Below are 72,089 nucleotides of genomic sequence, written 5' to 3'. Positions count from 1 at the left end.
CGTGGCAAGCACATGCCTACAACGCACCTTGAAGTGGGGGCATTTGTAAATATGTAAATTTCGTTGCATACAAATAATGCATCGCAAAGCTCCACGTGGTATATGACTTATCACAAATGAAATAATCATCAATGACATGTGGCACAAATCAAGCAAATGAAGCTTAAAACTTCCCAGAATTCGACCAAAGAGAGAAAACCTCTCTTAAAAAAAAAAAGGGCAAGTGTTCAAAGTGTTCTCAAAACAAGAAAGAAAGTTCAGGCATCTTCATAAAACAGTAAGAATTGAAGATTACTCACAAAATAGGCAACAAAAACCCTATAATTCGGCCAAGGGAGTAAAGATGTCTGAAATTAAGACACAAAACATCCCTAAATTCTCCCATAGACGAATTAAGACATAAATTAAAACCAAATCCATCCAAATGTAAGCTTTGAGAAGCCTATAAATACAAGATCCTCCCACAAGCATAAAGGTCGAAAAATCTCTACAGAAGAAACTTTACCAAACCTTTGAAAACTAATACACTACCAAAGCCCTCATTGAAGAACATTCAACCAAAGCTGAAGTTTTCTCTTGACCAAAGCCAAAGCACTTCCTTGAAGAATCAACAAACGCTCGTGCCCATCCCTTGAAGACTTTATTGCAAGCTTATAAACTTGTAGCAACGTTCGTTTCAAGATCAAGTCGCCAAGACCCTAGAAGCAACGAAATCCCGCATCACACACTACCTTTGCCACACCCTTGAGGTGAAGATTATCCACGCATTTTCAAGCTCAAACCTTGAAACAATCGTTCAACAGTTCGTCCGAGATCAAGTCACCTCAACCCTTGGATCAACAACCTACGCATCTACATCAAATTTGAAGACTGAATCAGAGGAAAAAAGTAAACAGTGATTGTGACCTATAAATTCAAATCAATACAAAACTACTTTGTACACGTGTTCTTGTTTCATTCGACACTAGAATTTTCATGTTTACAAAAACATGTATGAATATACCACCCCAATATTTTTTGTGCCCCCGATTGTTTGGGGTACCAGACGATCTCCCTGCTCGCACTTGTCAGGGCTAACCCAATCTACACAAAGGGATAGAAAAATGGATTAAGTCTCACAACGAACTAGCAGAGTGTTAACACCTAGACGTTAGGCCCCTGCCCCTACCTGTCTCTTGACTAGCGCCTTTAAAACCTTGCTTCTGCATAAACATGAATATTAAAGAAAATTGCATAAAAACACTGCAAGTACAGCTAACGTTGTGATACAATTATTTACAATGTTCCCTTCCTCCAAAGCTCTTCCCCGGTTACTTCAACTTTAGACACTGATGAATTCCAGTCTGCTCAGTTCAGCGATCACCGCTGTCTACTCCCCGAATCTGGCCGTCCGACAAAAAACATAATGATGCCTGCATTTTTAAGCAGAGTAAACATGACCAAATTTGTCATACCATGCAGTTTTCATGGCTCTCGATAAAAGCCCTGAAATATAATACATAACGCCCTAGTGCCGCAAGAATTAAGTCAAAACGATAAAGAATGCGAATAGAAACAATCAGCAAGAACCGAAAGAAAACCAAGCAGATTTTCAAGGAAATTAACGACCCTAAATCATCAAAAGTAAACCCACATAAGCAAAATACTCAACGTCAAATTAAGGAGAAAATTCTCATACCGGTTGACAAGTGGTTGCTCGATAGTATTGGAGCTCTCCACAACAGGGATTTTGATAGTGTTCAGATGGAGGGGGTTTGGTTCATAACAAATATTGCAACGGAGGGGGTCTCCCTCACCGTGGCTTACATACAGGATCACCCTTAACAAGGGAGTTTTGCCTGTAATACATATATATATTGCATATGGTTTTCACATCAAAGGGAGAAGCAGTACGGCTAATGCATCCCACCATAACCAAGCTCGCCATCCATATTTATTTCTACAAAGCTTTGTTCGGCCTCTCCCATGTCTCTTTTCGCATCCTCAAAATCTAACTCTGCCAAATTTAGCCTAGCCTTCAACCTCTTGACTTCAATCTCCAAAGCATCCACATTATTTCTCAGCTCTTTTACCTCTAGTTCCCTTTCCACAAACTTCTTCATACCCAATGCGGACTGAACATGAGGCTTCAACCAAGCCAAGTCAAATCTGAAGGACTCAAGCTCCTCCCATAAAAGTTGAAGGTGCTCACAAGCATCCTCGTTCATATCTGTACCCTTGTTAGTCTTTAGAAAATGCAGGAGTCTACCCAAAGCTGTGAATGCCCATTCAGTAAACATAGGACTCCTCTTCCTTTGGCACTCGATCAATGAAGGATGCAACAAACAGACTTCCTCTAGGAATGGAACAAAAGCTTTGTCTATTTTCCCTAAACCCCTGAAATCCATGAGCTCGCCAACTGGGGCAGAGGTTTTTTGCTCATGTTGCTCAAAATCAGCATTTGTTTGCTTTTGTTCAGAACTTGTTGCATCCTGAAAAGCAAGCACTTGTTCAGAAATAGGCGCTGTAAGTTGTACAGCTTCCACATCTGAATACCCTTGCCTTTCATCTTCATGGTGTGAGGGCTTTATAGGAGGACGAAACCAAGTTTCCTGGACTTCGGCCATATAGTCAACCTGACTGACAGCAACCTCAGCTTCAAGAACACATGTATCATTCACAATAAACCCTTGGGCGACATCACAAAGCTCACTTAGAGGCATGAATGATGTGAAGCCCCAATCCATTTTACTTGCGCAGAACACATGTTTAGTTTCTGTAAAATCAGAATAAGACAGATTACAAACAATTATAATAAGACAAGCATAGCTCATAGGCAATTAAAGAATAATAACAATGGAAACTCAACATTACTATCCTGTACACAGTAATTCTCTTCTCTGGTAGTCTAGTATGTCTGGGCAACAAAAGTTGACATGCTTTCTGAAGAACTAAATATATACCCCTTCTATGGGAAAGTAAAAGTTACCACTCTTGTTCCTCTTTAATTTTTTTTTTTTCCAAAAGAAACCAAAATCTTATTACGAAAATTATCAAATTTATGGCAGCAAAACAATTAAGTTAAATTAGACGACCAGACATTCAAGCTTCAAACCACACTCAATCAACTTGCTGCAACTTCCCAGTCCAGCAACCATGCTGGTGATTGGCATGCATAGATACTCCCTGAACTCTACATTGACTGAAGCCCAAAGAGTTGACATAAAACTAACTCTACCACAAGCACACCTACCCCTGAACAATCCTGAAAAATCCTTCTAGTTTCACCGTTTCTATCCCCAAAAAACGACCATCACCCTTCAACCTAGAGTTTTGACATTCATGCCTTTTCCCACAACCTCGAGAACTGCATGCTTAACAATTCATAAAATAACTTCTGGAATCGCCCAATTTACCTGAGCCTAATTTCCTCCTATCATCATATCTGAGACTTAGTGGGACGCTGTATGTCCAGAACAAACAAGAGAAACAAATTTTCATATTTCCATTCTTTCTTCCAGCTAGTCCCCTGTTCCATGAAGTACAAAAATTGCTACTGCAACTGATGCCAAACCCTAAAGCCGATAGACAACACTTGGTACGAAGGAGTCTTGCGAAAAACATAACAAGTGCAGACAAGGCAATCAAAGATTGAATTGCAATCTGAAGTAAAATAATAATATTCGAGCAAGTGAGGGCCTGAATGAAAGCAAAACCAACAGAAATGCACCAACATAATTGTGAAATGAACAAGATGAAGTGAGGGCAGTGAGGGCATGTGACTTACCAACTGTTATGGACTTATCATAATTGACTTGGTTGACGACAGTCAAGGTGAATTGGGCATATCTACTCCACCCAGACGGCAATGCTGAAGCATCTGCCACTTTCAAATATATCGACAGGTCTTGCGTTCCAGGGATTCCGCTGCTGCCCTTTGGATATACGACAATTTGCCTGATGATTAAAACAACATATACATCTTATAAGGAAAGTGATTTTCATACTCCTATTTTAATCTGGACGGGTCCAGAAGGAGAACAAAAACAAGGTTTGATATTTATACCAAGATTTCAGAAAGATGGGTCATCGGCCAACCACTAATCAAACGTATACTGTCCTGTCCTCTACTTGCATTTTACCACATATCAGCATAACAGGGTTTTATCACAAAAAACCTCAGTGTGTCATTACAAGAATCAAACAACCAAAGTGCATATATACAAGAATTAAACAACCAAAGTACATGTATACAAGAATCAAACCACCAAAGTACATATATACAAGAACCAAAACAACCAGAGTACATATATACAAGAACCAGACAACCAAAGTACACATATAAACAAAAATCAAACCATAAGAAGAAAGTGAAACATACCATTCAAAGTCACCGACATTAAAACTATCGGAGTAATGTTTCTGGGATCTCAACCTAGAGAATTTCTCGATCTTCCATGTGAACGTCACCGATACAAGCTCCCCAACTTGTTTTTTCTCCATTTGCTTCTTCTGCAACTCAAATGCACCTAACAATCTATAAAACAAACAAGAAAAACACCAAAGTACATATTTATATACTAACATTTAACACCCAAAAAACCCAGAAATAAAAAAGATACAAAGAACACATACCTTCCTCAAATGAACGAATCAAACTTGGCACTTGCAGATTGAGTGAGAGAGAGGGGAAGAGGAAAGAGGATGAGGCAATGACTTATGTAGGTTTCTTCAGATATAATTCGTGGCTCCTGTTTTCCCAGGAGCAAGTGAGCATTACAAGATGCCGTGGCAAACAATAAGCCACACACCGCTCTGGTCTCACTGAACAGAAGGACAGTAGTGGACCCCATGATTGGAAACCAAGCAGTCGCCAATCACGGGAGCTGCCAAGTCTACCGTCTACAGTATCTAGTGAAATTCATTGCGGGCGGAATATTTTGAATGAGTAACTTTAGAGCAAGTCCACCGTTGTGGACTGCTCGGGGGACAGTGGACCAACCAGGGCTCCATAAGAGCATCCTCAGCGTGGGGTTTTGCTCGGGGGAAGGGCTCCAAAACAATGGCCCGAGAGCCGGTGGCTTGGCTCCAGCATGGGGGAGCCGGATGGAAGGGGGAGGCCCGAGGGCCAGGCCTGTGAGGGATTGCCAGGCTTTGAGCCCGAGGTGAGGGTGACGCAATGCTGACGCCAGGATGGCGTCAGCGCATTATTTAATTTTTTTTGTGTCAGGCGGGTGCACCCCACCCGTGCGTGGGGGCGCGTCGCCGACACAAAAAAAATTTAAAAAATAAAGTGTCAGTTACCGTTGGGAAGCCACGTGGCTTCCTACGGTGCGTTAGATCTTAACGGTCACTTAATGTGGACCGTTAGATCTCAACGGTAAAAAAAAAAAAAAAGAGTCAGATCTAATATCTACCGTTCGATCTGAGATCAACGGTGGATATTAAAATGCTTTATAAATTAAAAAATAAATGAAAAAATAGTTTTAAAAATCTGAAAAGTTACCGTTGTGACACGTGGCACAATCTGGAGTGTTGGAATTCAAATTTTTTTATATCCAACGGCAGAGATTAATTAATTGAATAAAAATTTAAAAAAATTCAAAAAAATATCTGAAAAATCTGAAAAAAAATTGTAAAAAAAATTGTTTTTACTTTTCTATAAATACCTTCTCATTATCATCTACCTTACACAACAATTTCATATTTTCTCAACTACTTTCAATCACATTCCTTTCTTTGTCTCAAAGTTTGAATCCATTTTTTTTCAACAAAATGACCACTGGTGCAGGTACGAATTGGTCGCTTATTGAAGATGTTGCGTTGTGTACTAGCTAGGTTGAAGCTACTCATAGTTCGCTTACGGGTAATGAGATGCAGTTGCGAGAAATGTGGAGTCTTATTCATACCAATTTTCTTGAGAAAATTGGTGGGAAAAGAACCAAAGAATCGATGTCCAGTCGTTGGAAATTACTTAGCCAATCGTTTAGTACGTGGAGAGACGCTTTGGCACAAGCTAGTAGTAATATTCAAAGTGGGGAAAATTACTCGGATCAGGTAACAATATATTATTTATTTTATATCCAAATTTACATTTATTTATAATAATTTGTTTGTATTATTTATTTGTTATCTACATAATTTATTATTTATTATTTGTATTATTTATTTGTTACGTAAAAAATTTATTATTTATTGTTACTTATTTGTTACATTATAATTATGTTGTTTGTTACATTATAATTATGTTGTTTGTATTATTTATTTGTTTGTTACATTATAATTATGTTGTTTGTTACATTATAATTATGTTATTGTTACTTATTTGTTACATTTATTTGTTATGTTGTTTGTATTATTTATTTTTTACTTATTTTCATTAAAATTAATGTATAATATCACTTACATTAAGAAAAAAAAATGTGTATATTTAAGGTTAAAATTATTTACTAAACTTGGAACTCTAACCCCATGTTATGATTAACATGACATGTATATATATATATTTGCTAGGTATACATTTGCATGATAATTATTTATTATAATTATTTATGTGTTACTTATTTTCATTATAATTATTTATTTGTTACTTATTTTCATTATTTACTAAACTTGAAGCCTTCTTACTTATTTTCATTATATTTGTTACTTATATATATATATGTATATATTTGCTAGTTACTTATTTTCATTATAATTATTTATTTGTTACTTATTTTCATTATTTACTAAACTTGAAGCCTTCTTACTTATTTTCATTATATTTGTTACTTATATATATATGTATATATTTGCTAGTTACTTATTTTCATTATAATTATTTATTTGTATTATTTATTTGTTACTTATTTTTATTGTGTAGGAACTTCAAGCACAAGCTTGGTACGCTGCCAAAACCAAAACCAAAAATAAATCATTCAACCGGTGGGAATGTTGGAATATTGTCAAAGATTGTCCTAAATTTAGAGTTGTGCCAGTCGGTCCAGAAGTGCACATGAACAGCACCCCTCTACACTCTACACCCGATCATGTTCATGAAGATGATGCAGAAGAAGTGCCCGAAACGCCCCTCCCTGAACAAGCGTCGGGTTCGACCCGTTTTCCAATTAGGCCTCAAGGTAAGAAGGCTTCAAAGAGAAAAGGGAGTGCTTCCAAGAACGATTATGCAAAGTTCATGGAAGAACTTACTTGCCAAGGTGAATTGACTTTGGCGAGGGAACTGGCGAAAGATGAGGCTGATAAGGCTGATAAGGCTGATAAGGCATCAAAAGCAGCAGCTGTTGAGAGAGAATTTTATGCTAATGAGAGAGAAAGAGAGCTACTTAGGCAAGAAAGGGAACATGTTAGAGAAGAAAGACGGGCTCAACAAGATCGTGAGATTATGAACATGTCTTTAGAAGGGAAGTCTCCAAATTCTAAATTTTTTTGGAAGTCAGAGAAAGCGGACGTGGTGCGAAGGAGGCGTGCAAGAGAAACAATAGCAAGTCAAGGTGGTTCTAGCACCGCAAGAGAAGATCATCCTAGCACCACAAATTGGTTAAGTGATGATGAATAGAGTACTTTTTGTAATCGGAGCCCATAATTTTCCAATCACTTTGGGTTGTAATTTATTATTTATTGTTTGTATTATTTATGTTGTTTCCATGTTCATGAATATTTATTCAAATTAATTTGGTAAGTTATTTATACTAAGAATTAATTTGGTAAGTTATTTATGTTGTTAAAAGTCCATGACCATGACCATCGTTCTAATTAAAAGTCCTTGTATAAAATAATTAAAAGTCCATCGTTCTAATTAAAAGTCCTTTACATAGATTAAAACTCACACGAAGTGTGACTCTGTTTTCTTCTTATAATATATATACTAAGAATTATATAAACATAAACATAAAAAAATTACATATACTAAGAATTACATAAACATAAACATAAAAAAATTACATAAACATAAACATAAACATACTAAGAATTACATAAACATAAACATAAACATACTAAGAATTACATAAACATAAACATAAAAAAATTACATAAACATACCAAATAATAAAACACACCAAATAAAATAACATAAACATACCAAATTCAAAATAACACACTAAATGAACTTAATTATCTTCAGCTTGTTTCAATGCCCACTGGTGCTCTATCAAGTCAATTTGTCGGGCATTGTGCATGTCTGGCATTTGAAATGCAGTATATCGTTGAATGAGCCTTTCATTGTAACGTCCATCCCTTTGTAATGGCTCATGTTGCACGGGCTCATCGGTGGCGTCATGAGCACAATATATACGTGTTCTTGAATTGTTCATCGGGTCTGGCTCATATTCATCAACAGCTTCATAATCGTACTCATCTTCCACAATCATGTTGTGAAGAATGATGCACGTCATCATGATGGATCGAAGCGACTCTACATCAAACAATCTGGCAGCACCCTGACGATCGCCCAGCGAGCTTGGAGGATACCGAAACAACGCTCCACATCCTTCCTGCACCCCTCTTGACAGCTTGCAAAGTATTTTTCCTTCGCACTCCGTGGACGTGGCACTGTTTTGACAAATGTTGACCAGCACGGGTAGATGCTGTCAGCTAGGTAGTATGGCCCGTCGTATATACGTCCGTTGACCTCATACGTAACTTTTGGTGCCTTTCCTTGCAGGACATCGTTGAACACTGGGGATTGGGCAAGGACGTTGATGTCATTTTGAGCTCCCAGGACCCCGAAAAAGGCGTGCCAAATCCATGTATCAAAAGATGCCACCGCCTCCAGAATGATACTTTTTGCCCCTTTTTCTGTCCCCGTAAGCGCCTTGCCATGCACTTGGACAGTTTTTCCACGTCCAGTGCATACAATCAATGCTTCCAATCATCCCAGGAAAGCCACGCATCTCCGCCTTCTTCAACAGCCGCTCCAAGTCCATGTGTGTGGGTTTGCGGAGGTACTCAGCGGTGTAGATAGATTCGATTGCTCCGCAAAACCTCATCAGGGACTCAAGAATGGTTGATTGCCCCATCCTCGTTATCTCATCTACTTGGTCTGCAGATGCTCCATATGCAAGCATCCGCAAGGCAGCAGTAATTTTTTGCTCCGGCAGTAGACCCATAGCACCAAAAACATCTTTTTTTTGCACAAAATAAGAATCATGGTTGCAAACAGCAGTCATGATTTTGTTGAACAAATGTCGTTTCATTCAAAAACGACGTCTAAAGTACGTATCAAGGAATGCACTATTAGGAACAAAATAATCATCCAAGAGTTCCATACCTCGTCGTTGCCTGCTTCTATCAAGGTTTCCGGAACGGCTGGGCCTGCAGATCTGAGCCGCAGCTTGGATGACTCGACGGGAATGTGAGGCTCTGCCCCTTCTTACTTCGTCATCTCTCATTTGACGCTCCTCATCCTCTTCCCTCTCATTTCTTACCCCCTGGTGATTGAACATTGCTTCTGATTCGTTAAACAAGTCTTCCTCTTCCTGATTCAATTCCCACATCATCCTTGAGGAAGAAGAAGAAGATATTGAAAGAAAGAAACAGAAACTATGAATAATGATACAGATTTTTGTGAATAAGGAAGCAGAAATTATGAATAATGATAGAGATCTTGAGAATTTTGGTGTGAGATTTGTGAAGATGGATGGTGGATTATATAGAGGATTCAGAAAGGATTAGGTTGTGCATAATGCCACGTGGCATGCCGTCATTCGTTAAAAATCTGATGGAAATCTATCATCAAAGATTGTGAACAGATTATGACACGTGGCATGTCGTCATTCGTTAAAAATCTGATGGAAATCTATCCTCAAAGATTGTGAACCGATTATGACACGTGGCGCGACGTGATTGGTTAATAATCTTATCAGAAATCCATCACCAATAATTGTATTATTTTGTATTATTTAATAATACTTCGGATAATGACACGTGGCGCAACGAGAACGATTAAAAATCTTATCCGATATTACAATTAAAATTATTTTGTATTAATTTTATAAATAAAAAAAATACTAATATTTTATTGCCTATTGCCAGGGCTATAGAAGTGTAACGGTGGAGATGCAAAATCTATTGCCAGGGCTACTTACTGTTCATTAAGGGCAATTACTGTTCATTAGGTGGATTGAATAGTGTATTGCCAGGGGAGGGCTCCAACGCTGGAGTTGCTCTAACCGGGCTGCAGGCCTTCAGCGTTGGGAGTTTGAGGTACTGGGCATGCCCGAGCAACAAGCCCGTAAGGAATCGTCAGCCCGCGAGTCCGAGGTAGACCGACGTTAGGCCGGCGTCAGTCCCTTTTTAAAAAAAATTTCTATCAGGTGCGTGCGCCTCATCCGCGTGTGGTGGCGTATCAGTAGATAAGTTTCAAACCACAGGGGCCCGCAGAGCAGTCGGTCTCATTTACCGTTGGAAAGCCACGTGGCTTTCCACGGTGCGTTCGATCTCAACGGGTCTTTAACTTGGACTGTTCGATCTCATCGGTAAAAAAATAAAAAAAAAGCTTATTTAATATCAACCGTTCGATCTAAGATCAACAGTCGATATTAAATAGGCTTTATAAATAAATAAATAAAAGAAAAAATAGTTTTAAAATTAAGAAAAGTTACCTTTATGACATGTGGCACAATCTGGAGTGTTGAAATTCAAATTTTTTTATATCCAACGGCAGAGATTAATTAGTTGAATAAAAATTAAAAAAAAATTGTAAAAAAATTGTTTTTACTTTTCTATAAATACCTTCTCATTATCATCTACCTTACACCACAATTTTATATTTTCTCAACTACTTTCAATCACATTCCTTTCTTTCTCTCAAAGTTTCAATCCTTTTTTTTTTCAATAAAATGACTACTGATGCAGGTACGAATTGGTCGCTTCTTGAAGATGTTGTTGTGTACTAGCTGGGTTGAAGTTACTCATAGTTCGCTTACAGGTAATGAGATGCAGTTGCGAGAAATGTGGAGTCTTATTCATACCAATTATCTTGAGAAAATTGGTGGAAAAAGAACCAAAGAATCGATATCTAGTCGTTGGAAATTACTTAGCCAATCGTTTAGTACGTGGAGAGACGACTTGGCACAAGCGAGTATTAATATTCGAAGTGGGGAAAATTACTCGGATCAGATAACAATATATTATTTATTTGTTTGTACTATACCCAAATTTACATTATAATTATTTGTTTGTCTTATTTATTTGTTACCTACTTACATTATAATTATTTGTTTGTATTATTTATTTGTTACCTATTTTCATTATAATTATTTCTTCTCCTGCATTGGGTAAGAACTTCAAGCACAAGCTTGGTACGGTGCCAAAACCAAAAGCAAAAATAAATCATTCAACCGGTGGGAATGTTGAAATATTGTCAAAGATTGTCCTAAATTTAGAGTTATGAATGTCAATCCTGAAGTTTTCATAAACAGCACCCCTTTACACTCTACACTCAATCATGGCTCGCATGTTCATGAAGATGATGCAGAAGAAGTGCCCAAAACGCCCCTCCCTGAACAAGTGTCGGGTTCGACCCGTTATCCAATTAGACCTCAAGGTAAAAAGGCTTCAAAGAGAAAAGGGAGTGCTTCCAAGAATGATTATGCAAAGGTCATGGAAGAACTTGCTCGCCAAGGTGAATTGACTTTGGCGAGGGAAATGGCGAAATATGAGGCTGATAAGGCTAGAGAGGACGCAAAAGTTGCAGCTATTGAGAGAGAATTTCAGGCTAATGAGAGAGAAAGAGAGCTACTTAGGCAAGAAAGGGAACATGTTAGGAAGAAAGACGGGCTCAACGAGATCGTGAGATTATGAACACGCCTTTAGAAGGGAAGTCTCCAAATTCTAATTTTTTTTGGAAGTTAGAGAAAGCGGACGTGGTGCGAAGGATGTGTGCAAGAGAAGCGAGACAAGATGGTCCTAGCAACACAAGAGAAAATCATCTTAGCACCACAAATTGGTTAAGTGATGATGAATAGAGTAGTTTTTGTAATCGGAGCCCATAATTTTCCAATCACTTTGGATTGTAATTTATTATTTATTGAATATCGAACTTTATGTTGTTTCCAATTTATTGAATATTTATTCAAATGAATTTGGTAAGTTATTTATACTAAGAGAATATTTATTCAAATGACAAAAACACACCAAATAAAATTACATAAGCATACCGAATAATAAAAAAACTCACTAAAGATGAACTAAAAAAATTACATAAACATACCAAATAATAAAACACACCAAATAAAATTACATAAACATACCAAATAATGAAAAACACACTAAATGAACTTAATTATCTTCAGCTTGTTTCAATACCCACTGGTGCTTTATCAAGTCAATTTGCGGGGCATTGTGCATGTCTTGCATTTGAAATGCAGTATATCGTTGAATGACCCTTTCATTGTAACGTCCATCCCTTTGTAATGGCTCATCTTGCACGGGCTCATCGGTGGCGTCATGAGCACAATATATACGTGTCCTTGAATTGTTCATCGTGTCTGGCTCATATTCATCAACAGCTTCATAATCGTACTCATCTTCCACAATCATGTTGTGAAGAATGATGCACGTCATCATGATGGATCGAAACAATTGTACATCAAACAATCTGGCAGCACCCCTGACGATCGCCCAGCGAGCTTGGAGGATACCGAAACAACGCTCCACATCCTTCATGCACCCCTCTTGACAGCTTGCAAAGTGTTTTTCATTTGCACTTCGCGGACGTGGCACTGTTTTGACAAATGTTGACCACCTTGGGTAAATGCCGTCAGCTAGGTAGTATGGCCGGTCGTACATACGTTTGTTGACCTCATACGTGACTTTTAGTGTCTTTCCTTGCAGGACATCGTTGAACATTAGGGATTGGGTAAGGACGTTGAGGTCATTTTGAGCTCCCGGAACCTCGAAAAAAGCGTGTCAAATCCATGTATCAAAAGATGTCACCGCCTCCAAAATAATACTTTTTACTCCTTTTCTGTCCCCATAAGCGACTTGCCATGCACTTGGACAGTTTTTCCACGTCCAGTGCATACAATCAATGCTTCCAATCATCCCAGGAAAACCACACATCTCGGCATTCTTCAGAAGCCTTTGCAAGTCCATGTTTATAGGTTTCTGGAGGTACTCTGTGGTGTAAATAGATTCGATTGCTCCGCAAAACTTCATTAGGGACTCAAGAATGGTTGATTTCCCCATCCTCGTTATCTCATCCACTTGGTCTGCAGATACTCTATACGCAAGCATCCGTAAGGCAGCAGTAATTTTTTGCTGAGGAAGAAGACCCATAGCACCAAAAGCATCATTCTTTTGCACATAGTAAGAATCATGGTTGCAAACAGCAATCATGATTTTGTTGAACAAATGTCGTTCCATTCTAAAATGACGTCTAAAGTACGTATCAGGAAATGCACTATTACGGACAAAATAATCGTCCAAGAGTTCCGTACCTCGTCGTTGCCTGCTTCTATCAAGGTTTCCAGAACGGCTGGGCCTGCAGGTCTGAGCCAAGCTTGGATAACTTGACGGGAATGTGAGGCTCTGCCCATTCTTGCTTCGTCATCTTTCCTTCTACGATCCTCATCCTCTTCCCTCTCATTTTTTGCCACTTGGAGATTGAACATTCCTTCTGATTGGTTAAACAATTCTTCCTCTTCCTGATCGAGTTCCTACATCATCCTTGAGGAAGAAGAAGACATTGTAAAAAGAAGCAGAAACTATGAATAATAATAGAGATTTTTCGTGAAGAAGGAAGCAGAAACTATGAATAATGATAGAGATCTTGAGAAAATTGGTGTGAGATTTGTGAGGATGGATGGTGGATTATATGGAGGATTCAGAAAGGATTAGGTTGTAGATAATGCCACGTGGCATGCCGTCATTCATTAAAAATCTATCCTCAAATATTGTAAACAAATTATGACACGTGGCGCGACGTGATTGGTTAATAATCTTATAAGAAATCCATCACCAATAATTGTATTTTCAGATAATGACACGTAGCATGCCGTCATTCGTTAAAAATCTGATGGAAATTTATCCTCATTGTAAACAGATTATGACACGTGGCGCGACGTGATTGGTTAATAATCTTATCAGAAATCCATCACCAATAATTGTATTTTTGGATAATGACATGTGGCGCAACGAGTACGATTAAAAATCTTATCCGAAATTACAAATAAAAATATTTTGTATTATTTAATAATACTTCGGATAATAACACGTGACGTAACGAGAATGATTAAAAATCTTATCCAAAATTACAATTAAAATTATTTTGTATTATTTTATTGACTATTGCCAGGGCTATTGAAGTGCAACGGTGAAGATGCAAAAGGCGATTACTATTCATTAAGGGCAGTTACTGTTCACCAGGTGGATAGCATAATGTATTGCCTGAGGGGAGGTTTCACAGGCTGGAGTTGCTCATAGGAACATCAAATTTTTTAAATTAAATGGTGTGGTTGTAAACGATTGAATTATTAATTGAGTGTTGATTAACCTATTTCTTTCTTATCGGTGACAAATCATTTAGTTTGCAATTTGGTTTAAAAAAATTTAGTCTCCCTAACATTACTCTATTTTGGAATGTAAGGGGGTAATGTCAAACTTACGTTATAGGATGAGACTATTTATGGGGCCACTCCACAAGCCTTTACAACATTAAATACAAACCGTCAATGGAGGATGTAACTAGATATTTGCCCTAATAAAAAAAAATTAAAAAAAACAGTTGATGTACCCTACAAATAAGCACCACACACCTTGCCTATATTTGCCATCTTTTTGACACGTTGCATACAATCTTTTTTTTTTTTTAGTTAACTCCTATTTTCTCCTTTAAACTGAGAAATATATCACTTTTAACATGTTATAAATAATCTTCCCTGTTAATCTCATATTCTCCTCACTGTCAAGTGCTGGTGTAGTTATTTCCATCAATGGAGGTGGAGGTGAATATCTTGCCGTGAATTCATGGCAGCGAATTGTAGGAGTCAATCTTGGCACTTGCAAAGAGAGTGAGAAAGCAGAAGAGGGAAGAGGATGAGGTAATGACTTATGTTTTGTGGATTTTCTTTACATTTCGTGGCTCCTGTTTCCTTAGGAGCAAGAGGGAATTACAAGATGACGTGGAAAATCATAAGCCATACACTGCTCAGGTTCCATTGGACATAAGGAAAGTGGTGGACCCCATAATTGGAAACAAAGTACTATCAGCCTTTACGACATTTCATACGAATCGTCAATATTTTGAAGTGTAACTGGATAGTGGGTACCCAGAGAGTTGATGTACCACATAAATGAGCACCTGACTTAGGAGGAACCTAGCCCTACCTGTTTTAAAATGTAACGAATTAGGTAGAAGGATTTTTAGCTTGAGAACCGGACCTAACCTAGTCTGTTTCAAAAAGACCGGTTTGGGACGGGTCCACAGGTCCAATTTCTTTTTTCTTTTTTTCGATTTTGGAACGGCGCTGATCTGCTCCTCAACCTTCACGAGCACGTTGGAATTAGCGTCCGTATTAGCTTGTAATTTCCAACTTGAACAAACACAGATCGTCAAAAAACCCTAATCAATATCAAATCTCGTATACAAACTTCAAATTCAGAAACATTTACTCATAGCAATGCATCGTTCACAATTTAACTAATCAAGATCTGCAAAAACCCTAAGCGTACCTTGATCGGGGATGAGTGAGAAAAGGCAGAGGAAGGAGAGGGAGTCAAGGGAGAGGGAAGAGAGGTAGTCGAGGGATTGACTCAGAGTCTCGCAACCAAACACTCGACAGAGCAGCCATGGACTCTCAGTTGCAACAGCAAGCCAGATCGGTGAAGAAGAAGGAGACTCGGGGATGGAAGCCCAAGCCCAAGGAAGAGAAGAAAGACGACCACCAATAGTAAGCCAAGCTGAATAAGTCGTAGTGTGACACTAAGCTGAAGAAGTCGCATCAAACACTTGGTGAGTAACTCAGAAAAAACCATCACAACAGAATGCTAAAAGATAGAAAATTGATGGGAATCAGAGGTTATCAAAGGAATTGGGGCTATCAAGAAGTGACATATGAGGTGGAGGCAGAGCAGGGGTCGATTCTTGAGGGTTGTTGAGCTCCTAAGGTAGTGGTGGATGTGGAACCGGTGACTCGGAGTCTAAGTCTGACGACAAGTCTCTATACTAGGCAATTAGGGCCTCCATTCTAGTGACACTGTGATAGAGTCGAGAAGGAAAAAGATAGAGCGAGAGGGAAAGAGATGAGCGACAAAGAAAGATAACGAGGCAGCTGAGACTTGAGAGAGTGACTGTGATTTTGGAACCTTGGCTTGGACTCAGGTAGAGCCTAGGGTAAAAACTAACGGTTGAGATTGGATGATAGGTTATCATTCAATCTCGGCCATTCATTATAATTAGAAAAGGGTTGGTACGGGTACCCGTTTTTCTAAGTATCTGGACTCGGCCCGCCCTGTTTGTTCTCTAAAATATTAGGAACCGACTCGTAACTGTCCCGAACAGTGATTACCTTCCCCGACCCGTGGTTCCTATACCCGTTTGCACACCCTTACCATAAGCCACACACTGCTTAGGTCTCATTAGACAGAAGGAAAGTAGTGGACCCCATAATTGGAAACAAAGTAGGATCAGTTGCCACACAATAGATGGGACAAATTGTGGTGCCACTCCACAAGCCTTTACAACAGTTTATACGAATCGTCAATATTTTGAAATGTAACTGGATACTGGGTACCTAGACAATTGATGCACTGCACACATGAGCACCTAACACCTATCTTGTTTTACATATGTTGCCATCTTTTTGACACGTTGCAATCAATCTTCCCTTTTAATCCCCAAATTTTCAGAAAAAAAAATTAATAAAAACAAAAGAAGAAGTTAATAAAAGGATAATGATAGGGAGACTAAATTTGCAAACTAAATGATGCGTCACTAATATGAATAAGTACATTTATCAACATGTAAGTAATAAACCAATCATCAACTTCCATACGCTCTAGTTTTCAAAACTTTGTCTGCAAATTTAGTCTCTCTAGCATTACTTTTAAAAGAAATGCTAAGGAAAGTCTCTCAAAGTGGGACGCTCCATGGACTCTCTGCCACCTCATCTTTTTGGCACAATATTTTAAAATGTTGGCACTGGAATTGTGCCACAAGGATGAGTGGCAGAGAGTCCTTGGAGAGTCACACTTTTGAGAGAATCTTCTTAACATTTCTAAAAAAATTAGGGTAAATTACATTTTACCCCTTTAGGTTTCAGTGCAATTACAACCTCATACAAAATCTTTAAAACATTTCAATCTCATACATAGAGTATTATTGTGTTTACAACTTCATACAACCATTAAAAAATCTGTTAAATTAATCGTTAAGTGATGACGTGGCAAATAGAGGGTCCCCATTTGTAAATTTCTCTCGGATTTAGCGAAAGGCTATGCCAAGAAGGCTAAAAGAACTCTCAAGAATTTAAGGGTCAAATCAAGTCCATCAAATCTAGAGTACAAGATAACTGGATTGAATGCATAACTTTGATGCAAGAACACGTGTGAGTACCTAACTTGATTCTATGGCAGCAAGTCGAGATGGTTGAGCGCGGACTCGACTCGATCGATAGTCTAAGGTAATCTGATAGGCGGGAACTTAGACCTTTTCCTATTCCAATATTCATAACTTGTTACAACAATAACCTCAAGGATATTTAGACACCAGTGGTAATAATTCGCTTAATAGGGTGTTAATGGGTGATTGAATGACTGATGGTCTCAGCTAAAACTTTCGAATCTGAGTGGTTTTCTTGAACAGTCTATCTGCTTTAAAAATGATACGAAGTGTTGAAGGGTAAACACGAACCCAAAGTTGACTAAAATGCCTTCCAATACCAGGAGATGAATCAGGGATTACAATCAAAATCGATGTTAATCAAGATGTCAATCTAACAAAGTCTGGAATGAAGGATTATGCCAAGCAGTTGAAAGTATAGTCCTCATAGACTGGTAGGTAATATGCTGAGTAGGTTGATGAACTAATACCGAAACGTCATCATAGTCTCCACGTGTACAAGGTGGTTTGTATAGGAAGCCTATGGTGACATTCACCCATTTCCATTCGCATCCCTAGTGGGTCCTCAACACCCTAAAAAAGACAATCATGGAAATTTCTTCCTACCTCCAAACATGAATAGAAGGAAATTGAGCATTTCCTCACATATTCAGCGATATTCCATTCATACAATACCAGTAATAAAGTGGACAAAAAACGATGGTACAATTTAGTACTGCTAGCTAGACCCGACAGTTTCTGAGACGACACGAAAATAACGAATTTCGGGTCAACACGATAAATAATTGGGTCATTATCAGGTGACCCGTTAATAACAGTTTATTAACGGGAATACACGTGGGTAACACGTGGATAACCCATTAAGAAAAAAAATTATTTTGATAATTTTAAAGTTTAATTACTAAAAGATTTATTTTAAAATACAATAGCCACATTAATATATACAATGTATTCTATATTAAATATATAGTTTTGTATTACTATTCTATATAAGTTATTAAAAAAAAAAAGTTTTAGTCATTATTTATTTTTATTATGAGAGTTCCTTACTATCATTACTAGGATAAATTTTACTTAACATGTTATTGTCCAAATTAAAATAAACTGTTTCCACAAAAAAAAAAAATTAAAATAAACTAGTATAGTATTTGTATAGGCAAGAACTAAGAAGACATACATACAAGTATGAAAAGAAGGTAGTATATTGTTTATATAATATAGAACTATTTTTTATTTCTTTTCATAATTATTTTTAGTACCCATAATTTGAATGGTTTACAATGTTTGATTTTTCTATGTTTAATTTATGCGGAAGAGAGTGCTAATGTGGAAAGCCTCACTAAAAACATCATCAATATAACTCTTGAAGACAATATATCAAGCCAAAGTTCTAATACTGTTTCCATGGTGATTAAGGAAAATTGAAGGGTTTGATTGGAAGAAAATGTGCAAGGTTCCAATGTTCTAATGTTCCAATGTCCTTAATTTTGTAATCTTTTGAACATTTGATATTTGTAATGTTCTAATATTTTTTTTTATTATGCTCTTATTTTGGGTATGTAAATATATACTTAAAAGAAAAATGCGTTTTTATGTTTTAGATGTGACAATATGGTATGCATATACTTATTTAGTACTATGTTTTTCATTTGATTATTTATTGGTTTAAAATATATTTTCCTTAACGGGTAACGGGTCGGGTCATATTACCTGTTAATATTATCGGGTCGATTTCGGGTCGGGTCATTTTACCCGTTTATTTTAATTGGTGTTACACGACATGACCCGTTAAGATATCGAGTATGATACAAAAACGACACGAACACGAAAAATACAACACGAACACCAGGTCTACTGCCATCATGCATGCCATACGTTGAAATATGATCCTCATCAAGAATTTTCCTTTTTCATAGCCTTATTCCCCTTAGGCAAAAACAATTTGTTTCTTAACAACAGAATTCCAACTCTTCAAATTTTCAAATCCCGTCTCATGTCATCTGACACTTACCCCTTCAAACTCGCACATTACTGATCAAACTCTTAGGTTTCCTACACAAAATCTACCGATGTAGGTTTAACTTAGAAGTGTGCCGACAATACTCAATGTGGATCGTGCGCCAAAGTAAAGCTAATTCCTTGAAGAGAAAACAATAGTAGGACATCGCTAGCTCAGATAGAGGTAATCTGTCCATGTGATTTTTGACTAAGAGCATCAGCTACAACATTTGCATGACAAAGATGATACTTAAAGCGTAATCAAAATCATCGATGAGTTTCATCCGCCTGTTTTGTCTCAAGCTTAACACCATCTAGGTGAAAACACACTACCACTTCTTTGGTCAGAAAGGATGCAACACTTATTGTTGTAGAGAAAACGTCACCAGATTTTACAACAAGGGAAATTATTAACAGCTCTAGGTCATGAATAAGATAATTCTTTCCGTGAGGTTTGAGATGTCAGGGAGCATAGGCGATGACCTTCCCATGCTACATCAAAAAACAACCCCAAACATGACAAGGATGCAAAACAAAAGACTTAAAACCCACCACCAACATCAAGAAAAGCAGGGACGGAAGCGTGAGTTTAAAAAGTTTCGTTCCCAACTTTTTCCCCACAAAATCTCTACAAAGAAAGGGTGTCATTAGGTTTTCAAGTAAGATAGTAACCATTGACTCAAGGTCGTAGATAGAATGGTTCACTTCATGCGGTTCCAACTGTCAAGAGGCACACATGCTACTCGATCATGATGCGTCAGCGTGCAGCAAAACATTCAATAAAACACCACATAGAATTCAAAATTTATCGACGTCATCAAAAAGTGTATGAACAATGATCAAGTGAGACAATACTTACGTTGTCAGAAACTTCATTCACCTTCAACAACCCAAACAAAAATTGACTAGTTCCTTAGCCATAAAGGAATAAAGTTCTGCTCAAAGAATCGTTAAGAACTACCGATAGAAAGTGACAAGACCAAAGATATTTCGTATTTCACACCACCTTATGAGGATTTTCAATTTCCAATGGTCTCAACTCTTTTGGAAATTGATGAGAATAACGTCTGCTATAATAGAGTCTCCTAAGAAAAGTATCGAATCTAAACAAAATCAACGTTCAAAGAATTCGGTGTAAAGCTTATTGTTAATGTTTAGTGAACTTGACCTTGTTGTTGGAGTAAACAAGAAGGTTATCGATAGAATAATCGCTGAGAATTGTTCCAAGGTCCACATGAATTTCCTCAGCGAGAACGAGTCTGAAAACATTGATTCGATCGCACCAACACCTGTTAAACTATACTTACAACTAATGTTTCCTCACTTTCTCCAACACGAATTTCGGGTGTTTTGAGCAATCTCCACGAAGATATGACTCTGCCGCCATTCCTAGGGAACGCATGTGGCAGAGTAACATCACCATTTCAAAACACTCCAGCTGGTCTGGCCCAAACCTTAACCCGCTAAGATTTTTCTATTTCCCAACACTCCTATGTAGATCTGACTCTACCTGCCATTCCTAGAGAACGCATGTCGCAAAGTAACATCCTCGTTTTGGATCTTCAGCTAGTCTTAACCAGACTTCCTCTCACTAAGATTTTCTATTTCACGTCACTTCAATGTAAATCCGACTCTGCCCGCCATTTCTAGGGAACGCATATGGCAGAGTATCGGTCTACTGTTGAAAGTCGTCCATCAATCTATTACATCACCGATGAGGCACAATCTCAACACGAATTTGTACTTCAAATAGAAAACTCATATAACGGGATGGCCATGTGCTGGCCGATACCCCAGGGTGATGTAATCCATTTAATAAATGCATATGTCAAGAACATGTGAAACATGCATATAATTTTCACGCATAACCATGCAATATAATATTCAAGTACAAACCTTAATAAAATATAATATTCAACTGTCAACAATTTAAAAGTGATAATGCATGACATGTTTAGAGCATACTACTAATTAAGATTACAAAGAAAGGGGTCCTACACCAAGATGACTCAAAGATACTGATGCGGAAGTGCCTTGACACAACATTGTATATGTCGATTCTAAGTCCTGAGGGGGCGCAAAACAAAATATGAGTGGACCAAGTTTATATATAAGTAATACTAAAATAGTTATTCTTCAATGTACTAACCCCCAGTTTAGAAAACTCATATAACATAATAAGTAATAGGTTTTCCGAAAACCCTAGCATGGCATAAAACCTTTCATAAAACATATATCATATATAATGTGCTTAGAAGTGGTATCACAATCACCCGAAGTCCCTATATCGCCCAATTGAAGACATATATAAATATCTTCCAACCTAAGTCACTACATCACAAGACCGAAGCCATATATAAATACGCTCAGACCAAAGCCATATATAAATATCATTCGCCTGTAGGCACATAGTACGAATAACCACTAAGCACATAAAATCATGAACATAATCTTTCCAAAATATATCTCATTGGAGCTCAATAGCTCAAATATCATATCATAAATATCTCAGTAAACAGTTGTTCGATAAAGCATGATATTTCATAAAGCGTAGTCATAAAATCATGATTTTCATGTATGCATTTCTCGTAGTAAAATAATGCATTTTGGATGGGGTTTACTCACTTAAAGAAGACGGAAGCACCAGTGACAAACGCACCTAAGCACATAAAAGGACCATTAATAAAATTCTACTTAAACGATTGAATTTGGGAAAACAGAGGACATATTTGGAATCAGGATGTCGAAATTAGTCTAGGAAAGGTTCTAGCCGAAACTCGAAAAAGTCAACCCAAAAGTCAATGTTCACTGGTCAACAGTCAAAAAGTCAACGAATTAAGTCACCGATCAACGGGTCGGGTCAAAGGTAAACGAGTTGGGTCAACTTGGTCACCAGAAACTGGGTTTTTCAGTAGAAGTTTGGGTAATTTTCAAAGCTTCGTATCTTACTCGCTTCTTAACTAAATTCGACCTATAATATATGAAAACAAAGCTAGGAAAGTGTAGAACAAGATTGTACCTATTTGGAAGCCCAATGGTTGCCGAAGATGGCCAAAAAATGGCCTGAAAAGTGATTGGTTTGTGAGTAAGTTGGAAAACTCGCCGAAAATTGGATAAACTTTAAACGTTCATAACTTCTTCAATACTCAACAAAATCAAGTGATTCAAAACAAAAATCATACTTCGTGAGGAGACAAAGATAATGGTACCTTGCACAATGGCTATCTCGTCGTGGTTTGGCTGTAAAATGCCTCGAAAATGGTTATGCTCGCCAAAAAACTGGGGAAGTGAGATTGCTACGTCCAAACATCACCAAAACTTCTCAAAACTACTTCCAAACCTACACCAAGACACGATCTACAACTTTTGGATGATGTTCGAGGCTTTCCTTAGCCGGAGAACGTGAAAACTCGTCGGAAAACTCGGTGAACAGTTAATGTACTGTGCAACGAGTTTGGAAGGGTTTGGAAGATTCTCCTTCGATTCTGAGTTCACCAGGGTGATGGTGGGGATGTTGTTGTCATTGTTGTGTTGTTTTTTTGTGTGAAAAACCCTCGGAGATGGTGGTTCTAGAGAAGGTCGAGAATGTAGAAAAGGAGAGAGTTTGAGAGAGAGAATGATAGAAAAAGAGTGAGGTTGACAGAAAGAGAAAGGGGAATGGGACTCACATGTAAGGGGGAAAGAACAAGGGAAAAAAATTCCAAGTGGGTCCCATTGGCTCACAAATTAAAACCACTAAAGACGAAATGCGAAATATCCCAAAAACGTTCGAAGTTTTGTAACGTAAAATCTTCATTATAATTCCAAATTTGAATCCGTTCACGACCACGCGTTCGTGGCGATGAGTACGATAAGAATAAATTACTAAAATTAAAAATATGCGTTTCAACAAGACGGTCAACGAAAGTCAACTCAAGGGTAATTTGGTAGTTTCATAAGTCCAATAATACAAAATACAATAAATCAGGGACGGGGTTTCACATTCAAACTTTGTCGCCACCGCCTCCTTCCATCCACCCATCTTTCCCTTCCCCTCTCCCTTTTTCTCTATATCTACCTCTACCTTCATATTCTTCATTTTCTCACCATTGTCAGGCGTTGGTGTAATTCTCGTCATCGATGGAGGTGGAGGTGGATGTCTCGTCATGAGTTCATGGTGGTGCATAGTGGGTATCTACTTCTACCTTCCTATTCTTCATTTTCTCCTCGCTAGTGTAATTAATGCCATTGATGGAGGTGGGTCGTTGTCTTGCCGTGAGTTCGTGACAACATGTAATTGGTTGCTGTGAGTTCTAGTCATGGGGACGGTGGTTTTTTTCGAAATTCTGTTTCACTCTTAGGGATAAATTAGGAATTATAATTAATTAAAGAGTGCTACTAGACCTACTTCAATGTCCTATTTTTCCATCCACATGATAATCCCACCCACCATTAAAGTTAAGAAAGGAAAATGTCATTTCCTCATCCACTATTATTCTGAAAATAACCCTAATATATATATATATATTTTTAAATCTAATATAATTTAAATAATAAATAAATAAATAAAAACATAAATATGAAAGAACATGCAAGACTTGTAAATTCATCATCTACTTCAAACCACGCATGTCCTTAAATCATGGCATCCCTTTCATAATATCTCTTCCTACTAACCCCAAATTTGCCACCTTGATCTCTTTCCAAATGTCCACCCTCTATTTTCACCATATACCATATATATGGCCCAATATTCCTTACCATTACCCTTCTCAACAAACCCTAGTACTCACACCTATCGCTATTCTGCAAAGACCTTGAATCCCAAACGATTATTCTTCTTCCTTTTTTCTGTCAAAGCTGCAGATCTCATTGTTTCTTGCCTCCGTCGAGCACACACTCATTCCTTCCTCCAACCTTTCTGTTGATTGTGGCCCAAATCTTTCTTAGCCTATCTCAACCGCAGATATCACACCCCACCCACTATTATTTATTTATTATTTTAAATTATGTTTTTTTTTTAAATTTTAGTAATTAATTAAATAGGGGTTCAAAATTCTTCTTTTAAAAAGATAAATATGACAGTAACATTTTTTATGAAATGGTGGGTGGGGAAATAAAATATTGCGATTGACAAACCCTGACCTGGAACATCCATATGGATTCCGAATCGAGTTGTGTTGGCCGACACCGGAAAGGTGACGAAACCATAAAATGTAGTTGTGTAGAAAGAAAAAAAAGTGAAAAAGTTTAAACCTAAAAGTGACTAAATGCAAGAGTGTACATGTGAGCGGGATTAAACCTATTTCACACATGAAGTCAGAGTATAAGCACAATACAGTAGAATTAGAATGAGAATTATACCATCAAATGTAGTCTCCTAAATCAACTTTTGCCAGAAATCCTCATCAACACGAGCTTGCCCACTAAAACTTAGAGGGGGAAAAAACAACGGTGAATGAGTCTGAAAATAAATTTTTTTTAACCTTTTTGAAAATGTATAACCCTTCGCCAAAAAACAAGTATAGTTTCCAAACTAGAATATACGCCCACTCGTTGCTGCGTAAACCAGCTGTTTCAAGCGTAATCGAATGAATAAAACACATTGAAGTTGAATAAATTCAATACAATTATGAACAAACAGATGGATACATGAGTGATAATGAGGTCGATAAGATAAGCAATTTTTCTTTTATATACATTCAAGTGAGCTGGCATATAAACACATTGTACAATGAGTGGGAAGAAATTGAATGTCTTTGATTAGAAAGAGATGGCTTCCAAAAAAAATTTGTTTCCTTGGGAAATAGAAGAAACACATAGTTCACACATATAATATGTGTCATGCAGTGTAGGCAACCATTTCAACAGGTAATTAAAAACAGAAAGTGTTGAGGACTTGTTCAAGTAGCTAATTTTGTAACCACAACTGTTCAAAGGCAAAAACAAGCAGAGGGTCTGTTTCCATATGAAACTGAAGAAACAGAAGCAAGCTGCAGTTTACACATTTTGCCCCTGCAGTTAAGATGGTAAAATATATGCCCTGCAGCCTACATACCTCACTTAGCAATTAGCAAAACACAGTAAAAGCGGTGTTTGAGCAGGTAAATTGTCAAAAACAGATTATCTCAACCTTTTAACAATTCACTAGTAAGATTGTCTCGCTAAAAACTTATATTAGCAAATCCAATGACGAATGATGTGAAACTGAAGCTGTAATGAAAGCTTATATTAAGAAAGAATGAAAAGCCGTCTTTCTACAACTTGAAACCAAAGTTTAAGTGAATGGCCCTATAAATAAGGTTATTGAACATGATTAACTATCCGCAACCCTCAACCATGTAACCTGAATCAAGCTGGTTTCAGACATACCAATAGAAAACCAAAATATCAGTGTTTGGGGAAGCTACCTTATTTGAAATACCACTAAAAACAGAGTATATTTTTAGGCAAATATTGTTTAAACACCCAAACATAATTCATGATATCTGCCAAAAAGAAAATAACTCTCAATTAGATTTCTTTCGTTCACGAACTTTCTCCTAGACAAACTCATGAGATAGAACCAAAAAAAAAAAAGTCACAATTGGTGCAAGTAGAGGGGAATAAGGTAGAGAAAAGTAGGAATTTATGAATACACCAATCCTGTTTAGGTTCCCAACTTATAAGGATGCTAACTTCATCATATAGGACTACCGTTAAACGTATTTCTTTCCGAAATTAAATTAAGAAAATAATCCGGCACTCACATGCCCCAACACAATGTTACATGCAGTAATCTTACCATCACAACCAAATTGACACAAAACTTCTAACAGTCCTTTTAAGAGTGAAGGTCAAGCGATTAATCAAATTCCATTAGCACTAATCACACACTGCCGGAACAGAGATCCTAGCAAAGCTACACCAATTAAATGACAAAGACTAAAAACCACAAACAGAAAAAAAGAAAAACAGAGTTATCAGACAGCATGATTCAAATATAATTTTATTAAGGTTGGTAAAAGCAGAACCCATCCAGCAAGATGTCTTTCGTGCAATGATCCACTGTCGTTATACCAACTGTGATTCTTCTGTCACACACTTTAGTTCCATCATACGTACCAAACCCCACCAAACCACATGCTAATGAAACTAGTTAACAAAGTAAAACCATCTTTAGTCTTTAACATCCAAAGCCCGAAAAATGTTGCCCTCCCTTTGCGAACCAAATACAGAGAGAATATAACACATTTTCTATCAAAATATTATACAAATATGTACTAACTAAACCAATTTTTAAGAGGATTTAGCTGATGCTAGCATCCAATACTTGATTTACCAATCAATTTAGGGGTTGCTCTCAATCCTAAAGCTTCCGATATCATTGGAGCCTACACCAATGCTGCACATCACACTACAAACTATATGGACGGCAAAGCAAATGACCAAAAAATTAATTAAATTAAAATCCCACAACACCAGAGGAAGAGGCGTGGAGCCTCTCCTCATTTAGAGACTGCAAAATCCAAATTCATCACATATATTTTGCTTCTACCACTCCCCCCCCCCCCCCCCCCCCCCGCCCCCCCAAAAAAAAAAAAAAAAAAAAAAAAGAATTCTGGCTCTTTAGATTATCTTCAGACGAAGAATGTGCAACAAACCTACTTAGTTCTGGATTCATCATTTTTGAGAAGAGACAAACCTTTCATTTAAGCTAACACAAATTACATACCAAAGGATAAGGAGTATGCTCTAAGAGCAAGTCCACCCCTAAAGACTTTGCGCCAGCACCTAGCCCATTTATCCACTCAAGTGAACAGCAATAGACCACAGTGAGCAGTAATAGGCCAAAGCATCTCCACCCCTAAAAAAAATAGCGTAGTCCATTTTATTAAAATATTGTTATTTTTTATTTTAAATTTCTGAATTTATAAAAAATAAAATAATAATAATAATAATAATTTCTGAATTTATTAAAAATTTTCTGTATTTTTTAAAAGTGAAATTCTTAATTTTTTGGGGGAAAAAACGTGGACTGTTGATCTGTGATCGGACGGTCCAGTTTAAAAGTGAAATTCAAATTTTTTTTACCGTTGGAAATCCATCGGTCTAGAATAACTAGCCGTTGGAAATCCAATGGTAGAAATTGGGCCATGTCGCCCACCCGAGGGAGAGGTTAATGCGCTTGCGCTGTTGGGCCCTACCTCTGATTTTGTTGTCTCCTACTCGCTAGGACGTGCACGTGTAGGACATGTGAACAGGCTGGTCCCCAGGTCTGTCAAAAATGGGCTGGTCTGGAGACCAGCTTGGGCTGGGTGCCAGGCAAACACACGGGCTGGAGTGGACTGGCTGAGTACCAGCCTGTTTTTTCCACTGGGTGCTGGCCTCTTTTTGCTCCGGTGGAACTACTCTAAGAGCAATTCCACCGGGAATTGATAGGCCGGCACTCAGGTTTTTCACTCCAGCCCAGTAGATAAGCTGGCACCCAGCCCAAGCTGGTCTCCAGGCCAGCCCAAAATCGGCTGAGCAATCGGACAGCCCGATTGACGTCATCTCACGCTTACATCCTCAACCTCTTCCTCTGCACCAACCTTATCGCCCACTACACCTCTCTGGGCTCCCCCTTTCACGCTTACACCCTCTTCTCCGCCGTCTCCTCCGTCTCCGACGTCTTCCTCTAGAATGTCATGATCAGAGGCTTCATCGACAATGGCCTGTATAACAAAACCATTGCTCTGTACGGTAAAATGTGGGATGTGGGTGTTAGACCCGATCATTTTACTTTCCCTTTTGTGATTAAGGCTTGTGGGTTTGCTCGTGATTAGAGATTGGGTAAGAAGGTTCATGGAGATGTGATTGAATGTGGGTATGCATTAGATGTGTTTGTGGGTAATTCACTTATTGGATTGTATGGGAAATTTAGGCAGGTTGAAACTGCACGGAAGGGGTGGAAATTTGGGCAGGTAATTCCCCTAAGTGCACCCATCCCCACCCCTGAACCAACGCATACCACTGCAGCACCTCCCAGATTGCCAATACCCATCACCAACCCACCCCAAAAATTCTACCCAACAGACGCAGTTCCAAATCTGAATGGGGAGAGAGAGAGAGAGAGAGAGAGATGCAAAGAAAGGTTGATGCGTTGGGAGTGGCAAGAGTTGGCGTTTGAGGATGATCGGAGAAACAAGTTGAGGAGGATTGTAGAGAGAGAGTATAGAGGGTTCCAGTGAAACCGTAGAGATTCCAGACTTACCTTTTTTTTATAATAAAATTATTATTTTTATTATTTTATAATAAAAAATAATAATATTTTAATAAAATTGACTAGGTAATTTTTTGTTAAGGGTGAAGATGCATTTGGTCTATTACTATTCATTAGGGTCTATCATTGTTCACTGAGTGGATTAAATAGGCTGGATACTGGCGCATTTTTTTAGGGATGGACTTGCTCTAAGAATAGAAGGAAAGAAAACAAACACATAACATACATAACAATCATGATAGAATCAATTTATAACGCCAATCTTAGCCCAGAAAATTGGAACGTTAGCCGACAATCATTTTGTAGGCGTAAATTCGATGCCCTGACAAATTTTGTTTTGACGAGTAAACTTTGGCGGGAACTTTTCCCGTTATATTGAAATATTAGCCGATGATGTGAGGCAACAAAGTATTTCATCGGCAAATTGATTAAAGAGGCAATAAAGTATGTCATTGGCAAGGTAATAATAACTCTACGTGAGAGGTTTTCACCAGTGCACCTTTCCATTTTTTTCCGGGGAACGCAATCAAAGCTCTTGGCGGCTATTTATGCTCTCATTCTGTCTTTCTTGTTTCTCTATACGGACGGGAGCATAGATAAAGAGATATCTAGCATTTCATATTTCTGGATTGTAGTTTTATGCCATCAATGATCTATATTGACAATTTGATTTCATAATATGTGAGTGTGGAAAAATAAAAAATTCCTTAAAGTATTAGTCTTGCAACTTAACCCAATCTCTTTATGTTCGCCTCCATATACATTCCATACAAACTAACTAATATTCTCATGCGAAAATTATGTTGTAAAACTGTAAATCTAGATCATATAGTGAAAAAGCTCTTCTTATCAATTTTGACTCCAAACTACTTTCTACCAACAGATAACTTGGTTTAGGTTATGATCAATTATTAATCAATTAGTCAATTACAATTGTAAATTTGAATACGGTTGTACTTAATCATCCATTATAAAAACATAACATATAATTATAAGAACAAACTTATAAATTTCCCAAGGCAATCCAAACCTACATCCCCCAATTGCATGATATGCATCCCATTTCTTCCTAATCCTATTTTGCCGCCACATGATCTCCCTCCCATAATCGGTTCACATCATGATCTGCCTCCCATTTCTTCCTAATCCTATTTTGCCGCCACATGATCTCCCTCCCATAATCGGTTCACATCCCCCAATTGTCGGTTCACGTCATGATCTCCCTCCCAGTTGCATGCTAATCCTATTTTGTCGCCTCATGATCTCCCTCCCAATTGCATGCTAATCCCGACTTCCCTCCCATATTATTCTCTCGCACCATCCGATTTCAGTTTGATAAGGATTCTTATTTATGAAAAAACTTGGCGGGGTCTTTCCCGCTTGTTGAAACTAATTTCGTAGAATGCGTATCCTATTAAAATAATAGATTCACTAACACTTAAGAGTTTATTCATACTTTCATTAAGTATAACATAAGATTTTGTGGTATCTACTAGTGTAAATATTTTAAATTGAAGATCAAGTTCATTCATTGTACTCGTATAAGATCAAGGAGTGTAGCTGTAAAAAATCATCAAAATCGAAATTAAAATAACTATTAAATTGTGATTTTTCTTTGATAACCGTCGAAAAGTTTTGTCCCATTACTTGATCTCTAAATGTTTGTTTTTTGCAATTTTTGGCGTATGCAATCTGAAAGTATATACAAACATGTTTGACGGTTGGATCGTTGAAACTAGTTTCGTAGAATGCGTATCCCATCAAAATAATAGATTCACTAACACTTAAGAGTTTATTCATACTTTCATTAAGTATAACATAAGATTTTGTGGTATCCACTATTGTAAATATTTTAAATTGAAGATCGAGTTCATTCATTGTATTCGTACAGGGTCAAGGAGTGTAGCTGTAAAAAATCATCAAAATCGGAGTTAAAATAACCGTTAAATCGTGATTTTTCGTTGATAACCGTCGAAAAGTTTTGTCCCATTACTTGATCTCTGAATGTTTTTTTTTTTTTTGCAATTTTTGGCGTATGAGATCTCGAAGTATATACAAACATGTTTGACGGTTGGATCGTTGAAACTAATTTCGTAGAATGCATATCCCACCAAAATAATAGATTCACTAACACTTAAGAATTTATTCATACTTTCATTAAGTATAACATAAGATTTGTGTGGTATCCACTAGTGTAAATATTTTAAATTGAAGATCGAGTTCATTCATTGTACTCGTATAGGGTCAAGGAGTGTAGCTGTAAAAAATCATCAAAATCGGAGTTAAAATAACCGTTAAATCGTGATTTTTCGTTGATAACCGTCGAAAAGTTTTGTCCCATTACTTGATCTCTGAATGTTTTTTTTTTTTGCAATTTTTGGAGTATGAGATCTTGAAGTATATACAAACATATTTGACGGTTGGATCGTTGAAACTAATTTCGTAGAATGCATATCCCACCAAAATAATAGATTCACTAACACTTAAGAATTTATTCATACTTTCATTAAGTATAACATAAGATTTGTGTGGTATCCACTAGTGTAAATATTTTAAATTGAAGATCGAGTTCATTCATTGTACTCGTATAGGGTCAAGGAGTGTAGCTGTAAAAAATCATCAAAATCGGAGTTAAAATAACCGTTAAATCGTGATTTTTCGTTGATAACCGTCGAAAAGTTTTGTCCCATTACTTGATCTTTGAATGTTTGCTTTTTGCAATTTTTGGCGTATACGATCTCGAAGTATATACAAACATGTTTAACGGTTGGATCTTTGAAACTAGTTTCGTAGAATGCATATCCCATTAATATAATAGATTCACTAATTCTTAAGAGTTTATTCATACTTTCATTAAGTATAAACATAAGATTTGTGTGGTATCCACTAGTGTAAATATTTTAAATTGAAGATTGAGTTCATTCATTGTACTCGTATAGGGTCAAGGAGTGTAGCTGTAAAAAATCATCAAAATCGAAGTTAAAATAACCGTTAAATCGTGATTTTTCGTTGATAACCGTCGAAAAGTTTTGTCCCATTACTTGATCTCTGAATGTTTGTTTTTTGCAATTTTTGGCGTATGCGATTTCGAAGTATATACAAGCATGTTTGACGGTTGGATCGTTGAAACTAGTTTCGTAGAATGCGTATCCCATCAAAATAATAGATTCACTAACACTTAAGAGTTTATTCATACTTTCGTTAAGTATAACATAAGATTTTGTGGTATCCACTAGTGTAAATATTTTAAGTTGAAGATCGAGTTCATTCATTGTACTCGTATAGGGTCAAGGAGTGTAGCTGTAAAAAATCATCAAAATCGGAGTTGAAATAACCGTTAAATCGTGATTTTTCGTTGATAACCGTCGAAAAGTTTTGTCCCATTACTTGATCTCTAAATGTTTGTTTTTTGTAATTTTTGGCGTATGCGATCTCGAAGTATATACAAACATGTTTGACGGTTGGATCGTTGAAACTAGTTTCGTAGAATGCGTATCCCATCAAAATAATAGATTCACTAACACTTAAGAGTTTATTCATACTTTCATTAAGTATAACATAAGATTTTGTGGTATCCACTACTGTAAATATTTTAAATTGAAGATCGAGTTCATTCATTGTACTCGTATAGGGTCAAGGAGTGTAGCTGTAAAAATCATCAAAATCAGAGTTAAAATAACCTTTAAATCATGATTTTTCATTGATAACCGTCGAAAAGTTTTGTCCCGTTACTTGATCTTTGAATGGTTTTTTGTTTGCGATTTTTTGGTGATGCGATCTCGATGGATATACAAATAAGTTTGACGGTTGGATCGTTCAAATTAGTTTCGTAGAATTTGTATCCTATCAAGTTCAATGGTGTGTGTGTATATATATATTTATTAAGTAGATTTAAATTTATTTATTTTGTACGTATAACACTTAAAAAATTTAATGGTATGTATGATATGAATGATTTGTAAAGATAATTGTTAGGGTCAAAGCACATAACTACTAATGATTATACATAACAACTAAAGATTATACATAACAAAAAAAATCAAATCAGAACCCTCTATTAAAATTAGAAATCAATAGAAGACAAAATTTAATTGCACGAATTGCTAGCCAGTGCTATTTGAATGTACCATGCATGTCACTCACAATTCTAAACTTTAAGAAAACACTATTTAACAAATTAAAAGGAGGCGTGGGCGCGGGATAAAAGAGCGGTATCAACATAGACGCGCGGAGTAGGAAAAAAAAAATTAAGAATGAAGCGCACGAAGCAGTTATCTCTTTCCGTCCCACTCCTTCTCCCTCCCCTCTCCCTCTCCACCTCCATCTTCGTCGCTGCAAATAGATAGACTGACAGCCTCCTTCCGGTGGAAATCGAAACCATCGTCAAAGTCAAAGCCTAAAAAAGGGTTTTCCCTCCTAATTGTCATCTTCAATTTACGTTCTAATATATAAACCCATCAATTTTCTGTGTAATTCTCTTAGGGTTTTCATTTTTCTTTTTCGATTCTTTTGCGAGTATATTGTGGGTTCTTCCCTTTCTAATTCTTATCTGCAATTGTTTTACCTTCCATTCAATTTTTTTACTGGAATATAAATATATATATATATATATCTCTCTCTCTAAATTTGTTCAATTTTCCTATACAGATGGCGGTTACAAGGCTGGGCTTATATACTGAAGAATCTGATTATATTCTAGGCTAGCTGCTTTCTTTGGTAAGGTATGTTGTTACACCGTCACCCTCAGCCTATCTTATTCATTGTTTGATTGCTGGTCCTAATGAATGTTGCATGTAAAATTAAATTTGTAAACAGGGAGTAGATACTTTATATGCCATGGACAGGGAATGGATACGAAATCCGAATCGAGTGAGTAGGGAATATTTAAATGGGATTTCAGAATTTTTGAAAACGGCAAGCAAACATGTCAACGCTGAGGGTTATACTAAGTGCCCAAGCCAGAATTGCAACAACTGTAGATTGAAGTCATTGAGAGAAATTCGGCAAGATTTTGGTAGATATGGAATGTCATTCAATTATACTACATGGACTCATCATGGGGAACGATTGAGAACTGTTTCAAGTTGTTCAAACCCACAACCAGTGTCGCGACCTATTAATGAAATAGGAAGTGATAATGATCATGTAATGAATGTAATCAACGATCTAGGTTCCAATGTTTGGTTGATTTGGGCATCCATTTGTATAATATTGGTAAAAACAATGTCCTTTGACTTTAATTCCAAATTTCCAATGTAATTTTTCGATATTGTGGTTTAGGTTTGACATATTTGTTTTTCCTTTCTATAACACTTGCATGTTGTCTATGGCTAAGTGGAATTTTGAGCTAGATAGCTTACAACTGGTATCAGCATGGCATGGAGACCAGTGTGAGGATCATTCGCACTAGGTAATTTTGATATTTGAGGATTAACTTGATTAGTAGATGTCTATATCTTCTTGTTTACACTGATAAAGATTATAAACGGTGATAAATTAGGATGCTTTAGTATCGTTTATTTATGTTTCCAGGTGCATATGCTTATGTTCTAGAGTTATAACCTACTTAGCTAGGTTGGTAGTGTTATGTTTATATACATTATAGACCTTTCAAGGATTTATATCATCTACTTATCATGTTGCCTTGTTTACAGAGTGTGAGAATCATGTTGCCTTGCTATTATGTTTATCTTGTTGTTTACAGTGATGAATTACATATAAGTAGTTGATGCTAACTTGATTATTACCTGGTATCTATTAAACATGTAATTTTTCTAGGTTGTGATGCTGCATGGTGTTGGTAAGTTAACTTGATTAGTAGATATCTTTATCTTGTTGTTTACACATTTATGGTTTCATAAGTTATTTGTTTAGAAATACCACTCTAGTGTGGCCTTGCATTTCCTTAGTGTCAATGATATTTAGCACCCTTAAAGTTTGCTAATCAAGTTTTTTTTAATTTGTTTTTCTTCTACAGTTGTTTGATACTGGAATGTTTCATGATGATCCTCATCATTTCCCAATTTCATGATGCTGGATATCAACGTGATGAGGACTATAGTGAGAATGGTGATACTTAAGGATATTTTATCTATATTATACTAATGTTGAAATGAAAATATAGATTTTTTTGTATTTTGTAACTAAATCGAATTGTAAACGTTACATTATTTTATATTACATTTTATGTTGTTCCTACATTAATTCTTCATTCACGCCCCTTCTCGATCTCTTAAGCTTGCTTGTTTGTGATGGTTAAAAATATTATTAAAAACAAATGTGAATAAAAATTAGAAAATATTGGACTTGACATGTTTTGTCGGCACAAAAACAATTATCTGACAAATGTTTTTGTTCACAAAAGATTCAACCAACTAATTATTTTGTCTACACAAGTAATTTGAGCCAACAAACCAGTTTGTTGGCATAGGACTACGTAGCCGAAAAACCATTTTGTCGCGACAAGATTACTTAGCCGACAAAATGTTTTGTCGCGGCAAGATCACTAAGCCGACAAATAACTTCATTGTGAAAAAACAGCCTGTGTTGACAAAATATTTTGTCACAATGTTGTTTTGGTGACGAGCACAGTTTGACGGCTGAGATTTGTCGCCTTAAAAATGAGCCAACGAAATATTAAGATTTGTCAAGAAAGATCTTGCGCGACATGCTTTTAGCGACAAAATTGCCGATAAAAATTTTCATTGGGAAAGGCTCTTCGCTGACGAATTTTTACTTTTGCAGACAAACTAATTTTGTCGACAAAGTGAAAATTTCTAGTAGTGTGTTGTGGAATTGAAAAGGGTATGGTCAAAGGTCATGAGATTAGTAACGCCAGAGTCAATAATCCAACCTGTATTGAAATTATCGGATGAAATTAAGGCTATGCCCGTGTTACATGAATCGTTGTTTTGTTCTTGCGAGGCAATTGAATTTAATAGAGATAGCTGATGGGCCAAGTTGTCCGGGTGCGATTCCATAATCTGCTTGAAGTCTACAGATGGGCCCAGGACGTTTGCTTCGCTAACGTCAGCGGTTTTGCTAGCGCCTTCAAGTGATTTCTGCCCCACCAGGCTTTGGGCTTTAGGCTCAACCAGCCCAACAAGCTGAATTGAAGTGTCTGGTCTGCTGGAAATCAATGCTGCAAGCCCAAGGCCCGAGTTTGCAACCTTGGCTTGTGCGGCTCTTCTATTTGTTTTTCCCTGACCTCGTTGATTTCTAGGCAGGTTTGTTGACCATGGCCACAGATGGGCCACTATCACTGTCCTTTCCTCCAAGCATGGTGGTTTTTCTTTGTGCTTCACGCCGAATGGTGTTGAAGCACTCTTCTATTCCAGGGACGGGCTTCATTCGTAAGAGAGTGTTGCGAACTGCATCCAAGGAGTCATCTAGTCCTGCAAGAAAATCATTCTTGCAGGACTATCCTTTTGAAGATCCTCTTTTCTGCTCCTCAAATCAGCAGCACATATCATTCTATTTGGACGTCGCTTGTCCATCTTGCCACAAGCTTTTTAGTTCTGCGAAGTATAGATTTATTGGGTGTCCGTTCTGTTTTGTCCTTGTTGCTTTGCACCTCAACTCATAACACTGAGATTCGTCAGCTCCGTCAAATAACATATTAGTAATGCTTTCCCCAATATCATGAGCACTCGGTAAGTCAATAAATAGCCATATAAGATGCGGCTCCATGGTTTTCAGTAACCAAGCCCGGACGATAACATCCTCTGTATGCCATTTAGAAAAACCAGGATCGGTTTCTTCCACAGCCGAAATCTGCCCATTGAGATATCCCATCTTGTTCAAACCCGCGGCATGTACCTCCATCATCTTTGACCAAATTTTGTAGTTTGAATCCCCTAACTTGAATCCAAAACGGCAAAGCACCCAGATTTGGGATTTCATTCGAACTCGACGTCGGGACCGTGGCTGGAATCACGGCCCTTTCTTCAGCCATAGCAGTAGCGGTTGTGGTTTCGGTTTTCTTTGTCTTTTCTGGGTTTGGGATTTCTGTGCACGTCTCTTGTCTCGAGACCTTGCAGTCGGGGTCTTAGTCAATCAACGGAAGCTTTCACGTTGGCAGTACACTGGGATTAAGGTTTGAGGAAGAAGAGACAAGCCTAAACCTGCTATGGTACCAAGATAAAATTGTAGTTTAAAGTTCTAATAATTCTCTGTATTATTCTTCTTCTCCCGTTGGAAGGTCTATATACAACTCCAATCCTTGTGATACAAGGAATATTAAACGATTTACAATCAAAGTAGGAAACACACCTACATCCCTAATCCTCCTAGGACATTGCCTATATTCCTAATCCTCCTAGGACGTTGACTCACGCCAACACTCACCACATACAGAGGTTTTGCTATTGTTAAGATGGGTGAAGGGGAGTGAGAGTGAGTTAACTTCAGCTGGAGGAGTTTGATTCAGAACAAAAACTGAAATGGCGGGGCATTCCCGCTCCATTGTTAAGAAACATGAACACATTCATCTAACATGCAAGGGAGTTTGGCCTGTAATACATAGATTGCATGTGTTTTTTTTCATATAAAAGAGAGAATTCTGTAATACATAGATTGCATGTGTTTTTTTCATATAAAAGAGAGAATTCTGCAAGGACAGCTAATGCCTCCCGCCATAACCGAGCTCACTATCCATATTTATTGCAACAAAGCTTTCTTCTGCCTCTCCCATGTCTGTTTTCGCAACCACAAATTCTACCTCCGCAACAGTTAGCCAAGCCTTCAACCTCTTGATCTCAATATCCCAAGCATCCACATTATTTCTCAGCTCCGTTACATGTCGTTCCCTTTCCACAAACTTCTTCATACCCAAAGCAGACTGAACATGAGGCTCCAACCAAGCCAAGTCCAATTTGAAGGTTCCAAGCTCCTCCCATAAAAGTTGAAGGTGCTCCTCACAGGGATCCTCGATCATATCCTTACCCTTTGTAGTCTTCAAAAAGTGCAGGAGTCTACCCAAAGCTGTGAATGCCCATTCAGTAAACACACGACTTTTCTTCCTTTGGCACTCGATCAATGAAGGATGCAACAAACAGACTTCCTCTAGAAATGGAACATAATCTTTGTCTATTTTCCCTAAACCCTGGAAATCCATGAGCTCACCAAGTGGGGTGGAGTGTGCTAGCTCATGTTCCTTGACTATGGGAGATTCAACAGGGCTATCGTTGGGCTCAGGGCAATATTGTTCAGAGCTTGGTTCTTCCTGGAAAGCAAGCACTTGATAAGAACTGGATGTCGTAAGTGCTTTTGAAAAGATTGGAGCTTGCAACGAATCAGCAATTGTTTGCTTTTGTGCAGAACTTGGTGAATCCAGAAAAGCAAGCACATGTGGAAATTGCACAGCGTCCACATTTGAATGTCCTTGCCTTTCATTTTCGTTCTCTGAGGGTTTTGTAGGTGTAAAAAACCAAGTTTCATGGACTTCAGAAGCACTCGTGTAGTCAACCTGACTTACAGCCACCTCGGCTTCCAGAACACATGCATCATTCACAAGAAACCCTTCGGTGCAATCAGAAAGTTCACTTAGAGGCATGAATGATGTGAAGCCCCAATCACTTTTACTTGCGCTGAACACATGTTTAGTTTCTGTACAATCAAACAACGGCGGATTACAAAACATTTCTGTCATAGAAAAATTGCTACTGCAACCGATGCCATAACCTAAAGCCGACAGACAATTGTTTGGTACGGAAGTCTTGTGAAAAATGAAAAGTAAAAACTGCATAGAATGCAATCAAAGATTGAGTGCCAGAAACACCAACAAGTGCACAAACGTGAAATAAACAAGATGAAGAGTGTGGAGTGTATATAAATTACCAAATGTTATGGACTTATCACTGTCAAGTTGATTGACGACGGTCAAGGTGAATTGGGCATATCTGCTCCACCCAGATGACAATGTTTTAGCATCTGCGACATTCAAATATATTGACAGGTCGTGCTTTCCGGGATTTCCACTGCTTCCCTTTGGATATACAACGATCTGCCTGAGATAAACAACCAAAAAAAAAAAGACATTTATTAGGCTAAATGATTTAGCTAGCATCTTCACAAGTAAATTTTTCATGTTATTATTACATGCATCTATCTGAAAGCGAACATGATGGCTTTGCTACTTTTGGTTATCATATCTGGTTTAGTAATTCTTCTTGTTCAGTAATTTCTAGATTAAACCTTGACATGTGGTTGATCTTCGTTGTAATTTGTTTTTTTTTTTGGGTCAAACCGAAAAATAGGGATATAAGAAACTGAAGAATGTCATTGATTCAATCGGAGGAGAAACTAAAACATACGTACCATTTAAAATCACCGACGGCGAAACCCTCAGAGTAATGCTTCTGGGGTCTCAACCTTGAGAATTTTTCAATCCTCCATGTGAAGGTCACAGATACAAGCTCCCCAACTTGCTTTTTCTCCATTTTATTATGCAACTCAAAAGCAACAAACTAAACAAGAAAACACCAAATTATCACACAGCTGAAACTTGTTCTTTATGGTGTGTCTTTATACTGTGTGTGTATATATATATAATATGAACTAGTTGTGGCATGGCTGTCAAGGTATTCACAGTATTATATTCAAATGGGTTGGATGCTCTCCTCAGTTTTTAGTAAACAAAATAAATAAAATGTAAACATCATATTGAGATGGACTTTACGTTCTATTTTTTGTTGTAGAGTAATACTAATGAGACCGCACTATGCCTACCTAGTGACGAAGGTATACATGAAGGTCCGGCGTTGTTGGTTAAATCCAAATTTTAAAAAGAAAACTAATGAAAAATTTAAATATATTTAGTTTTAATGAAAAAAGACAAATACATGTGTAGTAAATAGTATCAAGAAAAAGTAAAAATATGATTTTTCATTAAAAGTAAACAGTACCGGAAATGTTTCATTAAAACTACCATTTTTAAATGGAGCAAAAAGTTATGACCTGCTGTTCCGGAATTACAAATCCTACCACCCAGCTAAGATACTAATGATGATTGCTGTGCTTTGGTGGGTAAGGACAAACAGGATGACCAATGTGAGACCTATACAAAATCATATCCCTATCATCAAATGGATAACTCCGGCGAGTCAGATGCTCAAACTAAACTTTGATGGAGATAAGGCTGACCTTGGTTTTGTTAGTCGACATGCAAGTGGTTTATCTACCATTGCTTGAGTGTTAACCACTTAGTAACTTAATATGGCGCTAACTACTAATTTGAGTGTGTTGCATAAATTAATCTCATAACCTTAACTATTCATTTTTCATGTCATTATTCATAGATTAACTTTGTCAAAATGTACTCAAATCAGAAATGGTTTAGAATTATTGTAAAAATTTTATTATTTACCGACAACACCTTGTTCATCTATTTATCAGGTAACATGTTGATAAGTGGGAAATCCACGCATCGGCAATAACGTGGAGCTAATGGAACTTACCCAACACGCAAGGCCAAGGGGCCAGCATCATCATGTGGGCCAAGGGGACCCACCCATCATACGGCATTACGTACTGGCCAGCTCCCTAGCCTTGTTACCAAGTACAAAATTATCAAAGAAACGAGTCAAATGCTCACTTCCAACGATATCGATATTGTCCGCAACCTGATGACTACCACCTGCATAATCCTTCAAGTGTAGGATTTTATCACAAAAAAAGCCTTGATATTAATTGGAATGAGGTTAAGATATTTAAACACTTCTTTTCTTAGAGACCCAACCGATGTGGGATTTCAACATCCAACATACGATAATATCGTATCGTTTGCTCAAAAAAAAAAATTCCAACATATTGCATGAGTAGGCATTGCCAAGTTTTTATTAAATAATACGATATTATTTACACTTAGGGCCAGTCCTAAGAGTTTTAAGGCTCCAGGCAATGCCAAAAACATGCCCTAACTTTAGGATAATAAAAATTATTTGTTTTCACACACAAGACTTCGATAAAATTATACTTAGAAAACCACTTCAAAGTTCAAACTCAATAATTTAGAAACACATAAAAACCAATTTATTTTGTAATGAGAAAAGATAACCAAAAAACATCAGGCTTACAAGTAGATAGATGATGAATTTTGTTTCCGTTTATCTAAACTTTCAAATTATTTTTATATGAATCGTGAGGTGTTTTTCTTATTTACTAACCATGTCAATATGGGACTAAAATAATAATCATATTTTTGAGTCTTAATGTATAAGCAATGAATGAAGACCAAATTAAACCTAGTATTGGCAAAGACATATATACATTAATTTATTGAAGGCTAATGCTAGGAGACCAAATTTTGAAATCAAATTTTGTAAACCATATAATGTGATTTTGTATTGAATTATTACTTAAATGTTGACTAACATACTTATTTTCTATTTGTGACACGTCATATAGTTTGCAAATTTGGTTTACCTAGTATTACTCTTTGTTGATGGTTAGACTTTGCAACCCACATAACTACTATCTAGTAATTATAATCAAACATGAGGTAAATAAAAATTAACAACCAAACAAAAGTCCATAAAAGTTGGAAAGAAAAAACACACACATTACATTTTGAACCCAAAACCTTCGCATTGATTTTAATTAGCAAAAACCACAAGTTCTTATTAGACATCTTGTTCATTGAACCAAATTTTTTAAATTTATACTCCTTTAAAAAGAAATTCATAAAATTTGAAAATTTTGTAAATATATACTCCTATAAAATAAAGAAAAACACCTGATTTTGAACCCATAACCAGCTTAATTTTAAGGAGTAGAAACCATCTCTTGTTAAACTTCTTAATCATTTAATCAAATTTTAAAAATTTATACTCTTATAAAAACATATATGAATATACCACCCTAAACCCTTTATACTCTTATGAGAACATATATGAATATACCGCTTAATATTTTTTGTGCCCCCAATTGTTTGGGGCACCAGATGATCACCCTACTCGCACTTGCCAGGCTGACCCAATCTACATTAAGGGATAAAAAAGTGAGTTAAGTCTCACAACGAACTAAGCAGAGTGTTGACGCCTAGGCCTTAGGCCCCTGCCCCTACCCGCCTCCTGACCAATGCCTTTGAAACCTTGCTTCTGCATACTCATGAATATTAAAAAATATTTACATAAAAACACTGCAAGTACAGCTAAGGTTGTGATACAATCATTTACAATGTTGCCTTCCTCCAAAGCTCTTCCCCAGTTACTTCAACTTTAGACACTGACGAATTCCAGTCTGCTCAGTTCAGCGATCAGCGTCGCTTACTCCCCGAATCTGGCCGTCCGACATAAAAAGCACTATGATGCCTGCATTTTTTAAGCAGAGTAAACATGACTAAATTTTTCATACCGTGCAGTTTTCAGGGCTCTCGATAAAAGCCCTGAAATATAATACTTAATGCCCTTGTGCCACAAGAATTAAGTCAAACCGATGGAGAAAGGGAATAAAAACAAGCAGCAAGAACAGAAGGAAGACCAAGAAGATTTTCAACGAATTTAACGACCCTAAATCATCAAAATTAAACCCACATAAGCAAAATACTTGACATCAAATTAAGGTGAAAATTCTCATACCGGTTGACAAGTGACCGCTCAATAGTATTGGAGCTCTCCACAACAGGGATTTTGATGGTGTTCAGATGGAGGGGGTTTGGTTCATAAAAAAATTGCAATGGAGGGGGTTCTCCCTCACCGTGGCTTAAAAACAGGATCACCCTTAACAAGGGAGTTTTGCCTGTAATACATATATACATTGCATATGGTTTTCACATCGAAGGGAGAAGCAGTACGGCTAATGCCTCCCACCATAACCAAGCTCACTATCCATATTTATTTCAACAAAGCTTTCTTTGGCCTCTCCCATGTCTCTTTTCGCATCCTCAAAATCTAACTCTGCCAAATTTAGCCTAGCCTTCAACCTCTTGACTTCAATCTCCAAAGCATCCATATTATTTCTCAGCTCTTTTACCTCTAGCTCCCTTTCCACAAACTTCTTCATATCTGTACCCTTGTTAGTCTTTAGAACATGCAGGAGTCTACCCAAAGCTGTGAATGCCCATTCAGTAAACATAGGACTCCTCTTCCTTTGGCACTCGATCAATGAAGGATGCAACAAACAGACTTCCTCCAGGAATGGAACAAAAGCTTTGTCTATTTTCCCTAAACCCCTGAAATCCATGAGCTCGCCAACTGGGGCAGAGGATTTTTGCTCATGTTCCTTGCCTATCGGAGATCCCACAGGGCTATCGTCACCCCCAGTCCAAATTTGTCCATCACTTGGTCCGTCCCACAAGGCCAGCACTTGAGCAGAACTAGGTGTCATAACTGCTACTGAAGAGATTAGAACTTGCTCAAAATAAGCATTTGTTTGCTTCTGTTCAGAACTTGGTGCATCCTGAAAAGCAAGCACCTGTTCAGAAATAGGTGCTGTAAGTTGTACAGCTTCCACATCTGAATACCCTTGCCTTTCATCTTCATGGTGTGAGGGCTTTATAGGAGGACGAAACCAAGTATCCTGGACTTTGGCCATATGGTCAACCTGACTGAAAGCAACCTCAGCTTCAAGAACACATGTATCACTCACAATAAACCCTTGGGCGACATCACAAAGAAGGCATGAATGATGTGAAGCCCCAATCTCTTTTACTTGTGCAGAACACATGTTTAGTTTCTGTAAATCAAAATAAGAAAAGCATAGCTCATAGGCAATTAAAGAAATATAACAATGGAAACTCAACATTACTATCATGTACTCAGTAATTCTCTTCTCTGGTGGTCTTGTACGTCTGGGCAACACAAGTAGACATGCTTTCTGAAGAACTAAATAAATCTCCCTTCTATGGGAAAGTAAAAGTTACCACTCTTCTTCCTCTTTAATTTTTTTTCTGAGAAGAAACCAAAATCTTATTACGAAAATTATCAAATTTACAGCAGCAAAACAATTAAGTTAAATTAGAAGACCAGACATTCAAGCTTCAAACCACACTCAAACAACTTGCTGCAACTTCCCAGTCCAGCAACCATGCTGGCGATTGCCATGCATGGATAACTCCCTGAACTCTACATTGACAGAAGCCCAAAGAGTTGACATAAAACTAACTCTACCACAAGCACACCTACCCCTGAACAATCCTGAAAAATCCTCCTAGTTTCACCGTTTCTATCCCCAAAAAAGGATCATCACCCTTCAACCTCAGAGTTTTGACTTTCATGCCTTTTCCCATGACCTTGAGAACTGCACACTTAACAATTCCTAAAATACCTTTTGGAATCGCCTAATTTACCTGAGCCTAATTTCCACCAATCATCATATCTGAGACTTAGTGGGACGTTGTATGTCCAGAACAAACAAGAGAAACAAACTTTCATATTTCCATTCTTTTTTCCAGCGAGTCCCCTGTTCCATGAAGTACAAAAATTGCTACTGCAACTGATGCCAAAACCTAAATCCGAAAAACAACACTTGGTACGAAGGAGTCTTGTGAAAAACATAACAAGTGCAGACAAGGCAATCAAAGATTGAATTGCAATCTAAAGTAAAATAATAATATTCGAGCAAATGAGAGCCTGAATGAAAGCGAAACCAACAGAAATGCACCAACATAATTGTGAAATAACCAAGATGAAGTGAGGGCAGTGAGGGCATGTGACTTACCAACTGTTATGGACTTATCATATTTGACTTGGTTGACGATAGTCAAGGTGAATTGGGCATATTTACTCCACCCAGATGGCAACGCTGAAGCATCCGCAACTTTCAAATATATCGACAGGTCTTGCGTTACAGGGATTCCGCTGCTGCCCTTCGGATATAGGACAATTTGCCTGATGATTAAAACAACATGTACATCTTTTAAGGAAAGTGATTTTCGCACTCCTATTTTAATCTGGACGGGTCCAGAAGGAGAACAAAAACAAGGTTTGATATTTATATCAAGATTTCAGAAAGATGGGTCATCGGCCAACTACTAATCAAACGTATACTGTCCTGCCCTCTACTTGCATCTTACCACATATGCATAACAAGTAGGGTTTTATCACAACAAACCTCGGCGTTACAAGAATCAAACAACCGAAGTGCATATATACAAGAATTAAACAACCATAGTACATAAATACAAGAATCAAACCACCAAAGTACACATATAAACAAAAATCAAACCAAAAAACGAAATAAGAAAACGAAGAATGTCGTCGAGTAATAATTTGAAGAAGAAAGTGAAACATACCATTCAAAGTCACCGACATTAAAACCATCGGAGTAATGTTTCTGGGATCTCAACCTAGAGAATTTCTCAATCTTCCATGTGAACATCACCGATACAAGCTCCCCAACTTGTTTTTTCTCCATATGTTTCTTCTGCAACTCAAACGCACCGAACAATCTATAAAACAAACAAGAAAAACACCAAAGTACATATTTATAAACTAACATTTAACACCCAGAAATAAAAAAGATACAAAGAACACATACCTTCTTCAAATGAACGAATCAAACTTGGCACTTGCACATAGATTGAGAGAGGGGAAGAGGCAAGAGGATGAGGCAACGACTTATCTGCAGGTTTCTTCAGATATAATTCGTGGCTCCTGTTTTCTCAGGAGCAAGTGAGCATTACAAGATGCCGTGGCAAACAATAAGCCACACACCGCTCAGCTCTCACTGAACAGTAGTGGACCTCATGATTGGAAACAAAGCAGTCGCCAATCACGGGAGCTGCCATGTCTACAGTCTACAGTATCTAGGGAAATTTACTGCCGACGGGATATTTTGGAGGAGTACAGTTGGGAAGATCAAATTTTTTAAATTAAATTTGCAAACTAAATGATGTAATTGTAGAAGATTGGATTATTAATTAAGTATCGATTAACATATTTGTTTTTTATCGGTAACACATCATTTAGTTTGCAATTTGATTTCAAAATTTGGTCTCCCTAATATTTAAGCCTGTTTGAAACGGGCCGGTCCAATTACTTTTTCTTTTTTCGGTTTTGGAATAGCACCGATCTGCCCCTCAACCTTCACGAGCTCGTCGGAATTAGCCTCCACATTGGCTTGTAATTTCCAACCTAAACAAACACCACTATTCTAAAAATTCCTGCCTAGGCGCTAGGCCGTTGATCTCCGTCCCGATTAATGCCTAGACGTTTGAAAATTAAGAAAGGGCCCCTAGACTTACTGAGGTGCCCACCTAGATCCCTTAGGCACCCGTTTAGCCCGCTCAGACCAGCCTAGGTGCGACTCACTTAAACATAAAATAGATAATTTTCATTTTACATTTTATTTTTTCAATAAATTGTAACATACTTGGTGAATACTTAAAGGAATACACATTATATACTTATTCCCCATGTTTTCATTATGTTCTAATAGCTCATAATATATATGTCATTCCATTTCATAGTTTATGATGAAATCATATATATTTTAAGTATAAACAGACACTTATTTACATGAAATATAATAGATTTAATTAAATCCACCTAGGCCCCCGCCTAAACCTCGCCTAGTTGCCAAGGTGCTAGGCCCCAGCCCCCCGCCCGACTAGTGCTTAGTGTCTTTTAGAACCTTGACAAACACAGATCGTCAAAAAACCCTAATCAATATCAAATCTATGATACAAATTTCAAATTCAAAAACATTTACTCATAACAATGCATTGTTCACAATTCAACTAATCGAGATTTGCAAAAACCTTAGGCATACATTGATCAAGGAAGAGTGAGAGAAGGCAGAGCAGAAGCAGAGGAATAAGAAGGAGTCGAGAGAGAGGGGAGAGAGGGAGTCAAGGGACTGACTCAAAGTCTCGCAACCAAACACTCGAAGGAGCAGCCATGGACGCTCAGTCGCAGCAGCAAGCCGGACCGGTGAAGAAAAATGAGACTCGGGGCCAGAAGCCTAAGCCCAATAAAGAGAAGAAAAACGACCACCAACAGTAAGCTAAGCAGAAGAAGTCGTATCAAACACTTGGTGCGAAACTTAGAAAAAGCCGTCACAACAGAAAGCTAAAAGATAGAAAATTAATGGGAATCAGAGGTTACTGAAGGAATTGAGGTTGTCGAGAAGTGACAGAGGAGGTGGAGGCAGCGCAGGGGTCGGTTCTTGAGCTCCAGAGGTGGTGGTGGAGGTGGAGCCGACGACTCAGAGTGTCCGATGACGTTTGCCTGACCAAGATGATACTTAAAGCTCAATCAAAATCACTGATGAGTTTCATCCACCTCTTCTGTCTCAAGCTCAACACCTTCTAGGTGAAAACACACAACCACTTCTTTGGTCAGAAAGGATGCGACACTTCTTGTTGTAGAGAAAACGTCACTAGATTTTACAGCAAGGGAAATTGTTACCAGTTCTGGGTCATGAATATGATAATTCTTTCTGTGAGGTTGGAGATGTCAGGGAGCATAGGCGATGACCTTCCCATGCTACATCAGAAAACAACCCCAAATGTGACAAGGATGCAAAACAAGAGACTTGAAACTCACCATCAACATCAAGAAAAGCAAGGACGAGAGCATGAGTTTAAAAAGTTTTGTTCCCAACTTTCATCCCACAAAATTTCTACAAAGAAAGGGTGTCATTAGGTTTTCAAGTAAGACAGTAACCATTGGCTCAAGGTCGTAGATAGAATGGTTCACTTCATGTGGTTCTAATCGTTAAAAGGCACACATGTTACTCAATCATGTTGCGTTAGCGTGCATCCAAACATTTAATAAAATATCACACAGAATTCAAAATTTATCGACGTCATCAAAAAGTGTAAGAATAATGATCAAGTAAGACAATACTTATGTTGTTAAACTATGTTTACAACTGATGCTTCCTCACTTTCTTCAGCACGAACTTCAACTGTTTTGAGCAATCTCCACAAAGATACGACTCCGCCCGCCATTCTTAGGGAACGCATGTCGCAGAGTAACATCATCGTTTCAAAACACACTAACTAGTCTAGCCTAAACCTTAACCCGCTAAGATTTTTCTGTTTCCCAACACTCCTATGTAGATCTGACTCTGCCCACCATTCCTAGGGAACTCATGTCACAAAGTAACATACTTGTTTGGGATCTTTAGCTAGTTTTAACCAGACTTCCTCTCATTGAGATTTTCTATTTCACGTCACTTCAATGAAATCCGACTCTGCCCGCCATTCCTAGGGAATGTATGTCGCAGAGTATCGATCCATTATTGAAAGTTGTCCATCAATTTATTACATCACCGGTGAGGCACAATCCCGACATGAATTTGTACTTCAAATAGAATGTGACAAGTCAGATAGAAAAAGGTTTGCACAACTATGCCAAAAGGCACCAAATGCGGAAGCCATAACATCTAAATGATATCAAGGTCGACACACCACTAGAGTAAAAATAAGATCCTAAGTATGCTCTGAACGAACCATGCTCTGATACCAATCTGACACGCCCCAATCCCAATGTTTGAAGGACAACGGGATGGCTATGTGTTGGTCGACACCCCAGGGTGACGTAATCTATTTAATGAATGCATATGCCAAGAACATGCGAAACATGCATATAATTTTCACGCGTAACCATGCAATATAATATTCAAGTACAAACCTTAATAAAATATAATATTCAACTGTCAACAATTTAAAAGTGATAATGCATGACATGTTCAGAGCATACTACAAATTAAGATTACAAAGAAAGGGGTCTTACACCTAAGGGACTCGAAGATACTGATGTGGGAGTGTCTTAAAGTCGGGATTGTATGACTCGATTCTAAGTCCTAAGAGGGCGCAAAGCAAAACATGAGTGGACCAAGTTTATACATTAGTAGTACTAAAATAGTTATTCTTCAACGTACTAACCCCCAGTTTAGAAAACTCATATAGCATAATAAGTAGGTTTTCCAAAAACCCTAGCATGCCATAAAACCTTTCATAAAAATATATCATATATAATGTGCTTAGTAGTGGTGTCACAATCGCTTGAAGGCCCTATCTCGCCCTACCGAAGCCATATATAAATATCTTCCAACCGAAGTCACTACATCACCCGACCGAAGCCATATATAAATACCTTCTGACTGAAGACATATATAAATACCTTCTGACCAAAGCCATATATAAATATCTTTCACCCGTAGCACATAAAATCATGAACATAATCTTTCCAAAATATATCTCATTAGAGCTCAATAGCTCAAATATCATATCATAAATATCTCAGTAAACATTTATTCGATAACACATGATATTTCATAAAGCGTAGACATAAAATCATGTTTTTCATGTATGGATTTCTAGTAGTAAAATAATGCATTTTGGAATGGGCCTACTCACCTTAGTTTGCTGTCGAAGAGTCGTGCAAACTAAAGAAGACGGAAAAGCCATTGACAAACGCACCTAAGCACATAAAAAGACCAGCTAATAAAACTCTACTTAAACGATTGAATTTGGGAAAACGGAGCATGGATTTGGAATCAGGACGTCGAAATTAGTCTAGGAAGGGTTCGGGCCGAAACCCAAAAAAGTCAACCCAAAAGTCAATGTTGACTGGTCAACAGTTAAAAAGTCAATAGATTAGGTCGACGATTAACGAGTAGGGTTAACTGTCATCGGGTCGGGTCAAAGGTAAACGGGTTGGGTCAACCTGGTCACCGGAATACCCATCGAAAACTGAGTTTTTGGCCGGAAGTTTGGGCAATTTTCAAAGCTTCATATCTCACTCATTTCTTAACCAAATTCAACCTATAATATATCAAAACGAAGCTAGGAAAGTGTAAAAAAAGATTGTACCTATTTGGAAGCCCAATGGTTGCTAGAGATAGCCAGAAAATGGCCTGAAAAGTGACTAGTCTACATGTAAGCTGGAAAACTCGCCGGAAGCTGGGTAAATTTTAAACGTTCATAACTTCTTCAATACTCACTGAAATAAAGTGATTCAAAAACAAAAATCATACTTCACGATGAGACAAAGAGAATGGTACCTTAGACGATAGCTATCTCGTAGTGGTTTGCCTTTAAAATGCCTCGAAAATGGTGGTGCTTGCTGAAAAACTGGGGAAGCTTTCACCATGAGATTCCTACGTCCAAACATCACCAAAACTTCTCAAAACTACTTCCAAACCTACACCAATACACGATCTACAACTTTTGGATAAGGTTCGAGGATTACCTTCACCGGAGAATGTAAAAACTTGTCGGAAAACTCGGTGAATAGTGAATGCATTGTGCAGCGAGTTTGGAAGGGTTTGGAGGGTTCTCATTTGATTTTGAGTTCACTAGGGTGATGGTAGGGGTGTTTTTGTCATTGTTGTGTTGGTTTTTTTTTGTGTGAAAAACCCTTGAAGATGATGGTTCTAGAGAGGGCCAAAAGTGTAGAGAGGGTGAGAGTTTGAGAGAGAGAATGATAGAGAAAGAGTGAGGTTAATAGAAAGAAAAGAGGGAGGGGGACTCACCGGTAAAGGGGAAAGAACAAGAGAACAAAAATCTCAAGTGGGTTCCATTGGCTCACAAATTAAAGCCACTAAAGATGAAACACAAAATATCCGAAAAACGTTCAAAGTTTCATAACGTAAAATCTTCGTGATAATTCCAATTTTAAATCTGTTCACGACCACGTGTTTACGATAAGAATAAATTAGTAAAATTAGAAATACGTGTTTCGACGAGACGGTTAACGAAAGTCAACTCAAGGGTAATTTGGTAGTTTCATAAGTCCGATAATACAAAATACGATAAATCAGGGACGGGGTTTCACATCCGACCTCCGCCGCCACTGCCTCCTTCCATCCACCCATCTTTCCCTTCCCCTCTCCCTTTTTCTTTCTATCTACCTCTGCCTTCATATTCTTCATTTTCTCACCATTGTCTGGCGCTGGTGTAATTATCGTCATCGATGGAGGTGGAGGCGGAGGTGGATGTCTTGTCTTGAGTTCATGGTGGCGCGTATTGGGTATCTACTTCTACCTTCCTATTCTTCATTTTCTCCTCGCTGGTGTAATTAACACCATTGATGGAGGTGGGTCGTTGTCTTGTCGTAACTTCGTGATGACGCATAATTGGTTGCTATGAGTTCTAGGTGTGGGGACAGTGGTTTTTTTCGAAATTCTATTTCACTCTTAGGGATAAATTAGGAATTGTAATTAATAAACGAGTGCTACTAGACCTACTTCAATGCCCTATTTTTCCATCCATATGATAATCCCACCCACCAGTAAAGTTAAAAAAGTAAAATGTCATTTCCTCATCCACTATTATTCTGAAAATAATCCTAATATTATTTTGTTTTTAAAAAATCTAATATATATTTAACTAATAAATAAAAACAGAAATACAAAAGAGAATGCAAGAGTTGGAAATTCATCATCTACTTCAAACCACGCATGTCCTTAAATCATGTCATCCTTTTCATAATATCTTTTCCTACTAACCCCAAATTTGCTGCCTTGATCTCTTTCCAAATCTCCACCCTATATTTTCACCGTATACCATATATATGGCCCAATATTCCTTACCCTTACCCCTCTCGACAAACCCTAGTACTCAAAGCTATCGCTACTCCGCAGAGACCTTGAACACCAAACCATTATTCTTCTTCCCAAACCATTATTCTTCTTCCTTTTTCTATCAAAGTCACATATCTCACTGTTTCTTGCCTCCGTCTAGCACACACCCATTCCTTCCTCCAACCTTTCTGTTAATTGTGGCCCAAATCTTTCTTAGCTTGTCTAAGCCGCAGATATCACACCCCACACACCATTATTTATTTATTATTTTTAATTATGTTTTTTTTTTCTTTCAAAATTTTAGTAATTAATTAAATAAGGGTTCAAAATTCTTCTTTTAAAAAGATAAATATGACAGTAACATTTTTATGAAATGGTGGGTGGGGAAATAAAATACTGCAGTTGACACACCCCGACCTGGAACATCCACCTGGATTCTGAATTGAGCTATGTTGGCCGACACCAGAAAGGTGACGAAACCATAAAATGTAGTTGTGTGGGAAAAAAAAAAAAAAAAAAAAAAAAAAAAGAAGAAGTGAATAAGTTTAAACCTAAAAGTGACTAAATGCAAAAGTGCACATGTGAGCAAGATTAAACCCATTTCACACATAAAGTCAGAGTATAAGTAAAGTACAGTAGAATTAGAATGAGAATTATATTATCAGATGTAGTCTCCTAAATCAACTTTTGCCAGAAATCCTCGTCAACACAAGAGCTCGGCCGCTAAAACTTGGAGGGGCGAAAAATAAGAATGAATGGGTCTGAAAATAAGGTTTTGTAAAACCTTTTTGAAAATGTATAACCCCTCGTCGTTAAAGAAGTATAGTTTCCAAATATATATACTACATATAGTATAAAAACACTTACCATAACCAACAATATTTCAGAAATATGATAAGTCACAATATTTTGCATATAACATCCAGTAATCATAATATATCACGTAAACGAACATATAATATCAGGTGCTCATCGACATATGCTGACACACAAGTTCATGCAGATGTATTCTGACATGAACAAGACTGGGTGTAAAAATGATTTACACTTTAGTACTACAATCATGTGAAAATTGGCGTGATGCACGTCACATACAAGTCCTAATTGCTTATAGCAATCTAGGACATGATTGACACATGCAATGGATCCAAAGTGAGTGTACCGATGCTATGTGAACATACATGTGAAGGATGGCCTTGGCCTGGGTGAGTACTAACACCAATGTAGCATGCACGATGAACAATAATAAAAGTTTGATCATGCAACGGTAATTCAATAGTTCTAATCAATAAAATACTATTCAGGCCACAAATATAATTAAAGCATCTCATAATAGTACACATACCTTAGGATCGTATAGATGTAGAATAATTTCATAAATTCCGTCAATTTGCTAATTCTTATAAACATTAATCTAATCTATGCATAACGTAGCAAATTCTTTATTAATTATATAAATGGAAACTAAATAAATATATAATATTTAAAAGCAAAGACCCGCTCACAGTTATGTCATCGGGTCGGACTCGCCTCGCGAGCATCGAAGATCTTTGCAATGCATTTCACCTAGAAACGAAACTATTTACGTAAATATATAACGTACTAATGTAAATTCGCGTATTCGTACAAAGTATGACTAATAAAGGAATTATTTTAAAATGATCCAATTTCAAAAAACGGATGGTAAATTTAGGTTCGGCACGTTGAGAAACCTAAAGAGGGACCTCAGGTTCCTCTACGCGCCGCCACAAGGTGGTTGCACTAGTAGCCACACGTCGAGGATTGGGCACCACCCACACGTGTCCATACACCGCGAGCACCAATGTACTTGTATTCCTCGCTAATGCCTGTAGGTTGTATGCCCGTTTTTCCAAGCTCATTTCGAGCTCATTTCTCAAACAAAATCATTGATTTAAAAGCCAAAAGCGGAGTTAGGAATGTAGAGAATTGATTTATATCAAAGTGGGGCCAAGTTATGGTCGGCATTGGCCAGAAAAATGGCTTGACAGCCATGGTTCTACTTTTCCAAAAAGCTAGGAAATATTCCCCGAGGTGTTTCAACGTCAAACCTTTACCAAAATGCAAGAAATGAATTATAATCCATAGTTTCGACACAAGGAATTCAACGAGTTCAAACCGTACCTTAGTCGTAATTGACGAAGATTATGCTGCTGAATATCTGATATATTCTGGTCAGACCTATGTGATAATGTGATTCCTAGCTAAAGGATATGGACATTGAATCTGAGCTTCTATTACGACAATTTTAATACGCATCAGTTACGATCACTCTTTTTATGTTGGGCATAATGAATTTTCTATTCCTTAACATAACAGAAACCCAACAGCAACGATTCTCCCAACAGTGGTAGTCCTGCACCGGCTAATGCATTTTTTTCATCGAGGGGTCCTGCACAGCTTACAGAAAACATTCTCTTTCTTTAGCTGACACTTCTTTGTTTTTTTTATTTGTTTTTTTGAAATTCACCTGCACCTTAACATTAGATATATCCGTACGTATTTAATTTGAGTACATTCCCAATTTTACATTTCTCCAAACATTTATAAAGTCGGAAACCATATTTAGTTGGATTGGCACTAAATCTTCTCACTCTGAAGCAAGTGTACAGCTCCGATGAAATCGGATAATAAAGGCTTTACATGCCGTGTCGATATCATTGTCACAAATCAGATAGCACCCACAAAAAATGTACTACCCGTACATTTACCAGGTTTAGTTCGATAATGTATCAGTTGTTTGCAAAACTAACTGTAGTACTTTTCGCGTTTCTTATGTATTCAGCCTGATATAATGGCTCCCGGAGTGGCCATTTTAGCGGCCATAGCTCCCAAGAATGAAAAAGGGACAGTCCGAAATGGGAAGAAGCCATCAAAGGCTTGTCCACACATAACGGGGGCTGCTACATTCATCAAGTCAGCGCATCGTCGATGGACTACTTCCATGATCAAATCAGCCCCTATGACTACAGGTATTCTTTAGACTTTTCGACATCTTGTGCAGCCATTCTATGTTAATGATATTGTGTGCATCAATCCTTTCATTTGATTTCAATGCAAAATATTTAGGAAGATACTTATAGCATGAGAATTACATGATTTCCTTATCTAGATTATACTTGTTTGAGTTTATTTTCACTTGAAGGTGCCTGCACATAGGAGATACTTATATCGACATTTTTTCTTGTTTTAGCAACCATTTACAACAACATGAAAAAGCCTTTGACAAACAGCTCTAACCACTTTGCAAATCCACACGAGGTGGGGCTCGGAGAAATAAACCCACTTAATGCCCTTAACCCAGGACCAGTCTTCGAAACCACAACAGAAAACTATCTTGAATTCCCTTGCTATTACGGCTACCCAGAGAAGAATATAAGATTTATGTCAAACACAAAGTTCAACTGCCCTAAAATCTCCACTGAACAACTCATCTCTAACATCAACTACCCCTCCATCTCCATTAGTAAGCTCAGCCGGCGCCAACCTGTAAAGGCCGTTAGAAGAACCGTGACTATTGTTGGAGCTCGGAATTCTACGTACATTGCAAAGGTGCAGGCTCCGGTAGGATTAATGGTCAAGGTACTTGTTATATCCCACATAGCCCAGGGGAGTGGATCTTCTATGCCTTACATGTACATACTCACCTCCATATAGCACGAGGCCTTTTAGGAGCTCATTGGCTTCGGGTTCCATTGGAACTTCGAAGTTAAGCGAGTTCGGGCGAGAGCAATCCCAGGATAGGTGACCCACTGGGAAGTTCTCGTGTGAGTTCCCGGAAACAAAACTGTGAGGGTGTGGTCGGAGCCCAAAGCGGACAATATCGTATTACAACGGAGGTGGGGCCCTGAATGTGGTGGAGCCTGGGTCGGGATGTGACAGTACTTCCGGAGAAGTTGGTTTTTTCTGTGGGTGTGAAGACGGTGTCTTTCCAAGTGTCATTTTACGGCAAGAAGGCTACTGGCAGCTACAATTTTGGGTCCATAATATGGTTTGATGGTCGACATTGAGTTCATATTGTGTTTAGTGTGAATGTTGAGTAACGTTGGAATGTGAAAGTGTTAACTGCTTGGAGTGATCTAAAAGATAAAAGAGATCTTTCATGTGAGGATGGGAAAAATGTGAAAGAAAAGGAAGACAAAAGTACAGGGGGTGGGCAAACGGGTCCTGGGCCCGTGGATAGGGGCGAGTATTAGAGGTTCGGGGCGAGTACGCGGCGGGTCCTAATTTAAAAAAAAGAGAAACGGGGTGGGGCGGGCCTTTGAAATTTTAGGTTTGGGCCGGTTCCAAAAGTATAGAAAAACGGGTACCCAGACCGGCCCGTTTGCAAGAATACCCCCGTGTTGGGTACTGTCTCCCAAGCCCTCTTCCTATTGTTCCTCCTTGCGACAGTTCTCACTCTCGAGAACTCTCCACACACACACCCCACTTCCCTATGATTCCCCCTCATCCAATCTCTCGAACCTTCTCCCTCATTCCTTTTCTTTGTTTCTCCCCCCATCTCTGCAACTCTCCTTCCCGGAGCACAGACACACCCCACCCACACCCACACCCCACCGAGAAATGATATGCTGCCACCACCCTCCTCCCCCACCAACTCCTCTGTCTCCTCCTCCAATCTCGATACCGAGGTAACTCATTTCCCTCATTTCTTCCAATTTTGTCAATTTCTTAATTTTGATTACAAAATTTGTGAAATTTTACATCGCAGGTTTGGCTTCTGGCACTCCTTGTCTGGGATGAAGATGGTCTCGGTTGGCGGGTACTACTTGAGTCCTCCAGCTGCAGGATCTCCACTTGGTTTGGGTATTTCTTGAGGACATTCCAGTACATGGTGTAGATGTGCCTCGTCAGCCCCGCCACCACATCGCCGAAGCCCTTGTACTCCGTCCACTCTCAAATCTGTTTCTGGGTTTTGCGTTTTGAGTTGAATCTAACTCCATTTGATCTTTAATTACAATCACATTTATACAGATATAGATATTAGCTATAGATATAGATAATGTAATTTTTTGTTGAATTGGTGTTGTGAGTGATTGATTTGAAGAAAAAAAGATGGAAATTGAAAGTTCACCCTACTTCTGTCGAACTTGGTACTTGATGGACTTGGCGAGCTTGTCTTTTTGCTCTTCCTTCACAGCAGTAGCCATTGGAAGAGAACTCCGAGGAGTAAGACCCCGGCGCCATCCCAACGAGCTCGTCAGGAGAGCTAAAGAAGAAGATAACAAAACCCATGAGGGTCTTGATGTCGGAGAAGATCTGGAGGATGAGCGGAGGCAATCAAAACCAAGGAAAAGAAAAAAGAAAAAAAAAAAAGTAAGAAGACCCGTGGACCCATCCCGAACTAGCCCATTTGAAACAGGCCGGGTTAGGATCGGTTCCAGTGATCAGATTTGCAATACTCGGCCTGACCCGTCCCATTTCCTTTTTAAGCAGGTCCGGTCTGGTCCCTTCAAATTTGGGCCCGGCCCAGCCCGTGCCCACCCCTAAAAAGTACGATTGACATCTTTATATCATCACAAACCCGTCCTCAATATGCATAGAGAAAAAGAGCTGGTACGAGGTGAAGGCTAAGGCTCGTCAGTGTTGCATAACACAAATGGACAAAGGCAATGTTTCAGCCATTTTGATCTAATTTACGAATCCCCTAAACCTTTCGCCATCTCCTTGTCTCTGTCTCAGTCATTCTTTTTATCCACTGTGCCATCCGGCTGCTATTTGACAAATGTATTTTTTACTGTGATTGTATTTCCTTCTCTATTTGGACAATGAATACTACCTATTTATTAATATGTTATAATTAAATTTGGTAATGACAAGGTTTCGTAGCCTTGATTGTTGTTTCAAGTAATCCACAGCCCGAAAAAGAATGTGTAATCTCTCATTTTCGAGCGGCAAGGCCAGCCTTGAGCTTCTTAACGGTCTCATTTATTCCGGTGGTAAACACAGATACCAGCACAGAAACTGTTGTGTATATTTGCATTTCCGAATGCTAAAATAGCGTAGGCTGGTAAATCAGCTACCGGGTTAAACTGATAATGGACTAGTCCCTTGGGGAAACACACATACACATGCCTCCAACTCCAAGCTTTTGTGTATATAGAACGTTCTTCGTGTTTAACAGGGAAGCAATAGCAGAGAACCAATAACAGGGAACAAAAGTTCAGCGGAGCAAGGGTGGGTGTGAGGTGGGTTTACTCCACGGTTAGGAGGTGTGACACACTTTGTTCGTTAAGCGCAGGCAATTCAGTCAAAGCAGTTTTTGTTACGTTCAAGGTTTTAGGAACATCGTCGAATACTCCCCAGCTTCCAGTGTAAGTGAAAATGGAGGAATAATCGTTATGTTATTTGGCTGGACTATGAAGTCGGAAAGGTTGTCAAGATGATCGCATCTAGAACCCTTTTGGAGGTTGCCAAGGCCAGTACAAATATGAACAGAAACTGAACAAATCTTGATTGGCTCAAAACTTTCCGAAAAACAGCTACGATTACTCCATAGCAGCAAACGCAGCAACCATGTGCTCTGCCATGCAGCAGAATCTTGGTACAAAACGAAAAAGCGGGATTCGGGAGCAACTACACTGCTACATGGTGCATTTTCATTATCACACATCAAACATGTACAATAACTCATCATAGCACAATTATAGACACATACACTATCAATTCCACATGACAAACGATTATCTATCAGGCTTTATACATCATAGCACATCATAGCACAATTATAGCTCATATGCAAGACAGCTGATGCAACTAACTAGAATACAAGACATAATGCCAAATTAACTAAGGCTTTATACAAAATACCAGACCTAATTATAGTTTAAGCTACAATAGCTGCTACAATAAACCTAGCAAGTACTACAAACAAGAAACGACAATTACTACAATAAAACCCAGAATCATCGCTACTGATCTTCAGCTAGAGGAGTTTGATTCAGAACAAAAACTGAAATGGTGTGGCTTTCCCACTCCATTGTTAAGAAACATGATCACATTCATCCTTAACATGCAAGGGAGTTTGACCTGTAATACATAGATTGCATGTGTTTTTTCATATAAAAGAGATAATTCTGCAAGGACGGCTAGTGCCTCCCGCCGTAACCGAGCTCACTATCCATATTTATTGCAACAAAGCTTTCTTCTGCCTCTCCCATGTCTGTTTTCGCAACCACAAATTCTACCTCCGCAACAGTTAGCCAAGCCTTCAATCTCTTGATCTCAATATCCAAAGCATCCACATTATTTCTCAGCTCCGTTACATGTCGTTCCCTTTCCACAAACTTCTTCATACCCAAAGCAGACTGAACATGAGGCTCCAACCAAGCCAAGTCAAATTTGAAGGTTCCGAGCTCCTCCCATAAAAGTTGAAGGTGCTCCTCACAGGGATCCTCGATCATATCCTTACCCCTTGTAGTCTTCAAAAAGTGCAGGAGTCTACCCAAAGCTGTGAATGCCCATTCAGTAAACACACGACTTCTCTTCCTCTGGCACTCGATCAATGAAGGATGCAACAAACAGACTTCCTCTAGATATGGAACATAATCTTTGTCTATTTTCTGTAAACCCCGGAAATCCATGAGCTCACCAAGTGGGGTAGAGCGTGCTAGCTCATGTTCCTTGACTATAGGAGATTCAACAGGGCTATCGTTAGGCTCAGGGCAATATTGTTCAGAGCTTGGTTCTTCCTGGAAAGCAAGCACTTGACAAGAACTGGATTTCGTAAGTGCTTTTGAAGAGTTTGGAGCTTGCAACGAATTAGCATTTGTTTGCTTTTGTTCAGAACTTGGTGAATCCTGAAAAGCAGGCACCTGTGGAATTTGCACAGCATCCACATTTGAATGTCCTTGCCTTTCATTATCGTTCTCTGAGGGTTTTCTAGGTGTAAAAAACCAAGTTTCGTGGACTTCAGAAGCACTCGTGTAGTCAACCTGACTTACAGCAACCTCGGCTTCCAGAACACATGCATCGTTCACAAGAAACCCTTCGGTGCAATCAAAAAGCTCACTTAGAGGCATGAATGATGTGAAGCCCCAATCACTTTTACTTGCGCTGAACACATGTTTAGTTTCTGTACAATCAAACAACGGCGGATTACAAAACATTACTGTCATAGAAAAATTGCTACTGCAACCGACGCCATAACCTAGAGCCGACAGACAATTGTTTGGTACGGAGTCTTGTGAAAAATGAAATATAAAAACTGCATAGAATGCAATCAAATATTGAGTGACAGAAACACCAACAAGTGCACAAACGTGAAATAAACAAGATGAAGAGTGTGGAGTGTATATAAATTACCAAATGTTATGGACTTGTCACTGTCAAGTTGATTGACGACGGTCAAGGTGAATTGGGCATATCTGCTCCACCCAGATGACAATATTCTAGCATCTGCGACATTCAAATATATCGACAGGTCTTGCCTTCCGGGATTTCCACTGCTTCCCTTCGGATATACAACCATCTGCCTGAGATAAACAAAAAAAAAAAAAAAAAGACATTTAGGCTAAATGATTTAGCATCTTCTCGAGTAAATTTTTCATATTATTATCACATGCATCTATCTGAAAGCGAACATGATGGCTTTGCTACTTTTGGTTGTCATATCTGGTTTAGTAATTCCTCTTGTTCAGTAATTTCTAGATTAAACTTTGACATGTGGTTGATCTTCGTTGTAATTTATTTATTTATTTATTTTTGTTCAAACCGAAAAATAGGGAAATAAGAAACTGAAGAATGTCATTGATTCAATCGGAGGAGAAACTAAAACATACGTACCATTTAAAATCACCGACGGCGAAACCCTCAGAGTAATGCTTCTGGGGTCTCAACCTTGAGAATTTTTCAATCCTCCATGTGAAGGTTACAGATACAAGCTCCCCAACTTGCTTTTTCTCCATTTTATTATGCAACTCAAAAGCAACAAACTAAACAAGAAAACACCAAATTATCACACAGCTGAAACTTGTTCTTTATAGTGTGTCTTTATACTGTGTGTGTGTGTGTGTGTGTATATAATATGAACTAGTTGTGGCATGGCTGTCAAGATATTCACAGTATTATATTCAAATGGGTAGGATGCTCTCCTCAGCTCTCCTCAGCTTTTAGTAAACAAATTAAATAAAATTTAAACGTCATATTGAGATGGACTTTACGTTCTATTTTTTGTTTAGAGTAATGCTAATGGGAAAGGCATCTCTTTCTCCTAATCTTAGGAATCCACCAATTCAGGCCATTAAATTTGATTCAACTGTTATAAACAAGAGCTTACTTTAAAAGTTATAATAATTTTAACCGTTGGATTAAATTTCAATGATCCGAATTGATAAACCCCTAGGATTAGGAGGAAATGATTCAGAGAAGATTCCTGACCGCATTATGTCTTCCTAGTGCCGGAGGTATACATGAAGGCATGGCGCTATTGGTTAAACCCAATTTTTAAATGGAGCAAAAAGTTATGGCATGCTGTTCCGGAATTACAAACCCTACCACCCAGCTAAGATCCTAATGATGATTGCTGTGCTTTGGTGGGTAAGGACTATTTCAATGCTAACAGGATGACCAATGTGAGACCTATACAAAAGCATATCCCTATCATCAAATGGATAACTTCGGCGATACAGATGGTCAAACTAAACTTTGATGGAGACAAGGCTGATCCTGGTTTTGTTAGTCGACATGCAATTGGTTTATCTACTATTGCTTGGGTGTTTATTAATTAGTAATTTAATATGATGCTAACCACTAGTTTGAGTGTGCTGCACAAATTAATCTCATAACCTTAACTATTCATTTTTCATGTCATTATTCATAGATTATCTTTGTCAAAATGTACTCAAATCGGAAATGGTTTAGAATTATTGTGAAGATTTTATTGTTTAAGATTTTATTGTTTACCGACAACATCTTGTTCGTCTATTTATCAAATAACATGTTGATAACTAAATGATTTTTGATTTAGTGAATTGTTTTTTAAGATGATCATTCAACCATACTTAAAAAATAATCGGTTTAGATTATGAAAAATATTGTTGAGTGGTCCTATATGAATGGTTAGTGCCATTTTAAGCTACCAACACATTAACTCTCTTGTATATGAAGAGTGAAATTTTGTTTTCGAACCAGTCAATGGGCTTTATTTATTTATTATGTTTAGGTTAGTGAGGCAAGCTCATGATTTTCAGACCCTTCAAATATAGGGATTAACTATTTTAAGTAAACTTTCTTCAGATATCCAACTCCTTGAAATATAGGGATTAATGTTTGGGGTGATCAATCACCATCTAATCTAACTAGCCTGTTACACTAGGAGTTCATCAGTTTATTGCCGTCAGTTTTCTGCTGAAATCTATGACATCATTTTAGTGTTTTCTTCCTATTTGCCCTGATTGAGAGCCATTTCTTTTCTTTCTTTCATTTCTGACTGAATATGAAAATTTATTCAATACTAATTGATACAATAATGAATGGCAAGATCTAAATAATTACAAAAATCAAATTTAACAACTAAAACATCTGTAGCATTAAAGTTACATTGGAATTTTAGAGCCTGTCTCAAATTAAATATCCAAAGTAGAATTATGAGAGAAACGGGTTAAAGGTTCACTTCCAACAACACTGATATTGTCCTCAACTTGATATTTACTACCTGCATAATTTGTCAGGAGTAGGATTTTATCACAAAATGCCTCAGTATTAGTTGGAGTGAAGTTAAGATATTTAAACATTTCTTTTCTCAAAGACATGACCGATGTAGGATTTCAACACGCCCCCTCACGTGGGATTCAATTAGTAGGTCACACGTGGGAGATCCTCGCATCGATAATCACATGGAGCCAAGGGGACTTACCCAACACCCAGGGCCAAGGGGCCCAACATCATCACGTGGCAGTACATACGGGCCAACTCCTCAGCCTTGTTACCAAGTACAGAATTATCAAAGAGACGGGTCAAAGACTCACTTCTATCGATATTGTCCACAACTTGATAACTACCACCTGCATAATCCGTTAAGTACGAAATTTTATCACAAAAAACCTTGATATTAGTTGGAATAGGGTTAGGAGATTTAAACACTTCTTTTCTCAAAGACACGACCAATGTGGAATTTCAACATCCAACATACAATAATATTGTATCGTTTGCTCAAAAAAAAAAAAAAAAAAAAAACATACAACATAGCCAAGTTTTTATTAAATACATACGATATTATTTACACTCAAGGCCAGTCCTAAGAGTTTTAAGGCTCCAGGTGATGCCAAAAACACGCCCTAACTTCAGGATAATAAAAATTATTCGTTTTCGCACATAAAATTTCAATAAAATTATACTCAGGAAACCTTTTCAAAGTTCAAACTCAATAATTTAAAAACACGTAAAAACCAATTTATTTTGTATTGAGAAAAGATAACAAAAAACACCTCCAAGCTTACAAATAGATAGATGATGAGTTTTGTTTTTCTTTATCTGAACTTTTAAATTATTTTTATATGAATCGTGCGGTTTTTTTTTTTTTATTTACTAACCATGTCAATATAAGACTAAAATAATAATCATATTTTCGAGTCTCGATATATATGTATAAGCAACGAACGAGGACCAAATTAAACCTAGTATTGGCAAAGACATATACATTATTGAAGGGAGAAGGAGTACGGCTATTGCCTCCCACCATAACCAAGCTCGCTATCCATATTTATTTCAACAAAGATTTCTTCGGCCTCTCCCATGTCTCTTTTCGCATCCTCAAAATCTAACTCTGCCACATTTAGCCTAGCCTTCAACCTCTTGACTTCAATCTCCAAAGAATCCACATTATTTCTCAGCCCTTTTACCTCTAGTTCCCTTTCCACAAACTTCTTCATACCCAAAGCGGACTGAATGTGAGGCTCCAACCAAGCCAAGTCAAATCTGAAGGACTCAAGCTCCTCCCATGAAAGTCGAAGGTGCTCACAAGCATCCTCATTCATATCGGTACCCTTGGTAGTCTTTAGAAAATACAGGAGTCTACCCAAAGCTGTGAATGCCCACGCAGTAAACATAGGACTTCTCTTCCTTTGGCACTTGATCAATGAAGGATGCAACAAACAGACTTCCTCTAGAAATGGAACAAAAGCTTTGTCTATTTGCCCTAAACCCCTGAAATCCATGAGCTCGCCAACTGGGGCAGAGGGTTTTTGCTCATGTTTCTTGCATATCGGAGATCCAACAAGGCTATTGTTACCCCCAGTCCAAACTTGTCCATCACTTGGTCCATCCCACAAGGCCAGCACTTGAGCAGAACTAGGTGTAGTAACTGCTACTGAAGAGATTAGAACTTGCTCAAAATCATTTGTTTGCTTTTGTTCAGAACTTGATGCATCCTGAAAAGCAAGTATCTGTTCAGAAGTAGGCGCTGTAAGTTGTACGGCATCCACATCTGTATGCCCTTGCCTTTCATCTTCATGGTCTGAGGGCTTTATAGGCGGACAAAACCAAGTTTCGTTGACTTCGGCCATATAGTCAACCTGACTGACAGCAACCTCAGCTTCAAGAACACATGTATCATTCACAAGAAACCCTTGGGAGAAATCACAAAGCTCACTTAGAGGCATGAATGATGTGAAGCCCCAATCACTTTTCCTTGCGCTGAACACATGTTTAGTTTCTGTAAAATCAAAATAAGATGGTTTTCAAAACAATAATAATAAGAAAAGCATAGCTCATAGGTAATTAAAGAACAATAACAATGGAAACTCAACATTACAATCATGTAAACAGTAATTCTCTTCTCGGATGGTTTAGTATGTCTGGGCAACACAAGTAGACATGCTTTCTGAACAACTAAATAAATCTCCCTTCTATGGGAAAGTAAAAGTTACCAATCTTCTTCGTCTTCACTTTTTCGAGAAGAAACCAAAATCTTATTATGAAAACCATCAAATTTAGCAGTCCACTTTCAAATTACAGCAGCAAAACTATAAGTTAAATTGAAAGACCAGACATTCAAGCTTCAAACCACAATCAATCAACTTGCTGCAACTTTCCAGTCCAGTAACCATGCTGGTAATTGGTATGGATAACTCCCTGAACTCTACATTGACCGAAGCCCAAAGAGTAGACGTAAAACTAACTCTACCCACAAGGACACGTGCCCCCGAACAATCCTAAAAAATCCTTCTAGTTTCACCGTTTCTAACCCCCAAAAAACGACCATCACCCTTCAACCTCAAAGAGTTTTGGCTTTCATGCCGTCTCCCATTACCTAGAGAACTGTATACTTAACAACTCATAAATCCCTTTTGGAATCGCCCAATTTACCAGAGACTAATTTCCACCATATCTGAAACTCAGTGGGACGCTGTATGTCCAGAATAAACAAGAGAAACAAACTTTCATATTTCCTTTCTTTTTTTCAGCGAGTCCCCTGTTCAACGCCATGACCTAAAGCCGATAGACAATCGTTTGGTACGAAGGAGTCTTGCAAAAAGGATAACAAGTGCAGACAAGGCAATCAAGGATTGAGTAGCATTCTAAACTAATATAATATTATTCGAGCAAGTGAGAGTTTGAATGAAAGCAAAACCAACATAGAAAAGCACTAACCTAATTGTGAAATAAACAAGATGAAGTGAGGGCATATAACTCACCAACTGTTATTGACTTATCATAGTTGACTTGATTGACAACGGTCAAGGTAAATTGGGCATATCTACTCCACCCAGATGGCAATGCCGAAGCATCTGCAACATTCAAATATATCGACAGGTCGTGCGTTCCAGGGGTTCCGCTGCTGCCCTTCGGATATACGACAATCTGCCTGATGATTTAAACATGTAAATATAAGAAAAGTGTTTATATCAAGATCTCAGAAAGACGGGTCATCGGCCAACTACTAATCAAACGTACACTGTCCTATCCCCCTATTTGCATCTTACCACGTATCAGCATAACAAGTAGGATTTTATCACAAAAAACCTCAGTGTCGTTACAAGAATCAAACAACCAAAGTACATATATGCCCTCTTATCTCTTCCTTCTCCGAGCTCGCGTTATGGAAGAAGGAGAAGAAGGAACCGAGAAGAAAGTATCAGCAACAACCGGTTTTATTACGGGACAGCTCATGATGTTCATATTGGTCTATTATGTGCCTCTGCATCGCACCAATAAAAAGTAAAATACAAATAAGAGTCATGGCATTAAATCTCATATTGCAAGAAATCCAAGAATTTCTGGGGGGCACTAGCACGAGCAAAAATGGTTGAAAAATCTACAGTTTGAAAGAGAGTAAAACGGCCCAAAATCCCAGAAGCAATCCAAAATCACCTACTCGATTAACAGGCAGAGCTTTTGTATACAAGAATCAAACAACCAAAGTACATATATACAAGAATCAAACGACCAAAGTACATATATACAAGAATCAAACGACCAAAGTACATATATACAAGAATCAAACAACCAAAGTACATGTATACAAGAATCAAACAACCAAAATACATATACAAGAATCAAACAACCGAAATACATACATACAAGAATCAAACAACCGAAGTAAATATATAACAAAAGTCAAACCAAAAAACGAAACAAGAAAACGAAGAACGTCATTGAGTAAAATTTGGAGGAGAAAGTGAAACATACCATCGAAAGTCACCGACATTAAAACCATCAGAGTAATGCTTCTGGGATCTCAACTTAGAGAATTTCTCAATCCTCCATGTGAACGTCACCGATACAAGCTCCCCAACTTGTTTTTTCTCCATTTGTTTCTTCCGCAACTCAAAAGCAACCAACAAACTTTAAAATAAACAAGAAAAACACCAAATTAGATACTTATAAACTAACTTTTAACACCGAAAAAACCCAGAAATAAAAAAAATACAAAGAAAACATACCTTCTTCAAATCAAGGAATCAAACTTGGCACTTGCACAGTGAGAGAGAGAGAGAGAGAGAGAGAGAGAGAGAGAGGTAAGAGGATGAGGCAATGACTTCTGTTATTGTAGATTCTTACGCTTTGTAGATTTCTTCAGATACAATTCGTGGCTCCTGTTTTCTCTGGCCATTACAAGATGACGTGGCAAACCATAAGCCGCACCATGTCTACAGTCTACAGTGTTTAGTGAAATTTAATGCCGACGTGAAATTTGGAGGGTAACGGGGAAATGTCAAATTTACGCCATAGATTAATTGTAGGGCCACTACACAAGCCTTTACGGCATTTAATTGAACCGTAGATATTTTGTAGTGTTACTAGACACCGGGAACTCCAGACACTTGATGTACCCTATAAAACGAGCACCTGACACCTGGCCTATATTACACATGTTTGCCATCTTTTTGACACGTTGAAAATAATTCCTCTTAAATTTGATTTTTTTTTTCTTCAATGTGACCAGTACACATCACGTGTCGTTATAAAAATGAGGGATATATATGTTAAAAATTTAATAACTTAAAAAATAAAATATCTCACCTCTTATATAAAAATACGTGACGTACCCTCCGTGTTCCGATCACAATGAAAATTTGAGAAATTTTTCCAAGTACAGGTACTCTAGATAGTTGATGTACCCTACAAATGAGCACGTCACACTTGTCCTATCTCTCACATGTTGTCATCTTTTTGATACAGAGGAAATTGTAGCAACGATCATTTAACTTTAATTCAATTGGAATAATGGTCATTCAACTAAAAATTTGTAACCATTGATTCCTTAACTCATCAAAACATGCAGCTATGGTCTTTTTCGTCAACTCTGTTAGAAATTCCGTCAAAATGAGTCACGTGTCATGCTCATGAAGATGAATCAATGGGCAAATATGAAAAATCAAATGAAAATAATTATAGCAATGATCTCTTAACTTTATCCCAATTGAAGAAATGATTCATCAACTTTAACCCAATTGGAGCAATAACCCGTTAACTTTAACACAATTATAGAAATGGTCCTAAATATGACTTATTTGGACGAAATTTTGGCGAAAACAAATAGAACTATAGATGCATGTTTTGATGAGTTAAAAGACTAATGATCATAGTTTTTTAGTTGATAGACTATTACTCGAATTGGTTTAAAATTGAAGAAATATTGTTACAATTTTCTCTTTTAACACGTTGCAAACAATTTTCCCTTTACATTCCCTAAATTTTCAGAAACAAAATAAAAAATAAACAAAAAAGTTAACTGAAAAAACTGAATCCAGATTCTCGTCCTGGGTTTTCGACCACCACCCCACCCCCACCCATCTATCCCTTCCCCTCTCCCTTTTTCTTTCTATCTCCTTTTACCTTCCTATTCTTCGTTTTCTCCTCACTGTTAGGTGCAAGTGTAATTATCACTATCCATGGAGGTGGAGGTGGATGTCTTGTCGTGAGTTCATGGCGGCGCGCAGTGTGTATCTCCTCCTACCTTACTAGTCTTCATTTTCTCCTCGTTGGTGTAATTATCGCCATCGATGGAGGTGTGTCGTTGTCGTGCTGTGAGTTCATGGCAGCGCGTAATGGGTGGTTGGTTGCTGTGAGTTCTAGGCATGGGTAGGGTGGTTTTTTCGAAATTTTGCTTCACTCTTAGGGATAAATTAGGAATTATAATTGTACTACACTCACCCCAATGTCTTATTTTCCCACTCACATGATAATCTCACCTATCATAAAAAGTTAAAAACGTAAAATGTTATTTCCTGTCACCATTATTTTCAAAATAACCCTAGTATATTTTGTTTTAAATAACTCTAATATATCTTAAATAACATTTAATAAATAAATAAGAATGGAAAAATGAAAGAAAATGCATGACTTGGATATTCATCATCTACGCAAATCCTAGTACTCACAACTATCGCCTCTCTGCAGAGACCTCGAATCCCAAATCACTCTTCTTCCTCATGTTCTGTCAAGGCCACATATCTCACTACCAAGTCTCTCCTTCGTTGAAGTTTCTCACCTTCGTCTAGCACACACTCATTCTTTCCTCCAACCTTTCTCTCAATTGTAGCCCAAATCTTTCCCAGGCTCTCTTCGCCACAGATATCACACCCCATCCACCATTATTTATTTATTATTTTAAATTATGTTTTTTTCCTTCAAAATTGTAGTAATTAATTAAATAGGGGGTTAAAAGTATTTTTATAATAGGATAAATATGTCATTAACTTTTTTATTAAATGGTGGGTAGGGAAATAATACACTGGGTGGGAATATTAGCATTCTTGATAAAAATAAGTTAGTTGAAAATTGTTTAATTAAAAATCTAAACAAATATGTGTCAAGCCTCTATTTGTTGGGAACACCAGCTTCAGACGGGATACCATGTACCCCGAAAATTCCTAAAAGTGGTATGAAAATGTTTAAAAAAGTTGCATTTTTTATATTTAGCCTTTCATTCATAAATTATTAATTTAACCTGAAAATATTTACTCGTTTGAATCTCATAATAAAGTTCTAATATATTTTTTTATCACTATGTTCGTAAAATTCTTTGAACACAACTTATTGTCTCAACTATTTTTAATTTGGCTAATAATTTGTAAAAATAATCAATGAACTACAACTCGTATAAGTAAAGAAATTTCCTTATTTATTATATAAAAAAATAGAGATCATCTCCTTAGTTCTAAAAAATAGAGATTTGTCCCCTTAAGCAACCTGCACCACGTAAAGTAAAACTACAACCGGTTATAGGTAAAGAAATGTTCTTATTTGTATTTTTTTTAATAAAAAAAACGATATTTCATTTAGTTAACAAAGAGTATTACAATAATAAAGCAATAAGCGACTTCAAGTATTTTTGTTTGGATCACAGTCTCATTGAACAACTTCTAATCTAGAAATATTACTTCCATCTTATAAGATACTTCTGCTCAGCATTTTTTATTTGGCGTTTCAAACATTTTATCATCCAAAATAGAAATAAATATCACGTCGTCCTATATGGAGAAGCTAATATTACATTAAATTCTATTTTTAAAAATAAACAAATAAATTAAAAAGATTCAAGAGAAAACCAATTCACTAATTAACACAAAAAAAATTTCTGTGGGCTTGGAGTAGGAGATCACTTTCAACTTTGACAACTTGGGGTTTGGTGGTCATAGCTTTGTTTTGTACATATATGCATCGGATTTTAACTCTTTTATATTTTTTTTAGTGATATTTTATTGAGAAATGTTAAGGAGATTCTCTCAAAGTAAGACTTTATGTACTCTCTCACTTCATGTTTTTTACACAATATTTTATAATATTGGCATGAAAATTGTCCCAAAAACATGAGATGACGGAGAGTACAAAGTCTCACTTTTGGGAGTCTCACTCTCATTAACATTTCTTTTTTGTTGAAAAAGCATATAAAAGATCATTTAGTACTACGATCTAGTAATATTCTTCTTCACTTGTAAGAGAAATATCTTAAATTCGATGAATGTAACTTTATGCATACTAATCTCTTGGTATGCACTCACGCTAGCCCAATAGTTTTTCAATAGGAGGGGAGGTAGCGACGTGGCAGGGTAATTTTCAATACGTGAATTGTTATTGGGTTGTTCTTTTAAACTGAATATTTCTTATGTTTGCATTGTTTATTTTTTATTTTTCGAAAGGATTTCTCCTAGGTTTGATGGATGAGTGGATGACTGGATGAATAACATACTCTATTTATCTTTTCATTTAAAATTTTTGAATTTAAAACGATTTTATCAATTATCATCCTAAATAAATGTCTTCTCTTTCAGATTTTTTTGTTTTGTAATTAGGGACTTATTGAAGATTTAAAATAGAAGGAAGAAATGTATGATATTTAAAAGAATCCTTGTTGCCCAAGTAATCAAACTTCTACCTATTAAAGAGGTGTAACATAGAAATTAGAATCCCCCGTAGCAGGAATTAAGCCTTAATTCAACCATGGAACCAAGGCAAACACTCTCAGTTCTCAAAGCATACCAAATCCAAAATGTCAACCTTTCACAGACCCTTGCAGGAATGGCTCATACTACTCTTCTCGGTCCCCCGGAGATCAGACTCCTGACACCACCACCTCATCCCCAACAGCCCGCTTCCAGCGATCGCTTCACCGACCTCATGGTTGCCAATTTCAACCGTACTACGATTCAACCGACGCGGTAGAGACCCCTAATGGGCTTGACAGAGAACAACTCCCCCACTTTCTTGTCCTCCGGTAACCCTTGCCTTGATTTCTTCTTCCACATTGTACCCAACACTTCTGCCTCTTATGTGAACCAACAACTCATGTTGGCCTGGTCACACGATGCCCTAACCGTCCTCAAGCTCATCTGCAACCTTCGGGGTGTCAGTGGCACTGGAAAATCTGACAAGGAAGGGTTCTACAAGGCGGCGTTTTGTCTCCACCAGAACTACCCCAAAACCCTAGCGTGCAACGCCGCATTTGTCGCCCAAATCGGCTTCTTTAAAGACGAAGCCAAAGGCCAAGTAGTTACAGAAATAAAAAATAATAATAATAAATAAATAAATAAAAGTCAGCAAGCATATCTCTTACAGCTATGAATCTGATGATACAGGTCCTAAACAGGGTAAAAGAGGTGAAGCTGGAAAACAAAGGAGCCGACATGGAGCTTACAGAGGTTCGAGTGATGAAGGATTTGGAGAGGGGAAAATTGGAAAAGGCAAAAGCTAGCGCTTTGAGGAATGAGAGGTTCATCTTCCAGACCAAGAAGGTTTTTGAAAGATACCAAAGTAATCCAGATTACTGGTTTTTACACGAGCGAGTTTCGGATGTTTTCACTCAGTGTTTGAAGCACAATATTGAAAATTTGAAGTCCTATAAAAAGAATCCTCACTTCACTCTAGCGACCAAGTAGTGCCCTTCCCTCAACTCCCCCTACGACTGCACCATATTGTTGTGTGAAAGCATTACGAGTAAGGTTTTCCCCAAAGAATTGTACACGGAATATCAAACGATTGAGGATGAACACTACGCATACAGAGTGAGGGACCGGCTGAGGAAGGAGGTTTTGGCGCCGTTGAGGAAGGCCCTGAAGTTACCCGAGGTTTATATAAGCTCCAACCAGTGGAGCTCCATTCCATACAATCAAGTTGCCTCTGTGGTGATGACTTTTGCAAAGAGACTTTCTTGTGGCATGATAAAGTGAGGTTTGAGGAGTACTTGGAGGACATGGAGGCAGGAAAAACCAAAATCGAGGCGGGTGCTTTGCTTCCTCATCAGATCATAAGTTCTTTAGAGGAGCGAGATATTGATGGAAAAATGGTTGAGCTTCAGTGGAAGAAAATGGTGGATGACATGTTAGAGTACGGGAAGATGAGGAATTGCTTGGCAATACGTGACGTCTCGGAAAGCATGTGCGGAATACCCATGGACGTGTCTGTGGCTTTGGGGCTTTTGGTGTCTGAATTGAGTGAAGAGTCATGAAAAGGGAAGGTGATCACTTTCAGTCAGTTCCCTCAGCTGCATTTGATACAAGGCGACGATCTTCAATCCAAGTGTGAGTTTGTGAGGAGTATGAACTGGGGAATGAACACTGATTTTCAAAAAGTCTTTTATTTACTTCTCGAAGTTGCTGTGAATGAGAATATGAGACCAGAACATATGATAAAGAGGATTTTTGTGTTCAGCGACATGGAGTTTGATGAAGCTTCAGAAAATAATTGGGAGACGGATTATGAGGCAATACGGAGGAAGTTTAAGGAGAAGGGGTATGAGGATGTGGTGCCACAAATTGTCTTTTGGAATTTGAGGCACTCAAGTTCTACGTCGGTGTTCGAGACACAACCTGGGGTGGCGCTAGTGTGTGGCTTCTCCAAGAATATGCTCAAGTTGTTCATCAATAATAACGGGGAAGTTCGCCCAGACCATGTCAT

At 37.7% G+C, this 72,089-nt stretch overlaps 4 protein-coding genes and 2 pseudogenes across 10 annotated transcripts; 1 reads left to right on the top strand and 5 right to left on the bottom strand.

The window, feature by feature from the left end:
* Window positions 1-353: 353 nt before the first annotated feature.
* LOC125478255 (MATH domain and coiled-coil domain-containing protein At3g58270-like) lies at window positions 354-4,812 on the bottom strand. Of its 5 annotated transcripts, XM_048586295.1 has the most exons (7): window positions 4,615-4,812; window positions 4,361-4,516; window positions 3,767-3,936; window positions 1,679-2,755; window positions 1,169-1,412; window positions 1,004-1,083; window positions 354-852 (listed from the first exon to the last, which is right to left on the bottom strand). In XM_048586295.1, exons 2-4 carry the CDS (start codon window positions 4,480-4,482, stop codon window positions 1,896-1,898), a joined length of 1,152 nt encoding a protein of 383 aa, XP_048442252.1. In that variant the 5' UTR covers window positions 4,483-4,516; window positions 4,615-4,812; the 3' UTR covers window positions 354-852; window positions 1,004-1,083; window positions 1,169-1,412; window positions 1,679-1,895. The 5 variants fall into 5 exon arrangements, with proteins under 5 accessions (XP_048442252.1, XP_048442250.1, XP_048442251.1 ...); XM_048586293.1 differs by having other exon boundaries at window positions 1,004-1,412; XM_048586294.1 differs by having other exon boundaries at window positions 354-1,083.
* Window positions 4,813-36,918: 32,106 nt separating this feature from the next.
* LOC125478214 lies at window positions 36,919-39,434 on the bottom strand. 3 transcript variants are annotated; one of them, XM_048586082.1, is made up of 4 exons: window positions 39,078-39,434; window positions 38,598-38,767; window positions 37,345-38,366; window positions 36,919-37,294 (listed from the first exon to the last, which is right to left on the bottom strand). In XM_048586082.1, exons 1-3 carry the CDS (start codon window positions 39,197-39,199, stop codon window positions 37,381-37,383), a joined length of 1,278 nt encoding a protein of 425 aa, XP_048442039.1. In that variant the 5' UTR covers window positions 39,200-39,434; the 3' UTR covers window positions 36,919-37,294; window positions 37,345-37,380. The 3 variants fall into 3 exon arrangements, with proteins under 3 accessions (XP_048442039.1, XP_048442038.1, XP_048442036.1); XM_048586081.1 differs by having other exon boundaries at window positions 36,919-37,300; window positions 37,351-38,366; window positions 39,078-39,433; XM_048586079.1 differs by having other exon boundaries at window positions 36,919-38,366; window positions 39,078-39,433.
* Window positions 39,435-41,880: 2,446 nt separating this feature from the next.
* On the bottom strand, window positions 41,881-45,454 carry LOC125478359 (annotated as a pseudogene).
* A 12,779-nt stretch (window positions 45,455-58,233) lies between these two features.
* On the bottom strand, window positions 58,234-60,279 carry LOC125478276. The gene is made up of 3 exons (XM_048586344.1): window positions 60,036-60,279; window positions 59,556-59,725; window positions 58,234-59,325 (listed from the first exon to the last, which is right to left on the bottom strand). The coding sequence occupies exons 1-3, from the start codon at window positions 60,155-60,157 to the stop codon at window positions 58,340-58,342; spliced, it is 1,278 nt and encodes a 425-aa protein (XP_048442301.1). The 5' UTR covers window positions 60,158-60,279; the 3' UTR covers window positions 58,234-58,339.
* A 2,513-nt stretch (window positions 60,280-62,792) lies between these two features.
* On the bottom strand, window positions 62,793-66,283 carry LOC125478277 (MATH domain and coiled-coil domain-containing protein At3g44800-like). Its single transcript, XM_048586345.1, has 4 exons — window positions 66,134-66,283; window positions 65,880-66,035; window positions 64,886-65,055; window positions 62,793-63,903 (listed from the first exon to the last, which is right to left on the bottom strand). Exons 2-4 carry the CDS (start codon window positions 65,999-66,001, stop codon window positions 62,915-62,917), a joined length of 1,281 nt encoding a protein of 426 aa, XP_048442302.1. The 5' UTR covers window positions 66,002-66,035; window positions 66,134-66,283; the 3' UTR covers window positions 62,793-62,914.
* A 4,084-nt stretch (window positions 66,284-70,367) lies between these two features.
* The window catches only part of LOC125478358, a 1,774-nt pseudogene continuing 52 nt past the window's right edge, over window positions 70,368-72,089 (top strand).

Source organism: the organism of the source record quoted next, unplaced genomic scaffold (genome assembly GCF_019419815.1).
Source record: "Pyrus x bretschneideri cultivar Hongxiangsu unplaced genomic scaffold, Pyrus_bretschneideri_v1 Contig24, whole genome shotgun sequence".
In the NCBI taxonomy this organism is placed as follows: Eukaryota; Viridiplantae; Streptophyta; class Magnoliopsida; order Rosales; family Rosaceae; genus Pyrus; species Pyrus x bretschneideri.
This window is presented reverse-complemented; position numbering and strand designations above follow the sequence as displayed.

Coding starts and splice junctions, on each gene's coding strand:
- LOC125478255 (XM_048586292.1), bottom strand. CDS start 4,482: ATGGAGAAAAAACAAGTTGGGGAGCTTGTATCGGTGACGTTCACATGG. Junction 3,937..4,360: donor AATGTCGGTGACTTTGAATG/GTATGTTTCACT, acceptor TTTAATCATCAG/GCAAATTGTCGTATATCCAA. Junction 2,756..3,766: donor TGATAAGTCCATAACAGTTG/GTAAGTCACATG, acceptor CTGATTTTACAG/AAACTAAACATGTGTTCTGC.
- LOC125478214 (XM_048586082.1), bottom strand. CDS start 39,199: ATGGAGAAAAAGCAAGTTGGGGAGCTTGTATCTGTGACCTTCACATGG. Junction 38,768..39,077: donor GCCGTCGGTGATTTTAAATG/GTACGTATGTTT, acceptor TGTTTATCTCAG/GCAGATCGTTGTATATCCAA. Junction 38,367..38,597: donor TGATAAGTCCATAACATTTG/GTAATTTATATA, acceptor TTGATTGTACAG/AAACTAAACATGTGTTCAGC.
- LOC125478276 (XM_048586344.1), bottom strand. CDS start 60,157: ATGGAGAAAAAGCAAGTTGGGGAGCTTGTATCTGTAACCTTCACATGG. Junction 59,726..60,035: donor GCCGTCGGTGATTTTAAATG/GTACGTATGTTT, acceptor TGTTTATCTCAG/GCAGATGGTTGTATATCCGA. Junction 59,326..59,555: donor TGACAAGTCCATAACATTTG/GTAATTTATATA, acceptor TTGATTGTACAG/AAACTAAACATGTGTTCAGC.
- LOC125478277 (XM_048586345.1), bottom strand. CDS start 66,001: ATGGAGAAAAAACAAGTTGGGGAGCTTGTATCGGTGACGTTCACATGG. Junction 65,056..65,879: donor AATGTCGGTGACTTTCGATG/GTATGTTTCACT, acceptor TTAAATCATCAG/GCAGATTGTCGTATATCCGA. Junction 63,904..64,885: donor TGATAAGTCAATAACAGTTG/GTGAGTTATATG, acceptor TTGATTTTACAG/AAACTAAACATGTGTTCAGC.